The sequence below is a fragment of the Colius striatus genome, chromosome Z, assembly GCF_028858725.1.
Source record: "Colius striatus isolate bColStr4 chromosome Z, bColStr4.1.hap1, whole genome shotgun sequence".
In the NCBI taxonomy this organism is placed as follows: domain Eukaryota; kingdom Metazoa; phylum Chordata; class Aves; order Coliiformes; family Coliidae; genus Colius; species Colius striatus.
The window spans coordinates 72648087-72720175 of NC_084790.1; positions in this window are offsets into that span (position 1 = coordinate 72648087).

The window sequence follows — 72089 nt, forward strand, 5'->3', positions numbered from 1 at the left end:
TAGAAAGGTTATACACCTCTCTGTTAACTACCTGTCTGAAATGACTCAGGATTAATTCAATTTTTAGAAAATCTGGAATAAGGGATACTTGTAAGTTTACTTTCTGCAGTGAATATTTGATCTGCTAAAACATCTGCTACTGTATATTTTGAGAGAAGAAAACATTTACTTTGAAACAATTTTGGGGATCTTTAATACTTTTTATGTTGTAATACAAAAGCCTTTTTTTTGCATACCATGAGACTGAATATTGAAGTTACAGTAACAATCTTGAACAATTTGAGCTTTCAGGTATAATACCTGGTTTTATTTGATACTGTCCTTGGATTGTCCCAGGAAAATGCTGCCCGTTTCAGCATCTCTCCTACCAATGTCACTTGTGCTGGTGACAAAGGCTTTTAGAGCCCTGCTGGATTGTCAGCTGGATTGTAAGCCTTTTCCATGGTGCAAAGAGAGAAGAGGATCTTGCACTATCTGCACTTACTCAGTTGTCCTTTGTAGTGGTCTGGAAACCATGCTAGAAACCTGCAGCCCTGTAAACGACACATTGCAGCAGGCAACTATTTACTGTACTGATGTGATTCAGGAGCAAGACCCTGGGTGCGTACTTGAGGATTTCATGGAATCATTGGGGCTACAAGGGGCCTCTCGACATCTTGTAATTCAGTCTTCTTGCTCAATGGAGTCAACTACAGAAGGATGGTCAGGACTGTGTCCAGATGGCTTTTGAATCTCTAAGAGGATGGAGGCTCCACAACATCTCTGGGCAACCTGTGCCATTACTGTCTCACTTGAAGCAAAAAAGTGTTTTCTTGTGTTCAGATTGAAATGAATTTGTCTGCCTCATCTTCACTCCCTACCTCCCATCAGGTATTTATGCACTTTGGTAAGACCTCCTAGAGCCTCTCTTCCCCATGCTGAACATTTCCAGCTCTCTCAGCCTCTTCTCATGCAAGAAATCTTCTGGTCTTGTAGCCATCTGAGGGGCTCTGCACTGGATTCACATCAATATACCAGTCTTTCTCTTGTAGTAGGGAGTCTGGAACTAGCCACAGCACTCCAGATATGGCCTCACCAGTGCTGAGGGGTAGGGTCACTCCCTTGAACTGCTGGTGATGTTTCTGCTAATGAAAGCAGTAATACTGTTGGCTTCCATTGCCCTGAGGGTGCATTGGATTTGTTGTTTCATACTTGAAAAGCAGCAGCAACCTGAGCACAGGAAGACCTGCTCAGTAGTCAGTCCTCTGACCAGCTGTTTAGAAAGCCTGTTGCACAGAGCTGAAAGCTTGTTCTGCAACACGATCTGATTTCCAAATGCAATCAGGCTTATGCTCATTCATCTTACTGTCAGGACACTCTATACGACGGAGAAAGCAGCTCAGCAAGCAGAATATAAGCCCCAGGTGGCTAAGCCTGGGAAATGGGTTAAATATAACTCTATGAAATAGCTCTAATGACCATGGCAAATAGGACTCTTATGTTAGCCTGAGATTATGTTCTGGATTTTTTCTCTTTTTTTTAGTGGCTGTCTAGGAGACAAAATAGATCTTCTTCATTTTAAAATATAGAGAGATTCATACATGCAGAAACAGATTGCTTCTCCTGGCAACTAGTAAACTCAGAATTCCTCTTCTCTGCAGCTCAGCTATGCACACGCTTACAGCTCGGTTTTCATTACTTACTTGAGGAAGTAATTTCTGTCATCTATTGTATATATAAAAATGCAGTCATATGAATGCCTCCATCCTGACACACTTCTCTGCTTGCTAGTATCAAATATATAAGTCAGTTCTAACATTGCTACTTACTTGAGAAATGAAGGAAACATCAGAGGGGGAAACATATTAGCATTTTATGATGTTAAAAATTTTGGCACCCTTGTAAGAGGCAACAGACATTTACATCCTGTAGATAACATCTGAGACAATTAACAGTGTGAGGACCTTCTGCAATTTCACGACTGCAGTGCCAAGTTCAGCTTTAAAGACATTTTGCTTACCTGTGTAATACTTCTGCTTCTGTTAATATTTTTTTTAAATTAATATAATATATATAGTGTTTCCTCAATGCCATGAAAAGGTCACAGTAAGATTTTTTTAGGATTTTGGAATAAAAACTGACCTGATGCTTTTATAAAATGAACAAACATTTCATGGTTTTGGGTAATTCAGAGCTACAGCCACTATAACTCAAGATATAATTAAGCTTTTCTCTGTTTCTAGCTGTGGCCTCCACCAGAAAGTATGGTAGATACATGTATTTTAAAATTTCTTAAATCTTATATTAAGTTAAAATTAAGTTACTGAGTAGCAGAAAGGGTGTAGTATATTTTTTAAGTTGTGCTTTAATATGAGTAATACATAAAAGAAAAAAGAATAGGAAAAAATGAGAAAAAGTATTTTAAGGGAAAAATATGACACATATGAGAAAAAAACATAATGACTATCATAACAGAGGACCTGACAAGCAAATTTTAAATACGTTTTATTAATGAGAGTGTGTTTGTTTAAGATCTTCATTTGTCCTGATGTGATCCAGACTTCTGTGAACAACTAAAAGCTTGATATTGTCATTCAGAAATGTGGCTAAATACTGAGTCTTTTTTGAAAGGCTTAGTTCATGTTAAAGCCTTTTGAAAAAATGGAGGTTTTACTTGTGAGCTGACTGAGTAGGCTTAAAATGTTATCCTTTAACTCAGTCATCAGCCCAGAGGGACTGATTAATTATGAGGGATGGATCTGTGCTTGGAAGATATGGAGAGCCCACCATGAATAAAGTCTTACAGAGCACTGGGTGGGGAAAGAGTAAACCAGACAACACCAAGATTTCAAGTCAGCTGTCAGCTCACTGACAAGAAGACTTCAGCCTGTGGGAAATCCTTTGATATTAATAAGATGTAGTTGAAATGCAACGTTGAGCAAAATCTGGTTTGTTCTTAGTTTCAGAATTTAGGTAGTAAGGACATCAATTGGTAAATAGTATCCGATTTAGACTTTAAAACCAAGAAGCATTTTCTGCTTAGATTGCCTCTATTGAATTAAAGGACCTTGGAAGTTCAGTTCTAAGGTAAAGGGTAATTGGTCATTACCTGTATGTTTGTACTTGAGTAAAAACACCCAGAGTCCTGCTCTTCCTTGTCTGTCAGATATATAAAGAAGTGCCACTTTGCTTCTTTAGATTTTCTCCATTGTCAAGAAAAGATGGACTGATGTAAGTGGGAAAAGAGAACTGTTTACAGGTCAGTATGAATAGACTGAATTGGGAGATTGTATCCTGGATGTGAAAGTGATGAAGGGTGAATAATGTCCCTTATGCTAAGGATCATGTTTGTGGAAAAAACATATCACTGAGCGTTATAAATTTTGTCTAGATTGTGAGTGATGTGTTTATGTTTTAGTTACACTTATCAGAGGGCAAAATAAATATTTATGCTACCTGCATCCCAGTTTTATTCTGACATTAAGAAAATATACAATGCCTATTGGCATAAAGCACATTAGTCCAAAATACCTTGAATACGGATAAAACAGCAGAATGAATTACAAGGGTGCAGCATTAGTAATTCTGTATTAACAACCTGAAATCTGGATTTACAGCTCTATAAAACTCCAGTCTCAGAACAGAGGCAGATTGGAAGATGGAGCTGAAAGACGGAGGATACATGTTGGGATATTTGGCAGTGATAGCTAGTCCAGAGAAGGATGTTGTAAGTATGTGATATGCAAGGTGGAAGAGTAGCCATAGAGAGAGGCATATTGATAGTGTTACCTCCCAATGTTCAATAAATGGGGGAAGTAGTAATATTAATGGATACAACCTTTGTACATTTGTCTCTAGGTATCAGAATAGTCTGAAAAATCTCAGTGTGGTTGATTGATTCTGACTGGCATCTGTGCATCACTCAGTCTGCTGCACTGAGATGGGGAAGAGAATCAGAAAGGCAAAAGTGAGCAGACTCATGAGTCAAGATACAGACAGTTTATTAAGTGAAGGAGAAAAAAGAATGTGATGCAAAGTCACAAAAGTCTGGTGCCCAACCAGTCTCAGAGCAACACCTGCCTTGGAAAAACTGCCCGTTGGAAAAAGTCTTCCTGAGAATGATGTTACTTTGTACAGAAATATCTCTTTGGTCAGTTTGGGCCAGCTGTCCTGACTGTGTCTTCTCCCAGGTTCTTTTCCACTCCTGATCAGTGGAAGTAGAGTGAGAAACAGATGAGACCTTGATGCTGTGCAAGGACTGTTCAACAATAGCCAAACTATTATTGTGTTATCAACACTGTTTTGGTTAAAAATCTAAACCACAGCACAATATGGACTGCTGTGAATAAAAATAACTCCAACCTCACCAGACTGAGCACACTCTTTTAAACAGACTATTAGTTAAAACCAGTACATAAGGTGGAGGAAAGATCTGGTCACGTTGAAACAGCAGGGCTGGAACAAAGTATTGCGTGTTGTGACACACGCTTGAATATGCCAAAATACTGAAGTTCTCTTGTAAATTCATTTAGAGTAACATTTGCTACACTACTTCACTGAAAGTGGGTTTCATGCTTGTATAGTAGCTTGTGGAACACAGTCCTTAGCCTTTTTCTGCATTTTTCACAAGCACTTAAGTTCAGAAAAGGTATATTTTTGAAAACTCTTTAGTGGTAAAAGAGTTGCTCTGCCAGTAAATCAAAAAGTTGCTGCTGTTCATCACGTATGTAGCTTTAAGCACAGTTGAGGGACCCTCTATAGCCAGATCACCTTTTGGTTTTCAAGTGAGTCTAATAAGATGTTCTGTTGAAGCATGCTCTTACCTTACACAAAGAGAAAAGCATGACTGAAGGTAAATTGTAATATACAAAAAGTTTGAATTTAGTTTAACATTTATCTTGTAGACCAAGGACTTCAAAAGTCAACAGATATCTCTCTACTCTGCAGAGGAATTTAGATTTCCCTAGACCTCTATGTCCTTTGAATTCTGCACTGATACAGATATATAAGTTTTTGTTTTTCTGGCATTCCAGAAAGTTCAGTGCTTTCCACCACTCCAGTTTCTTTATTATCCAAAAGTAACTCCAACTTTAAATATATAAATTGAGGAATAGATATTGTGTAGGAAACCATTGACCTTTGTTCTTTAATGACACAGCACCATATATATGTTGAAAAGCAAGCATGCCTCTGGCCTTTAAAGATAAAGGGATGTGTGTGTGTGTGGGGTGCTGGGGGGGGGGGGGGGGGTGGATTTTCACTGAAATGTCTTCCTGGATTCTCAATCTGCTTTTAGTCTTTCCAAGCACACCACAAATCTTTATATGATGCTTCGCCACTGTAAAGCAGATTGAATATGGTGCCATCAGCACAGGATCTACTGACTTCTAAACAGCAGCACAAGCCTTTTCAAGTCCACATCAAAGATGCCATCTGTTAATAGTGGTAGTTCCATTTACAGTACTCTCTGGGTTGTAACTAGACAATAATTCAGTGGAAACAATGGTGATTGGGCTTAAAATATTTTTGATAAGAACGGTCTATTTACTAAATTAAAAAGGAAAATAATTCTTGGGAGGATACACAAGAAATGATATTTGTGTATTGATTCATCTGAATGAGCAAACTCACTCTATCTCCTTTAAAGTTATAAACTTAAAACAGTCAGTAATCTTCTATTTAAGCTTTCCTTTTTGTCCTTCTCTACTGGCTTTTCCTTGGCTCTAACACAAGACTTATTTTGCTTTGTTTCACTATTTATTTGCCTGACAATGTATGCCTTTTGTGTTTTGCTTCCCATACAATTATAGTAAATAAAGTACTTCCCTGTTTCATGGTTATAAAATGCGTATTATTTCAGTAGCAGTATTATCAATACTTTAGTGTTGTATGGCTAACTCTGGTGAGTTACTTTTTTCCTGAAGTGAGTTTTTATTTTCTTCTATAACAAGGAAGAAATAAAGCAAATGTTCTGACATTGGTCTGATATTATAAATACTCATTCACTTTCCATGGGATATTAAGGGAAGCTACCAGCCTGAACAGTTAGATCTTCAAGTTACTTGTTAAAATCTCTAATGGAAATGCAGGTAGGATTGTTTTGGTTCATGGGACCATATTTCCACTGAAACATGTCTTTATGTATTTATTTATTGCCCATTAATATACAGTTAGTTAAAACAATATTTTGAAACATAACACGTAATACATAACAATGAAGAATGAGATAATGATACTACGTACCATGCACACTGCAATAAATTTATGTAACATGAACTCTTTTTCCTTCTTTAAAAGCCTGCTTATCTTTGTTACATGAACAAGGCAAAAAACCCCTAAGAAAATTATGCGATAAAAAGAAAATAAGTTGAATTATTTCAAAGAGCAGATCTTGTTACTATTCTTCTCTATCATTTCACAAATTTTCTGTGACTTAACCTCATTTCTCAACTTCTGACTCATCTGATTCTTGCCTGATATTACATTTGAGTGGACAGATAGTACAGTAAATATCAACATTAACTCTGTATGAAAAGATCTTGTAGGACATCTACTGAAGACTGGCAGGACCTCAGACGCGATATCCACAGCTCCAAAGAGAGGCTCAGGCCTTGATTTGTCAACTCCTTGGTGCACAAACAGTCTCACAGTTTGTTCCAAATCATCTAGAGTGGCAGAAGTTGTTTCTGTACTGGAAGCAATTAGAGATTGCCTCTAGGAATATTAGTCCCTGTCAAAGACCTTGTAACAAGCTGGCCTTTCTGGATATCTAATAAGCTTTATTTTTAACTCATCATGATAGTATTTCCATTCTTTGTTTAAAGCTATGTGCCTGCTCATATATGGGCACAGGATTGTGGAGGCTGTCTTTTAGTCATAACATTCTGCAATAATTTCCACTTATGTACCTTTATTTTCTTCTTGTTTCTCTCCTGTCTTGGTGTTCTCATGACAACAAAAATTACCATATTTTACAGAAAAAAACAAAATCTAAAATAATTTAATTTTAGAAGAATGCTGTCTCAGTAATTTACTAAATCCTAAAATGAAGTAAGGAATAATCCAAGTCGAATTCCACTGAGTTACTGAAAAATCTGAATTATTTTTGTTTGCATTGTTTTTCATTAACTTTTGCTCAGCAATAGTCATTCTGCAACTCAGAGTGCTCCTGTCAGTGCTGAGTCTGCTCCCTTACAGCTCTCTCAAAGTGGTAGCCAGGCAGTTCTGTCAAGGATGACACTGCCAGGAAGAAACTGCAAGCCTTGTAACCGTGTGAAAAGGACAAGGTGGTGCTTTGTATTGTATTACAGGACAGAGGAGATAAGCTGAAGGTGACCGGCAATGATCAACAAGGGGTGAAGGTTGAAAGCAAAGGACCCACCTTTATGTAGCAGTTTCAGAAGGATTTAGCATTTTTTCAGCAGATCTTATGCAGATAGCATTAAATGAATTAATGCTTAAGGTCCTGTATAATTTACTTGGTATGATTTCCTTGATAGTTTAGCAATTTTAAAAAATTTCATCAGTCACTTGTTACATCATTAGACATCACCTTAAATCACAAAGTACATGTATAAAACAATCTATTAGCTTTATTTTACCTTTCTGACACATAAGTCGAAGTGATGTCACTCTACAAAGAGTGTGATCACACTGCAATGTGTGATCACACTGCACTTCAAATTCTTTGAAGTCTCAAAACCTTTGTCAGAGCTCTTCAGGAGAGTAGAGAGAAGTTTTAAAAATAGGGACACAGCTAATTAAGAGTTTGCAAATGCAGTGGTAGTAAAAGGTCAGTTTTGTCTTTGCAAAAGGTTAACAGCAGGGCACCATGTGCCTGTGCACTCAGACTGTTATTTGTTGTGTCTATAGATCGTATTAGTAACCTCAATTGGCCTGAAGATTACAGCATGGGGGCTAATGTGGCCAAGTACCAGATTTTGAGGAATTGCTTCCCTCTCTGCACACAAGCCAGCATCCTATATGAGTGAAGCAGGAAACAGAAGCATCCCTCAGGTCTGGCCAAATGGCATAATGCCAGAAAATAAAAGCTGCTACTTTTGAAGCTGTGCAATGACTGGGGCAGGAAAACAAAAGGGTAAAACAGCTGGTGTGAACCAGCCACATTTTTGGAAATTAGTAATAAAATAAATGTAAGTTTTCACTGTGGGCATAAAATAATTAATGGTACAAAGATAAAAAGCAGTAGAAGATGCAAAACAAGACACATGGTTCTTAAGACCTGGAATTTTTAAAGGTGACTGCAAATTCAGTTGTGAAGGCAAGGCAGCTTTTTGCATCTCTACTTTCCATGTGGTTGTTGTCTAAGAAGTGTCTAAGCTTTAGATTAGTCGTATTAACAAAGAGAATCTTCAATGCTTACCTGTCTCTGTTTTCATGAGAAAATTATGCTCATATTTTCACGGAGAAATCCCTTATGAAATATTGTGTAATATAAGAAATTAGATTAACAGTAAGCACACTTTAAGGAAAGATTTTAAGTACTAAATCAGATTTTTATTTCTTCTCATTTTGGTAAAATTCCTGAATAACAGGAAGTATTGAAAAGATATCAGCAAAGTAGTCCTCTCTAAAGCTTCATTTCTGTTTTTTAAAAAGATATTGATATTGCAAAAGCCCTGTTAAGTTCTTAGTGTATTACATCTTAATCAAACCATAATTCTTCCTGTCCTTGTTATGCTATGTTATTTCTTGATGAGCTTTTGGTGCTACTCAGGCAGAGAAAGGTACATGTGAGTTCAGTGCAACGTCTACAGTGCTTCTCCTTGCATCACGCTGAGGAAATTGAAGCACAACTCTATTCTCTTTGCAAAGAGAATGGTATTTTAAAGAGAATGGTATTTTCAATAGTATTGTAAAATTCCAAGGAAAGCCTCATTCATTAGGAAGCCTGTTAAATAGTTACTAATAGGATTGACACACATCAGTTAGATAGAAAGGGCTGACAAACTCTTTGCATTTCCTGTTAACCTTGATTTGTGTTCCATTTGTGTTCCTCGGAGATTATTTTGATTTCATTTTTGCATAAAATGTTTCTAGTTTTTTTTTTTTCCCTTGTATTTTATCAGAATATCAAAAATATCTAATCCTGGTTACTCTTAAATGATTTTTCAAGAAACCTTATCGACATCTGAGAAATTGTCTGTGAAAGGAAAAGTGTTCAAGAAAGCATGTAACAAATCAGAGAGGAACAATAAAGCTGTGATGAAGTCAAATGCTTGCTTCCATTCAAAAGGGGTATAAAACCAAAAGAGTGAGATTTTCACTGTCAAAACAACTAGGGTTTTTTTTGAAAAGTCACTGTAAAATAACTGTTCATATCTGTGCCATGAATACTGATGCATTTCTCCTCTTGCTTTTGCACTTGTGATAGCATCAACCATCCTCATGAAATCCATCCACTGTGATACCTGCTCTTGGTATTAAAAATAACATCAGCAGTACCACTGTGGACAACAGTCAGTAATCTCCTAAAAAGTCTAGACTAGCACATTGGGTTCGTAAAGGTGAGCTTTTGGGCAACTCAGACACATTCTCTCTCTCCAGAATACACTTCAACAACCTAAAAAGCAAGTGCAGCAGTGACTGTGAAGAAGCATTTCAAGGATGTCAGGCAGTAATTATAGGCAGACAGTTTTGTAATTTGCCTCTGGAGAATTTGACTTAAACTGTCCAGCGACGTCTTTTGATATGTCCTTTGTCTTTCCATCTTTTTGACTGTTACAGTTTGCACATCAAAGGGGTTTTACTTGGTGGGGAGTAAAAAAATGTAAATACATAATTACATAATGTATTTACTGCTCCTTTGATGATTAGCCCTGTCAAAACCAATTGTTCATCCATTCGATCACCTCTATCTGCAGCCCTTCATTCTTTGTGGAGTAGTAAATATCTTGGTGGTAGTAACCTTTGAAGGCTGGGCACAACTGAGCCCTGTTCTGTGGTGCTGTACAGCTTAATCTGTCCTTAAACTCATCAAAGCACCATAACATGGCCTCAAGTTCTTGTTTTACAAGAGGAATCTAAGCTTGAGCTCTGGCCATTCCATAGTTTGGACAGTACACAAACGACTATTTTCAACCTCCAGTATAGTGTTTGAAAATAGAAATGTTTTAGACTGAAATGTGTAAATATGTAACTGTAGAACACGTAAGTTTGGACCAAATATATAAATAGTAGTAAGAACTTGAATACTGAAACCTGTTACAATCAGTATTTGTTCACATGAAAGATGTGTAAGCAGTGGCTATTATTTTTCTTTGACTGTATGTTCAATGGCTTGTGCATAGCATCCTGCCTGCTTCATCTGTCTCACTCCACACGTCTAGGTGTCTCTCAGTGCTCTCACGTGTTGAAGCATTCTCAAATCCTCCCATTCCAAATATTCACTCTGTTCCTATTCCTATTCCATCTCCAGCTCTTCTTAGAGCTGTAAGCCTTGACTGGGACATCCCAGCCCATAGCAGTCCCCAGGAAGGTGCTTGGTGGTAATGGGGTGAATTTGGTAATTTCAGTATGACTTGGTCATCCAACTGTGTCTCAAGGCAGAATTACCACTGCTGTTAAATAATAGTCCTTGCTCTTCAGTAAGGGTCTCTAATGTATGTCCTGTGTAAGCCTTTTTCCCAGTTGATTTGAGACTATTTCCTGGTGATTTAAGATGCACTGTGTAAGCATAGCTAAACTTGTATTTTTGGGTGGATATTTCATGATAAGTAGAAAATAGTACCAGATGAAACACGACAGATGCTTACAATGTCAATTGAGATTAAAAGAGTGACATTTTTTCTACCTAATTTGTCATCCAGGACTTTTGTCTAGTCTTTTTTACAGTAGAAATTTAAAACACTTATGACTTTAGCTAATAAAGGCCTTGATTTAGTGTGTTGATGGTTTCCAGGCAAATTAAATATTAAAAGCAAAGTCTGAGAAGTATAGCTTCCAATGTGTCAAACTAGGATGCAAAAAGAAATGTCTTAGTTGTGGGCTGTGTACATGTGTTAGCATAAATGTCTCAGGCTAATTTAAGAGTGACTAAAATAATAAGAACAAAGATAGGGCTGGGGAATGATCTATCAGTGATGATAAAATGGAGAGACGTATCTGCCTTTATCTCTCATGAAAGGATATAATTTAAAATGGCAAGAACTGAGCAGCAGTTTTAGGTCCAAACCTAAAGAATCAGTCTCAAAATTTCAGCATAAGAAAATGTAATTATAAAGAACCTCAGCAGATGCTACACAGCCTTTTGCAGAGTTTTGCACACTCCCCGGGCAGAGGAAAAATTGACATCAGAAGAAAATGAGAGATGGAGAGAAAGTAAGTGCATATCTCACAAAATGGATCCCTGTAGGCTGCTATGCATATGTAAGACAGTAGATAAAGACCATGGTAATTTTCATCTCTCATCTTTCTTGGAATCACTTATTTGTTTACTGAATTTAGTTTTTGACTCCTAATTCATGTGAAATTTCAGTAGCAAGACTGGTTTTAAATTATTTTTAGAAGGAGTGTGAAAGACCTTTGTACAGAACCTCATGCCTCAAAGCAATGCAAGACATCCTCAAATGTGGTGCATTGCCAGCATAATCATTGCCATATAACAAAATAATAACATAATAAATACTCATTGGCAAATTGTTGCAGATCTGAGAATAAAGTGGGAATAAGATTTATTCTTGTTTAAAATGCCAAATTATTTGCACTAGTAAAAAAATTTAGTTTCCCTTAGGTGTATTTTTCTGCACATAGAATCATAGAATCATAGAATGGTAGGGGTTGGAAGGGACCTTTAGAGGTCATCTAGTCCAATCCCCCTGCAGAAGCAGGTTCACCTAGATCAGGTCACATAGGAACATGTCCAGGCAGGTCTTGAAGACCTCCAAGGAAGGAGACTCTACAATCCCTCTGGGCAGCCTGTGCCAGGGCTCCCTCACCCTCACAGTGAAATAGTTTTTTCTTATATTTAAGTGGAACTTTTTGTGTTCCAGCTTCATCCCATTACCCCTTGTCCTGTTACCATCTACTATAGAAAAGAGGGATGCCCCAACCACCCGACACTCACCCTTTAGATGTTTATAAATGTTAATAAGATCTCCCCTCAATCTCCTCTTCTCCAGACTAAACAGCCCCAGTTCCCGCAGCCTTTCCTCACATGAAAGATGTTCTATACCCTTGATCATCTTGTTGGGGCTGCGCTGGACTCTCTCCAGCACTTCCCTGTCCCTCTTGAGCTGAGGAGCCCAGAACGGGAGACAGGGCTCCAGATGAGGCCTCACCAGGGCAGAGTAGAGGGGAAGAAGAACCTCCCTTGACCTGCTGGCCACATCCCAGGATGCCATTGGCCTTCTTGGCCACGAGGGCACATTGCTGGCTCACATCCTTTGGTTCTTAAGACAATGACAATTGTCGAAGGAAGAGAGACGTAACCTAGGAGTTAAGAGGTTTACAGTGCTCTCTGTTACCGTATAGCTGTGTGTAAGTCACCTAGGGAATGTGTTTGGGGCAGAGCTCTCATTTTGGAAAAGCAGCAGTTCAGAAACAGGATATTTGCTCTTGGGCAGTCATGTCTAAGAATGACATCCTCAAATGGTGTCTAGCTTTGGTTAATCATATAAAAATGACAAGAAACCCTTGGACCTGATCTTACTGAGGACAAGCTGTGCTTACCTGCATTCTGCCAAGTGCTTTGCTGTTGAGAGATGTAGCCTAAGTGCTCCGTGGCACCATGCCTTTGGCAAGGGAGATTTCCTCCCATTTGATTGCAGTAGTTTTATGTGCCCACTTCTTGGCTGCAGCAAGACTGTGATGTGCCTGTACAGCAGCATGTGTGGCAGGAACAGGCCGAGAGATGCCAGGAGACACTCTCCTGGACAGTTCAGTGAGCTCGGGAAATCCATGAAGGTGTTTTCACAAGCAATTTGAATTGATAACCATAGTAAGCTGTAGAATTGAAACATTAACTCCAGCAGGATTAAAATAAACTGGGATGAGAAGATGAGTATTCTTAACCTCCACAGTATTTATTTCAAGAACAGGAGCCTTATAGGATCTGTATGATACGGACTACATATATAGTTCCTTCTCTGGAGCTTTGCTGCATGCCCATCCATGCTGTTTGTGATCTTGTTGTCCTTCATCACCTTGCTCTGCAGTGTAAGAGTGCAGGACATGATGCAGAGTCCACTGGAATTTATCCCAAGTATCAATCTGAGATCTCCCAAAACAAAGCCTCAGTTCATTGCTTCCTAAGGCAAATGTAGTCCCTCCAGTATGGGAAAATAACTGTAGAAATACAGCCTTCCTAAGAAGGTACCTTCAAACTGAAAGCAAAGGTCTTTCAGATGGTGATGGTGGCTGTTTTAAAAACTGGACACATTATGCCAGACAGTTAGGAAGGAAGCAGAGAAGGACCATGAGGTGTGGCACCACAACAAATCTGCCGTGTACTTTGGTATCTCCTGTTTTCTCTATATAACGTAAATGTGCTTACAACTTTTCACTGTCCACTATTAACTTCTCAGAGTGGCTGACAGCAGACAAAACCACAGAAAACTTGATTCTGGTTTTGCCTTTCCTTGTTCTTCCCCAGTTTCATGCTGGAGACCATAACTGAGTAGGCAACAAAAAAATGTTCAGAGTTCCAGGGCTGTACTAACTCAGCACCTGTTTTGGGCTTCCTAATATAAGAAAGGCCTGGAAAGAAGACCTGGGAAGAAAAGAATCTTTTACTTCTTCACCTCTTTCCACAGCTCTGCTTCATGGTCTTCCTTCAGGCTTTCTTCGTCATCCCTAGTCTCAACATTTCAAGGAAAATAATTGATGAAACCAGTGGGTAATGTAAAGCTGATCTCATTTTTTTCAGACTGAATATTTTCTCAGTTTCTCATATATTGTTCAAAGGGCCAAGGCAGAAACAGGTTCAAGGTTGATTTTGATGTTTCATAGCTATCTGAGTCAACACAGTAAACTTGATCCTTTGAGATTCTCAGCAACATCGGTATTTAGGAATGTGTATAGAAAACCTGGTAAAGAAGGGCTCTCATAGGAGCAAACACCTTTATAGAGAAATGTGTGGCAAATCCCTATCCTTCAAGAGAGACCTCTGCCACTCTTGCACCTTCAGGAAGAAGATATAGAATGAAAACCCCATTATGAGCTGTCCATTTCACTTCTTTTTGGGAAAAGTCGGCTGAAACTCACATTTAATATACACTGCAGTCTTCTGGATCGCTTTGCGTCTCACTGTGAGACACAGCTTGTGCCTCAGATTTCTTCCCATTTCTTTCATATCCTTCTGCAGTATTATAAAACAGGATTAAAAAGGACAAATATATTAATAATTTCTTTTTTAGTTTTCTTGCAAATAAATCAATCAATAATCTGCAGCGAGTATAAAAACAAATAGTAAAAGAAATATAAAATAGAATAGAAACATAATATATGTAGTGAAATAGTAAATATAATATTAAATAGTATCCATAATATATAGGAAACATAACCCTAAACCCACACTAAATGGTAAAGTAAAATAAGAAGTCATTTCTGGTCCAGTGGATATTATGTTTCTGTGTATTGTTCAGCATTTAAGGCAGGAAAGAATTCAACTGATGAAATGCAGCATTACTTATTAGAGGGAATTTTACAAAACCACATAAAACCTGATCTGCATTTTAAGGATAGTATAGTTTAGAACTAGCAATTCAAGTATGAATATGGAGAAAAAAAGTACCACTTCAGCTATTTTTACATACAACCATTTGGCTTTCTTGAAATTGTTATTTAAACATTGCTTTAAGAGCTGCAATGCTAAGCTAGAACTAGATAACTGGTCATGTCATGATGAGTTTTCACTGAAAGATGAGGATATTTGTAGGTTTTCAAACTGGTGGGTTAATAAGCCAGTCAGATATGTATATAGGGACTCTTGCCTACATTAATAACAGAAGAAGATAGCTTTAAATAATATCCACAATGTGTCAGCAAGGTGTGATGGTTCTAGGGTCTGAGTTATCCTAAATAAAAACAATTCACTTGAGTGCCTTGCCATTTTATCAGGGCAGCTTTAGTTCCTATCAGAGGGTAACCTGAACCTCTGGGATTGTCAATGAGCAAGACTTGGGTGAAGTGCTGTCTTTGCTGCTGTAGGAAACATGATAGCTGACAGCATTGACATACTCACAAGAAGAAAATGTAAAGTTATTCATCCTATGATGTGGTGGACATTGCTGGGTACCAGAAATCAGAGGTCCTAGCCATGGCCAAGAGATGATTTGAATAATGAAACAGGTATCAGCTGTGAAAACACTTCAAATAGGAAAGTGCTTTTATACTCAGTCAGTCATTGGGCCAAATTCAAGTTAAAGAGACACAAACAGTAGCTTTTCAATGTCTGCACTGAGAGTAAGATCAGCCGTCCAATGTTTCCAGACCTTTCAATTTTTTCCTGTTTCCTTACATCTATTTTTTCCATCTTTGCTTTATCCCAAGCTGCATATAAAGGTAAAGTTTGGGGTACTTCACTGAGGAATAAAAAGCAGAACTAACTCTAAACTTTATTTATCCTTATACAGGAAAAGCTCCAATTATAGTCAGCAGGCAATCTGCATGTGTGAGGAACTTCAGGAGCTGAGGATTACACTGATGGGAGATTTTTACCTTCAAGTCTGCTGTACTATTTTTCCAATCATTTGTTTAGCCTCTAAATGATTGAGTTTTGATTTAATTGACATTGACTCTAGTCCTTTTGTTCTTTGCTGTGTTGCATCTGTAGCCAGCACACATTTTATTGTACTTAGAGCAGGCCCAGCCATTTGTTTCCCAAGGAAGTAAAGTCTTATCCAATGCCCTTAAGTTTCGCTTATCTTCTCTCATTGAGTATTTTGCCAGAGTTAAAAACAACAGGGCCATTAATTTAATGGCCAAGAGACCAGCTGTTTTGTTTAAAAAATATTCAACATCTGCCATTAGTGCTGATGAAACTGCTAGATAGGGATATGAGAATATTTAATATTTGAATCAATAGTGAAAATGAGACTAAATGGTTTTAAGTATTAATTTATGACTAATACCTCAAAAGCTTCAATTAAGAGAAAATGCAGCTTAAAAAGTAAAGCTCAGTATTGTGTGTTGTTTTGATTTTAAAATATTTAATTATTGTAACATAAATGAATGTAAAATATTTTAATATTAATGTGGGGAACAGCTCAAGCAACATTTGGCATTCTGACAAATATCTAACCCTCTTGCACAGCCTATTGAGGTTCTGCTGTTTGAGTCATTCTTTGAACTTATTGTCCATCTTCTGCACCTTTGAAAACTGCTAAAGCTGAAAGCTGATAATAATGATAATAACCGAGCTCTTGTACTTTTCATCAAAAACATCACTTCAGTTCACTGACAACATGAACCACTAAGAGGCTAAATGACTTATCTATCCAGTATCACTGGCAGAGCCAGAGGGAAAAGAAGCTCAAGTCACCTAACCACAAGACTGCACATGCTGCTTATCTCTATAGTGATCCATCACTGTGTCCAGTTGATGTAACTGTGGTGGATAATCTTTGAAAATATAAATAAATGTACAAAAACAGTGTTGGGAATCAATTATGTGGCTTTGTTGTACATTTGCCCTGCACTTTTCATTTTTGATAATGAGGTCAAAGATTATTTGCACAAAGCAAACATTGTTCCTGTGAATACTTTTTTCACAGTTGTTTTGTTCCTCTTGTGCAAGATACATTCTCTGCTTTTATTACTTGAGTTTTTTCCATGGGAGTCAAGGAGTTGTCACATTTTTTGCTTGACACGTATAAAATAGCAACTGATGTCTCCCAATATGGTACCCCATTCCAAATTATATCCTGGAGATGTTTCTTTTCTACCCAGTTTAAGTGAGAGTAAATTTAATCCTGACACCCACCATTTAGATATATGTAACTATTACTGAGATCTCCCCTCAGTCTCCTCTTTTCCAGACTAAACAGCCTCAGTTCCTGCAGCATGTTCTCGTATGAAAGATGTTCCAGTCCCCTGATCTTGATCTCAATGCATGTAGCCAGCAGGTCAAGGGAGGTTCTACTCCACCTCTACTCTGAGCTGGTGAGGCCTCATCTGGAGTCCTGTGTCCAGTTCTGGGCTCCTCAGCTCAAGAGGGACAGGGAAGTGCTGGAGAGAGTCCAGCACAGGGCCACCAAGATGATCAGGGGACTGGAACATCTTTCATATGAGGAAAGGCTGTGGGAACTGGGGCTGTTTAGTCTGAAGGAGACTGAGGGGAGATCTTATGAATATTTACAAATGTCTAAATGGTGGATGTCAGGAGGTTGGGACATCCCTTTTTTTGATGGTATCTAGCAACAGGACAAGGGGTAATGGGATGAAGCTGGAACACAAAAAGTTCCATTTAAACATGAGGAAAAATTATTTTACTGTTCAGGTGACGAAGCAGTGGCACAGGCTGCCCAGGAAGGGTGTGGAGTCTCTTTCCTTGGAGGTCTTCAACACCCACCTGGACATGTCATGTACTGCATGTGTGTGTATTTTGTGTCACAAAATAAGGTGCCAGGTAGAGCATATCATCTAACAGAGCATCCTGCTAGGTAGCTTATCTCCTTGACTTTGCCAGAATCTTTGTGCTCCCTGCGAAAGGGATTTCACATAGGGCTATGCCAGCAGTATACATAGTGGGGGTTCAGGTTCCACACAGAGACACTGGAAAAACAAAAATCTTTTAGGTACACTCAAACTGAATATTTTAAAAAAAAGAAACAAAAAAAAAAAAGAAAGAAAGAAATACAAATAAAGTGAGTTCATTTATTTATCTTGTAATATATCAACTGAACTCTAGTAAAGGGTTTCTATTTACGGTAGTCTGTGGGAAAAATGAAATGTACTTGAATTTCTAAATGACATATGATTTTGGACATGGATTTTTTTTGTAATGTGGTCAAATATTGGAAGGGTTCCAGAGTCTTTTTCTTTCCTTATTGAAAGGGAACACTGAGTTAGATCCCAAATCACATATTCCCATTTTGTTAAGTAAGTATTTTTTATTTATATACTTGTACATATTTAATGTTCATTATATTTCTAAACTGGGAAACATTGTTGAGGAAACCAGAGCATGAGAAGAATTAAAGTTCTTGGTGTTCCTTTAATTTTTTTTTTTTAAATAATTCTCTCCCAAAATACACTGCTTTGTGTTCAGCAAAGGTTTCATTGTGTTTTGGCAAAATCTCACTTTTCCAATTATATGGAAGTCTACGGCAAAGCCCCATTTAAAAAAAAAAAAAAAGTCTGTAAATAGCACAAAAATATAGTTAATATTGAGCTTTTTGTACCTACTTATCCCTTCATCCTTGTGCAGAGCCTTTGATTTTTTAAGGTTTAACCATTGCAACCATGGAAGTAAGGTACAGTCAGAATACCTACCCACAATTTTGTGAGACGTTTCTTTCATTGGATGCATATCTTTCTGTTTTTCTTTTGCATCCTTTCTTTCTCTGTTTCAATGAAGGGAGAAAATCTGAGAACTGAGATTACAAACAAATAAATGAAAAGGGATTTTACTAGGTTGAAACTAATTTTTTTCATATGCATAGCAATCGCTTTTGAGCTGGGGAAGGTGCAGAGTTGGGACGATAAAATAGGCTTCAGTGAAGAAACAGAAATAATGATTTGGAAAACTTTTCTTCTTCTTGTGACCGTTATGCCTGTTTGTGTCATTCTTCTCTCCCACAGATTGTTGACACAGTCCTGATGAGATGATGAGCTGTTAACAGTGCTTGGTTTTGTTTTGTTTTTTGAATTTTTTTTATGAAATTGTATCTCAGTAAAGATGGAGAGAATAGCAATGCTAAAAATATGACAGGTAAGCATTCTGAACAGAATGAAGTTAAACCCTTCTCTAAAACTCTGATAAATATATTCCTTAAAATGTTGCACTGTGACAGGATATTCTTCATTTTCCTACATATCTACCATGGAGTGAGATCTGCTTCATTTGCTATTTTGCCTGAAGACTCGCTGATATTGAGTTTTGTATCCAGTCTTTCATCGTAAAATACTCATTTTTTCCTGCCAGCAGTCACAGAAACAGCTTAATGGAGCATCTCCTTTTGCTGCCCTTTGTTTGTTCCTGACTGAAATGGTCCATTAATATGGAAAATGCACTTGCTTTTCATTTTTTTGCATGAATATTGTTTATTAAGTGTCTCTTGGAACTTATTTTGGACAAACCCTCCTAGTCTGTGCATGGGTAATACACTAGCTCAGATATCATATCCTGAAGTATGCCAAGATAGAGATACTCACAGGGATAAAGTTAAGCATGTGGTTCAGTACTTTACTGAGTAGATGTGACATCAGTGAATCTAAATGTGACTGTAGGGAAGATCAGGTCTTTACTGGCAGTAATTTGTGCTGACTTTGAGTATTTCCTGCCATGTGACAACCAAGCTAAGTTCTGCAAAGGTGAAGAGAATAATTAAAAGAGGAAGACAAATCCCAAGAACAGATTGGAAAGTATGTATTTCTTTTCCTTTTTATTTTTCCCAGAGCTTTGTTCTTGCATTGTAGAGGAACATGAAGAAGGAAACACTCAAATGTTTGAACCCTCTCTGGTAATAACAATGTTAAATATCACAAGCACGTTTTACGGCTATCCACTTAAGAAGGAAGGTAAATGTGTTTTGGAATTTCATGCATTAGTTTGCTGCTCCAGTTATTTTATGTTGTGGTCCCTTTGCTATGCAACAGTCTATTATAATTTGTTTTATTATTTGGTGGATTTCTTGTGTAGCTTGAAATAATATATAGTATTGGAAAAAGAAATGTAGTGTTCAGTTAGTATGCCCTTGTTTCTTTTACTTCATTGTTATGATATATGGCAGACTTTTCCATCTACTATTTAGAATCCCACAGAAATAACATATTGATGAAAAGGAGCTATCAAATGCCAGCAGTAGTAGTGAGCATTTAAAATCTTACGTCCAGTCCAAATCCTAATGTAACCTTTCCAATCCAGAATAAAATCTTGAAGTTGATAGGAGGTACTGTGCTCAATATCTCCCTGGGTTTGGACCTCCAGAAGCACCATTGTGTTTCTAAAGAGCTCCCTCTTGTTCTACTCAGATCTTGCCAGTTTTCTCGCTCTTCAATGATTATCTCCCAAAGATTTTCCTTTAACTTAAACAAGTGTTTCACAGGAAAATAGCTACCGAAGATTTTATTTAAAAATAGATTTTTTTAAACACTTGTTCCTAGAAGCTGGGTCTGCCACAGTGCTCTGCTGGCCAGACCACTTGCTGCCCCTTTGAGTCCTTCTCGGAGTGGTCCTGGAGTAGATCAGTGCCATGCTATTAAGGCTTAAGTCCAGATGGCACCATGTGACTGCTTGCTCCCTCCTCTACCTTAACCCAGGTGGGATGGGGAGGAGAAACAGAAGATAAAGACAAAAGGTTGTGGATTGAGATAAGGACAATCTAGTAGGACAACACAAGGAGAGAGGAAATAACAACAACAATAACACTAATAAAAGAGTAATAAAAGTCCAAGTTAGCTGTCAAGGATGTGCCTCCTCTCAGCTTCTTGTGAAAATTAACTTTATCATAGCTGAACCCAGGACATGTGCACAAGCCCCAGGGATCCTTGCCTCAGCTCAGGCACTTGGATATTTTCTCAGTTCACCAGACACAGGCCAAAGGACTGTGTTGGAATGACCTCACTCTGGTCTCATGCAGTAGCTGCCTATATTTTTTCTGAGTTAGGCCTCAGCCATGGCCAATATCTGTCAGCTCTCTATTACTTCTGCAGAACGGTGATGGGATACCTTTGCTCCCTGGAGTTACTGTGGTTAGAGGAAAGGGAAGCAGTGAGTGAGACTTCTCTGTATTTCCTTCTTCATCACCAAGTACCATAACTGAATTTTTCTATACTTATGGTTTCAACTCAGTAGACTTAAGTACATTACAGACAACAGCTTCTTTGTCAAGTTCGAAGTCCAACAGCTGGAAGGGCTTACTTGAAGTTAGTGCTGCTACTGCTCCTGGAGACTGTAGTTTATAAGCCAGCATCCAGAATGTGGACAAAACTGGATATTTCCTCCTGAATTTAGTTATTGGTAAAATCTACTCTGTCTTCAGACCAAGGGAATTACAGAAATAATACTGAAAATATACCTCTTGATTCTGCATGGAAATCAGTTTTTGTAATTTTACACAAATATCTAAAACAAATATCTAAGCTGGTATGCTCCATCACTGAAAAAGAAGAGTCAGTCAATACAAGATGTGAACATTTAGCTTGGTTTAATTTGATAGATGACCTTTAGATAAAGTAAAAATACTAGCAAATCTGTATAAAGATACCAACTTGATTTTTAGGAGCTGCTGATGAGTTTAATTTTAGCTTAATTGACCATCTGAATCTAAAGATGGTTTGAGCATCAAAAATGAGATGAAATTATAAAAACTGTGAATTATGGCAAACACTGCTACTTTTGTGTAAGTCTATGTGTGGACCCATTTGTTCCCCAGCCAAAGAGTATAAAAGCAACTTACTGAAAGTCAATAGCAAACTGTCAAGACAAATGTCTTTTATTTTTACCTTATGTCTTGAAGACTTATGCAACCTATTGCTCCCTTCTGATATTCCATCTGGAATAAGACTTCTGTATCTAGCACCTTAAAAAATATTTTTTTAAAAAAAATTTGTGTCTTAAAGTAAATTGCACAAACTGGAATTTCAGACAAGGTGCTGAAAGTTGATTTAGTTCTTTGATTCAGCAGACTTCAAAAAATATGCTTGACTTTTCCTAGAGGGCTGCAAAATTTAATGTTGCTGTTGAACCTCTTCATCTCTAAACTCTTGTTTGTTGGTTTGTTTGTTTTTTTTTTAACTTAAATTCTTTGATAGAAGACAGTACTCTACAGACCTGAACTCTGTGTAGTTAAATGCAGCTTCATTGTGCTTACGTATTTCTACATGAATAAAGCTATTTGACTGCAGACTTCAAATCTATTATTGCTACATTGTAGTGTACAGTCTACAGATTAGAGTGTGGGCTGTTATTTTGTATCTGAGGTCCAACTTTGAATTTGTATCTTCTAATTGTTGATTCCTATTCTTGAATTTAATAAACAAATTATATGTGGTTTCAAATATAATTATAATTTATTTTTCTCCACAGCTTGCATGTTCTCAGAGAGAGAATAACTTGAATTAATTGCTTGAATTTCAGTTTATGTTGCCAGATGCTCTGCCGTTCCCCTTAAAGTTTGGATGCAAAGTAAATTAAAAAGCAAATTCTTAACACACCCACCACCTGCCCACCACAGACACACAACTCCCAAAAAAGCCCTGCTTCCTCCAACTCTATGTATTGCAAAGAGATAGAATTACTGATTTCCATGAGCCATATTATTTTCATATTTTCAGACCATCACTGCTGGATGGTGGAAATGCTACCGAAAAAAAAATATTGAGTATATTGAGTGTATTGAGTATATTGAAAGTAGAAATGCAGATTGCACACATGATGATGAAAAAGTTGAGACAGAAAAGCTATTTCCTGAGTTTATGCTCAAATCTGTGGTTTCTTTCTAGAGGACTTACGATCTAAGACTAACTATGAGATATAACTCAAAAGCAGTTGAATAACTGCTCAGGATTCTTTTTATTTTTTTTAAATAAAATTCAGATACTATCTCCTTCACCTGATCTGATCAAAAAGAAATGATGTATTTGTCTCAAAAAGACTTTTCTCACCTATTGCTTAACCCTTTCCATTTGTCCAGTCTTGTTTTGCAGCCTTTATTTTCTCTTGACAGGTGAGGATACTGCTAAGGCTGCACTGACATTGTTTCTTGTGTGACAGTTAACTTTTGCTGACAGAGCTTATGATGCAGCAAACCAATTCATCTACTCTCTTCCAATTGAACCATATCCTAAAGTAGATGCCACTGACATAAATTGATAATCTGCCCTGGTTCGCTAAATACTTTCATTTCGTAATTATGCTCAATGGTAGTTAAGTTATCTTCCATGAGAGAAGTCACCTGAAATACAATTTCTGGCTTTTCTACTGGAAATTTCAACAACACCCTGAATCACTTTTGATGAAGCACTTTGTTGACTGTTCCTAGTAAATAAATGGATACGCTAACACATCCCACAAACAACTGTTTTCCTAGTAGAATTACATAGCCACCACAGGGCACTTATATACTTCTGAAAAACATAATCTTACCTTCATATTTAGGGGAGAAGTGGCAGTAGTAATAGCATGTGACAATTTTTCGTCAAAAAGCTTGTCTGTCAATAAGGTATTTTTTTGCCATTCATTTTCTGGTGGGGGACTTTAGCAGCTCTGCAGGTAAGTGTATGGGTGAAAGCAAGGAGGTTAATATATGCATCGTGGTATTGTATATAATTGAGGCAAGTGTCCAAGCTGCAACTATGCTGACAAAAGATGAATGTGAGAGTACCAAAAGACTGCAAGAATTCGGTTGGTTTTATTGAATCATTTTTGTCCACTTTTTAAATAAAATATTAACTCCTTATATCAAGCCAATGGAGTTTTTTTTTTAAAAAAAAATCCTTGATGGCATTGAAAAAAAATTAATCAGATGAAAGATGAAACAAATTTATTTTTTTTTACAAGCATAAAGTGCTTTAATTGAATGGATATATTTTCCTTACTATTTTAATTGACAGGAAACTGAAAAAGATCAGTTGTTTATCTGTATTTTGTTAAGGCTGCAAACACTTTTTTGTTTATGTCTGTCCATGTTGTAGCAGATAGGTATTTCAGCTGAGATGATCCTGCATGTCAAGTGTAAGGCTTTGGACAGTTAATGAGTCTAAACGTATTTACAGTCTGTGCTTTTAAGCCAAGTTACCTTCAGGTTTCCTGGGGGCAGGAGAGGGTTATATGACTTAGAAACAGGAAACTAACACATTTTTTGTGTCCATTGTGAGACCTGTGATTTGTGCTATCACCAAAGTTTTGCAGAGGTAAATTTCTTTGCAATTCCCTCCAATTTTATCTTCAATTCATATGCATTGATCTGACTTTGCCTAGTCTAATTTATCCTTCCTAGTGCACTTTTAAGAGTTAAACACTACTTTCTGCTCATGGGCATTGGTTCATTGGGTTTATCACTAACTGAAAGAACTGACATACATGCAAAATAAGCTCACCTACACTGGGGGAACAAAAAAAAAAAGGTTTAGAGCCTGGATTTCCCACTTGTTTCAGTACAGAGCTGTAGTCTGCTCTCACTACCTGTTCTGCTCAAGACCAACAAGGCAGACCATCACAAACAGCAGAGTGACTGCACTACAGCAGAGAGCCTGGAGGTAAGTGAAATTGAAATGTTCTGAAAACCTGAGTATGGTGGCAACTGGCTCTGCTGCCAGGGCTGCCTTCACTCCTCCATGTCCCACTTAAGCAGGGAGTTTTCTTTCCTTAGTAATCCTCACCACCTCCTTCCAGTCCAGCTTTGTAAGTAAAGAAAGGAGATTGGACATGGTAAAGGGCTAGGTGTCTGCTCCCACCTGTGGCTGTGTGCTGCAAGAAATGATGCTAGGCTGCCATCCCTGCACCCAGTCCAGAGGCACAGGCTGGGCTTTATGGCCCTTCAAACCTTTTTACTTATTGATTTTAAGGAGTCTGCGGTTGTGGCTGTAAGGCTTTTGATTCATGGATGGCAGAGTTATGATACCACAGTATCCCTCAACTATTGCTTAATCATGCCAGACCTTGAAAATCATCTAAACTTAGAATTCAAAGTTAGCCTTCCAGTAATATCAGTAACAATCTTTGGATTTATTGTGTGTAGTTAATGATCTGTTCAGAGCTGTTTATGGCATTTTCTCAACCCATCACATATAGCTGAACTGACAATGAGTCTTTCCAGCTAGAGGAAAGATAACCTGGTCATTACTTAGTCATGGCTGTTTTGGGCTGTTCAGAGTGTAAGGCTGTCTGTCCTTGGTTATGTAATTATATTGTCACAGTGAAGTTAAAATGTACTACTGCTACTGCTACGGGTGTCTAAGACCATTTCTTCCCTTGTTCCATTTTGTTCTGTTCATCCAGGATCCATCCCCCTCCATCTCTGTCTTTTATGCATCTTGCTGTCACTTGGTCTGGTGTGCTTAGTTTACTTTTTTGTCTTGGTACATATTAAAATGACTGCTTCTCTCTCCAAGCTGACCTAAATGATTATTTGTTTCAGATCTCAGCAAATATTGCTCTATCTAAATAACCTTATGAAGGATGTCTCTGTGTTTTGGTATCTAGGTGAAAAGATAAGAAGTATTAATTTGGTACTGCCCATTGTCTTACCTGATCACTTGCACTGATTACATCCAAAAGCTTATGGTAGCTTTTCTAGTCAAGACTCAGCTGACAAGGTTGCAAGCATGCCAGGCTGGGTTACTTGTTTAGAGATATTTTAGTGCTGGACTATGTTTTATTACTTCAATATGAACTGGCTTCCTCTGAAGTAATCCTGGGTAATAATCTGTTCACTTTATGTAACTTGCAGAGGTATATGGGAAGATGAAGCATTCTCCAAAGCGACATACACACAGCTTCATTACTTTATAATACAGCTGTACAGTTGTGACTAAGGCTTCTAAACTGTTGTGATTTGAATTTGTACCCTTGATATTATAGGAGCTCAATATTTCTTTCTCTTTTGCCACAGCTCATTAGTTAAAACTGCAGGTGAGGAATGGTTAAGTTCAGATATGAATGCACTTTGGCATGAGCCATGTGAACTTTGAGACGGAATAAGGTTTGCTGAAAACTAACACGTGCTTGTGAAAGGCAGGTTAATTCCCAGAGCCAATGCTAGCAGCATTAAAATATTTTTAGAGGACCTGCAAATATTTAGTATATTTCCTCAGTATTCAAAATGCTATTAGTGAATGACGATGAACAGTTATTTTATCAAGAGAGTTCTTATCTCCTAGATATGGAGCCTTTATTTGCTTTTGAGTGTATTTCTTCAATTAACTTTAAACACTAAAACTTTAGATTCCTAGTTCAGAATAGTAAGAAAAGGGAACTTTTAACATTTTAGATAACTAGTCCATTTGACTTTATCAAAGTCAAATTACTGATCTTAGATGTGAGACTATTCCTTCAGTGAAATATTACACATTAGAACAAGATTTTAAAAAATGGCCTTATAGTGAATAGCAGGGTTTATCAATTCCTGAAGAATGCTTCAAACTCCCCTTTTGTGTCTGGGATTAGATTTTGGCTTGGGTAATCCTTTCCTTGATAAATATCTTGAATTCATATTGCAAACAAGTCAGTGGTCCACCTTCACACTTCTCCAGTAGAGATTTCACAGTTTTCATGAGTGACTTCAGAGGCTTTCTTCCAAACACATTTACTTTTTTTTTTTTTGGGCCAGTCACCTAACACCATGTGCCTTCACATCAATAATAATCCCCAGAAACTTTGCAGAAACCTGTATGACCTTTAATACAACAAACCTTGCTGTCTTAGTGCAGAGTATACTTACATCTGACCCAATGTACATTACAGGGAGATAAGATTATTTGCTAACTTTCATGGATAGAGCATTTAATTCCCAGTAAACTCCTTTGACGTTTATTAACCCTCAATGTCAATATACCTCCTACAATCTGAGTGAATCATTCATCCAAACTTCAGTCTTCTTCCAGGGACTGACGGAACAATGAGCATAGACTGTAGTGCCATGCCAATTTATAGCCATAGGCTGTTTTTTTTGGATAAAGTGTGCTTTAAAAGTGGAGACATGAGAAAAACTGGGAAAACAATGTACAGAGGTGTTTTGGGTTTTTTTTTTTTTCCTAGAAAAACAAACCCCCCAGTGAGAGAGGCCTTTTATTTTCCCAGTCTTGGCTGATAAACAGCCCTCGGTCTTATACCAGGGCCTGTACCTAGTGTGTAGCACTCTCAGGTGTGACAGCATCTCTGTAATCATAGCTCCTTGAGGAATTAAAAAGTGGCAGGATAATTATGAGACGGATATCTGAGTATGATGGACATGACTGACAGTCAGAGGAAAAGCAAGCTAAGTTCATGTCTGGAGCAGATCTTATGCCTGGAGCAGGTCACCACATTATAGCACTTTCTGATGCTTTGTCAAGCCTTCCTTCCCAGTCTTCTTGCTCCCTGTGCTATCATAGAATCATATGGTGGTAGGGGTTGGAAAGGACCTTTTAGAGATCATCTTGCCAACCTCCCTGCTCTAGCAAGTAAACCTAGATCAGATCACACAAGAAAACGTCCAGGCAGGTCTTGAAGATCTCCAGAGAATGAGACTCCACACCCTCCCTGGGCAGCCTGTGCCAGGGCTCCCTCACCTGAACAGTAAATTATTTTTTTCTTATGTTTAAATGGAACTTTTTGTGTTTCAGCTTCATCTCATTACCCCTTGTCCTGTCACTAGATACAATAGAAAAAGGGATGCCCCAACCTCCTGACACACAGCATTTAGATATCTGTAACTATTAATGAGATCCCACCTCAGTCGTCTCTTCTCTAGACTGTCCCTCTTGAGATGAGGAGCCCAGAACTGGACACAGGACTCCAGATGAGGCATCACCAGGGCAGAGGGGAAGTAGAACCCCCATTGACCTCCTGGACACACTCTTCTTGATGCATCCCAGGATGCCATTGGCCTTCTTGGCCATGAGGGCACATTGCTGACTCATGTTCAGTTTATTATCAACCAGATCTCCAAGGTCTTGTTCTGCAGAGCTGCTCTCCAGCAGGTTGACCCCCAGCCCGTACTGGTGCATGGGGTTTTACTCTTCCAGGTGCAGGACTCTGCACTTGTCCTTGTTGAACCTCATAAGATTCTTCTTTGCCAGACTCTCAAGCCTATGCTCTCACATTCCTCATTGAATTAAGTTCCTCTTTTTTTTTGGTGTTTGATATCTCTCTTTTATCAGTGGCAGCAATTTTGTTGTATTTTTGTTTCCAGCTTTGGAGTTGATGAGGGAGGACTGCAGGTGAGCAGAAGGTGTTAAAGTATGATTAGAAATAAATATCACCACTAGCTTTTCTTTCTGAATTGGAAAGTCCCAGACATCTTTGGACTAGATAGAAATATGGATATATGGATCATTATCTTTATTATTATGTACCTGTTTTATCATATAATCCTTGAAGATCTCTTTTCATGTAAGAAAAAAAGGTTTCATGTACTCCAGATATTATTAGTTCACATCTCTCTGCCTACAGGCAAAAGAAAGAAAAAGTATATTTTTTAATGAAATAACTGAAGCTATTCTCTTTGCCTTCCATGGTACATTAATAGGAATTTGTTTGGTCTCAATTATCTTCTCTTGGCACAGTGCAGCAAAATACAAGTGGCTTCTCTATGGCTTAAATGGTTCTCCATAAAAGTAACAGAAAATTCAAACAGGAAACTAAATTTAACATTTTAGAAACAAGCACGTGTCTGTTCAATCCACATTGCTTTACTTAAGAACTGAATGTACCATGCAGTAAAGACAGAAAGAGACACACTTTATAAAATACAACAACACATCTTTCAGCTTCACTCCATGTCAGTATCTGCTGCCTGACATGCAATCCAATTGCTATCATATGGCAAGAGGACACTAGCGTTTTTTAGTGTTAGATCAACCACAATATCTACATTAATTCATATCCATATCTTCTGCAAAGTACTAGAGTAAAACTGTAGCAGACTGGATCTGGCTGAGATTTGCTTTTAAGGTTCACAGGTAAAAAAAATCTTGGCTGCTAGCTGGATGCATGTTTTGGGACTGGATGGTCACAGGAGTTGTGATTTTAGGCACAGTTAGGCACAAGGACCATGCAATCTCTCTCTCCCTCCTTCCCCCTCCCCAATAACCTGGCTTCCTGTGCCAGTACCAAAGTACCAAGAGCCTTATGTAAATCAGCAAGGACAGGGAGGGCTCTTTCACCAGTTATGGTCACAGGCAAAACAGACAAGATCGCTTGACTTGTGGAAAAAAACAAAATTAATTTGATCCATCGTTAATCCAAAGCAGGAATAAGCAGGAGGAGCTGGAGCTGTAGGTGCGGATGCAGGACTACGATGTTATTGCAGCTACTGAGAAGTGGTGCGACAGCTGCCATGACTGGAGCACAGCCATGGAGGGCTACGTATTGTTCAGGAAAGATAGACAAAGGAGGCTAGGAGGTGGAGTTACTCTTTATGTGAGAGAGCTATTAGAGTGTATTGAGCTCTTCTTGGGCAGGAATGAGGGACAGGCTGAGTGTTTATGGGTGAGAATTAAAGGGCAGGGTAATGTAGGTGATGCTGTTGTGGGAGTTTGCTACAGGACACTTGGAGGAAGAATTGGATGAGACCTTCTACAAACAACTGAGAGCTGCCTCACGACCACCATCCCTGGACCTCATGGGAGACTTCAACCATAACATCCCCATCAAAAAGCTCAGGCAGTGTGGCTTGGATGAGTGGACAGTGAGGTGGATCAAGAGCTGGCTGAATGACAGAGCCCAGAGGGGGATGATTAATGACACAGAGTTGAGTTGGAGGCCTGTGGCCAGTGGAGTTCCACAGAGATTGATTCTGAGGACTGTCTTGTTCAACATCTTCATCAAGGACCTGGATGAGGGGACAGAGTGTACCCTCAGCAAGTTCCCTGATGACACCAAACTGGGAGGACTGGCTCATTCCCCAGAGGCTGTGCTGCCATTCAGCGGAATCTGGACTGGCTTGAGAGTTGGGCAGAGAGGAACCTCATGAGGTTCAACAAGGACAAGTGCAGAGTCCTGCATCTGGGAAGGAATAACCCCACCCACCAGTATAGGCTGAGAGTCAAACTGCTGGAGAGCAGCTCTACAGAGAGAAACCTGGGAGATGTGACCTGTCTAGGTGGACTTGCTGGAGCAGGGGGGTTGGACGAGATGATCTCTAAAGGCCCCTTCCAACCCCATTGTTCTGTGATAAATAGATAGAGAGCAACACAGAGTGGAATTATGATGAAGGATATGATCATTCCTTTAAGACCACCTTCCCCCCACTCCTCCCTTTTTCGCAGGTTGAAAGCCCTGATCCTAGTGTCTTTACCTCTCTCTACCTCAAGTGGTAGAGGTGGGCTCCTGATGCTTATCTCTCCTCAGGAAAGAAGGACTCCTTGACTGTCCTCCCTCCTCCAGCTTGAGTTTCAACATGCCAGACATGGCCTGGACCTTCCAGATATGGACTGATCCCAAGGGCTGCAGCTCTTCATCAAACTGCTGCCTAGTGGGTCTCCTCTGTGGCTAGCACTTGGCACAGCAGCACCTGCATCATGGTCGTGTCCCCACACAGTCTCTGGTCCCTCCAGGCACAGTCACCCCTCTACTGGGGGGTCCTACTGGAACTATTGGCAACTACCAGTCCCACCGTTGCCCTCCCTGTGTCACAGAGGGACAGCTTACTAACTCGCCGTGGGCTGCAGTGGGGTCTCTGGTCTAACACACTTCCTCCCTGGCTGACTTTGGGATCCAACTGATTGCTTCCATCTTGTCCCACTCCTTCCACCTCTTCCTTCTCCCACTGCAGATCTCCCCTTCTTAAATAGTGATCTCAGAGGTGGCAGGTTGGCCTGGCCTGGGCCAGAGGTGGATCTGATTCAGAGCCAGGACAAGTTTTGAGAACTCCTTCCAGAGACCAGCACTACAGCCGTCTCTATCCATTGCAGAAAAAGCTTCCCAGCTCCAAAAAAACCCAACACAGGAATCTGCAACAATCTAGTTACCCTTTTCAATTCTTTTCAGCTCATCAGTGACCACAATTTCTATTTGATTCATGTGATGGCCCGTAGGAAATCTTCTGACAGTATCAGTCAATTCAACGGTACATAGCAATTTGTGCTTTATAGACAAGATAAAAATCATCAAAAGTTATTGTGTCTCATTTTTGGCAGACTTTACAAAGGCATCTGTATTACAAACTCTGACTCACTTTTCTGTGTCTCAGAGGGACCTGGCAGCTGATGCATGAAACACACTGTTAAAATAAGGAGCTCAAATTACTGCTTCATGAGCTCTTGTTGCTCTGTGGAAACGTGGAGAATCCTCTCCTCAGGACAGGCAGTTTATTTTCAGGAACTAAAAGCATTCTCATGCTAAGGGAAAAGAAACATATTGCTATGCAGAAAAGCTTTAAGCAGCTCATCTGTGCTATGTGTTGGGATGCCCTCATCATCAAAAAGAAAGCTAACTCTTACAATCTATGAGCTTAAAAAAGGTTAGTTTTAATTTAAATTGTTGACCATACAATCTACGGGTAAGACAGCTAACAATTTAGTAGCATAATGAAAAAAGAGGGAGGTACTTAGCATGCTGACTAGTCCCCATAGCTAATAAAAATTATTACATAATTTTAAAAAATAACATCTAACATATTTATAGCTACTTCCTTTTTCTTAGGCCAGAGGACTTATATCTGTTAGATAATAATTAAACAAATCCTGACATATTAAGTATATTTTACAACTGTTCCAACTGTTTGGTATTTGTTGGGCAACCTGCAGAGCTAAAAGTTTGAGAAATTTTCTACTCAGATCTTGATTCTTCAGAAATTCTGTGTGGGTACATTTCAAAACTTCCTATCATTTTTGCCACATGCAAAGCATGACTAACTTCCCAAACATAAGTTGTGCTATGAGTCTCTTTCTCATAGAATGATTTCAGATATTTCTTCACAAGCATTGTACTGTACTGGTGCCTTCTGCACTACTGTATGTAGTCTGGACACAGTCCTTAAAATATTTGCCTTGCGTTAATTTTTCTAAGCTGTTAGGCACTGGGTGGTATGTGCACTGGTGGCATTTTATCACTAGACAGATTTTTTCTAAAGTAGAACAAAAAGAGTGCCATGTCTGTAATGTTGTATTAACTAACAATGGATCTTAAACCCATGTCTATTGATTGAAGATATGTCTTTTAAGACCCAGTTACCTATTCAAGGTAGACCTTAGGGTCTCCCAGGGATGTAAGTCTCAGAAATGAGAAAAAACTCACTGGTTTTGAGAGTTTTTATGTCATCACTACCTTATGTTTTTTTCTGTACCTGGCAGAGCAGTTTAGCAGAAGTGCTGGGAGTTGATTACCCTTCAACTTGTGCATTTCAGCCTCCAGGCATGTTGCAGCTGCAAGCAAAACACTTGAGCCTCTGTGAGAGATGTTTATCCAGCTCTTGCCTTTCAAGGGCTTAAAGAATTTCTGCATGTTTTCTCAGCAGCTTGTGGTTCTGAAGGCACAGTCATTTAGTGCATTTTGTGATTACAGATCCCACAGGAACCTTGTGAAGGTCTGGAGGTTCAAACATTTCCATTTCCCTGAGACAATTCACATAGGAAGCTGTCTTGTCTTTCCACTTCCTTTTGACTATCTTCAGCTCATGAGGACTTGTGACTCTGTCATCTGTCAAGGACATTGGCATAGGAAGGAAAGTGCTTAAGTTGTAGGACTATTAGTCAGTTTTTCACTCTATGGGAAGACTGAAGGAGATTTTAAGCTTGATCTTGGCATGACGCTTAAGATGAGAGGGAATTTTGTATAAAATCCTTACTTAAGTGCAACCTTTGCTTGGTTTGCCTGCAGCTTGGTTAGCCTGACAAGTCTCATTTGCCACACTGTGTCTGCCAGGTGATGTGTGAGCTGGCAAGCAGTGGTAAACCCCTGCTTTGAAATACAGCAGCTTTGCAGGAACTGTGTATCATAGCAAAAATAAATTATTAGGAGAGGCATATATGGATTGAGGAGGTTATTGGAAATCAACTGTGTTAGATAACTCTTCTGCTGGGCACTGTGGAGTAATAAAACATGTAAAATTCTCTTTTTTTTTTTTTTTTTTAAAGATCTTCCCAGACCTCAGTTTTATTGGTAAATTCTTGACTAGTTATATCAGAGAGGAAGCCTAGCTCCCTAATTCTCAGCCTTAGTGCTCCTTAAAGCAAGCAGGAAATGGTCCTCAAAGGGTCCTATGTTAGTGGAGAGTCGTGAGTATGTCTTCCTTGTTTCTCGAGTTCTCTGATGTCCCTTGTATCAGTAGAGAAATGGAGAACAGTGTAGGGCTGTGGTGGTGTTTCTGATGGGAAACATTCTGTTGCGAATCTTTCTTTGTAAGTGGATTATAAACTATTTGCATTATTGCATAGGCCACAGATTTTAACCCATAGTCTTGTTCATTAAAGAAGAAATAAAAATTGTCCTTTGGACTGATGAAAACACACTTATAAAACTCAGAAAGCTCTGAATAATCCCGATATACACAATGTGCACACTAAATGGGCATTGGTGGTGTGGGAAACAGGCCCTGCATATCTTTCTTCATCAAATTTCCTGAAGGAATTAAAGACCAAATCCTGCTTTCATGTAATGTTTTCTGAAAACTTCTATTAGTACAAATAGTCACTCTATTTGAGAAGTCTGTTCCTTCTTTGGAAAAATGCTGATGTTACAGTGATATTTTAACTTTTTTTTTTTTTTTAGACAGATCCAACACAAAATGTAAAATCTCTTGAGGGCTGCTTCAGTTTTCTGTGTATATGAACTCTGAATATATAGCAACTGAGGAATAAACTTCTCTTTGCTGCTAGCAAATAAGAGGGACCTGGAAGAGACAGAGCATGTAGCAGTGTTCTGCGTTTTTGCTAGATTTAATCAAAGTGTCACATATTATTTTATTTTGGTGTAAGACAGATAATAGGGCACTACTTGAACTGTGGTGTTTTTCACTCACTTGGACTGTTAGAGGAATGTAGTGAAGGAATGTAGTGAAAAATGGAGAATGAAAACATGTCCTGGTGCAAGGGTTAAACACATCTGAGCAGCCTTGCACCAATGCATATGGTTGTAATGAGAACTGAAAGGATGGGAAGCAAGGAGGGTTCTTGTACCACCAGTGCAGGAAACTAAGAGCGAGAATGTGGGACATCTGGGTGGCGTGGTGTGTTCAAGTACTGCTCTGCTTTCCCTAGAGTCAAGGACCTTCCTCTGTATCAGCTGAAGAGGCAAGCATTTAATGTGCTTAAGTGTTCACATCTATGGACGCAGAGAGACATTAGCTCTTCAGGTATAAAATTGATCTAACCTGTTTTAGAGCCAGTTTTTCATTTTTAGGCTAGTCCCACCAAGCTTTGATTATCGATTTTGACCATATTGCTGCATTTAGCATTAGATGTAGTTTTTACATTTAAAGACAACACCCATGGCTGAAACTTTCCAGTGGTAGCTACTGCATACTGCAAAAGGCAAACCAGTTCATATTATGTCTTCATCTCCCCTCCCATTACAGAATCCAACACACTGCAGCCAAGTGTCCCTGTGAGTCACTGTCCAGTAATTAATCTCTGCTATGCCAAAGGCATTCAAAACCACAGAACTGGATCACTCAAGGGATTACTGTATTAGCTGGAAATTAAAGTTTAAAAGCCTCCAGCTCTTGTTTCTCTTGTGGCTGCTACTTTAAAAATATTTCTAAGTGGAAAATGGAAACTTGCTATTATGGGAAGGAGGGGAAAATGGGGATTTGACTGTTCCTCTCTGACTTAAAATGGCTGTTTCACAGCAACAAAGCCAGGGATGATCATGAGACACTAATGCATAAAGTGTATTCAGAAAATAAGCAGCTTGTTAAGGAAAGAGAAAAATGTTATTCCTGCCTAATTAGTAAGAACTTGTTTGAACAGAGGACAATACCAACTGGATACTTTTATCTTATTGATGACTTTCTTAATGATTGTTTCTAAAGCAGTGAACCTGGATTCATTTGAATTATTGCTCAAAGCAAGATGATCTATCTGATTTTCAGTTTTAGGCTGTGGTTCCCTTGAATGTATTTCACCAAGGGTATAAATTTGTCCTGTCTGCAGGCCCTCTCTGAAAGGTAAATGAGGTCCTGTTTTGTCATGCTTCTGTTCCTAGTTCCTAAATGAAGGAATACCTTGACAGCACATATGAATTATACTCTGAGTTTGTTGCATGAGAGATAACTTCTACTGCAACATAAATGCTTTAGTGAGAACTGGAGGAGTCTGCAGACAGGGTCCAATTTTCATTGGAAATCTAGGTCCATCACTATGAACACATCTTCTATCTCTTTCCTTATCTGGGCAAATTCCATCCCATGTTTTCTAGAGGGAGGAGCCTTTCAGGCTTTCTTTGCTCTAAGACTCTTCAGACATGCAGATGCTGTAGCTGAGGTGAGCTGTATACAGTTCAGCAACCATCTAGAGCCAGGAAGGTCTCTGTTCAGCATACACATTTTAGCTGGATGACTCTGTGTAATGCAATTGGCCCTCAGGCTCAACACCAAGCCTGGTGCCACCTGGTTAATGTAGTATTTTCTGAAAGGAGTAGCTCCCTGTCTACTACTTTCCCAGCAAACTAGTAGCAGTAGTGAACAATAATGTTATATGCAGTTCAAAAAGAATGTAAACAGTGTACTACCTACTAGTGTGTTTCAGGAGAGCGCTCGAGCAGATTGCATTTAGCTGGCCACAACTTTTTTTAATACATATATGTAATTTCATGATAGTTAGCTCTGGCTTTCATAGAATGAAAGCTGTAGCTCCTCTTTGCATGAATATCAGTGTTTCTGGCCCCACATCTGTCCATTTTCTTGCAGTCGACTAAAACTGCATGAGTCTTTAGTTGCTTGCAGGCTGATAGAAAAGTTCCTCTGACCTCATGGTGGGTGCTATTGCCATCATCGTTGTCTGTGTAGTGGTGTTGCATGCTCTTGCAAAGTACTGTAATCCATTACAGTTGTATTGCTTTGCAAATGCTGGGCATTTCCTTGGCCCATACTGTTTGCCATAGCATATGTAGTCCCTCATGACATGTTTCGATTTTTTTGAACTCTAATTTTGAGCTCCACATTCTCTGTGCCTGAAGGTTTTGCTTTACTGGACATTATTAACATAACATTATCAGTCCTCCCACTGTACATCTTGGGGCACAGTTTGTGAAAGACCAACCTCAGTAGCAAAGTCAGTTTGGAGTTTTGCAATATAAATCTCTGGATGTCCCAAGAAAAAAACAGGTTATTTCTCATGAATTCTTTTAATGATACAGCCCTAGTACATCTGTTCCTCCACACAGAATGCTTTCATATGTTTTGCCTAAAACCATGTCCTGGTCAGAAACATCTCAGATCCTAGGACTTTGACATAAGTTCACTGTATTCTTTATCTGAGCTCAGGCTTCTGCGCATTGTTCCTCAGCTCAGCACAACCTCTTCCATCTGGTTTCTCTGAGGAACGCTTCAAGGTACGGTTCAGTGAGGTTGTGGCCAAGTCTACAGAGAAAAGAAGTGGAAACTTCTTGTGCCAGCTTTATCCTTCAAGCCAGCAATTCAGGAAATAATGTTCCTTCTAATCTAATGCTGTTGATGTGATCTCCAGTGTATGCAATGAGAATTTTAACGTTTTCATTACTGTATTCCACAGGTTCTTCCAAACTTGTTCATTTTCTTTGCTCTCACTTCTATTGCTTTTGGTTCTTTTCTGGTATTTTGTGTATCCCATGTTCAGGAAAACTCGAAAGTGATGTAGCAGAGAGAAGAAATAAATTTCAAGATAGAGGAAGACTACTATACTAAGATATAATTATAAAGTTCTTGGCCTGATTGTGTCATGAAAGGGATAATTGCTCCGGAGAGTTGGTAGTTTATATACTTCAATTGATTTAAGAGAGAGAAAGTGGGAGTCTGCATCTTGTGCATTTACTGTAAAGAAATTGATATGAATTTAACAACTCTGGATCTGGAGAGAACATGCATGCCACAAATTGTTGCAGCAGGGCATTTTGTGTGGGTTTGCTAGGCTTGCAAAGCTACAGCAAGTTGCTAAGGACTTTGTACAATAAAACTGCTTCAATTTAAATATCAACTAGCTAACATCATTTAAATGGAACTTATAGAACGCACAGCTTATTCTTCTTTTCTTCTACTCATTTCCATATATATTATGTACACTCTGTACGGTCCACAGTGATTACTTGATGAACCCATTAAATTATCAGCAGGGCATATTTGCAGGGAATATTCACTCTAAATGTTTTTGTTGTTCAATTCAAATGGTTTGTACAAATTACAGCCCAGAGGCTGTTTCCCTTGGGGCATTTAATAAATGATACTGTGCTATAGTAAATATAGAATATGCCAGATAGGAAATTAGAGGATGGGAACTCCAAAGAACTGGTCAAATTAGACCATGGTATATATTTGGGCTAACAAATAAACATTTTGTTAAAAAAAGATATGTGATCAAATATAGAAATGGAAGCTGATGCAACTCAACTGCAGTACAGATGGGATGACTCTTCAAGAGATTGTTTTGGTTTGGAGTTGCAGGAGTTATCTGCTGGTTGTTCTTTGTTCTCCTCAGTTCTCCCCTGTATTTAAGTGATTTTTTTCTGGGAAAAATGTTATTATGGCAAAGTATTTTTTCCAAAGTTAATTTCTATGTTTCAGACCTGCAAGTCACATTATTATGAAATGAATTAAGAAAATTTATGAATAAAATTTTGTTGCATAAATATAGCTTTAGATTCCTTTTTATATCAGAAAAGTATTATGTCTTGAAGAAAAAAGATACACAAAACTAGCATCAGTAATATGTATGCAGTTTTGTCAATGTCAGTGACAAAGGTGGAAGGTGTGCAGAGAGGAGCTCTTGCATGGGAGAGAGGAGGAAAGACGTGGAGACTTTCTTTTGTCCCAGAGGTACAGGAGGGACAAGTGGAAGATAATGCTACTGAGTGAGGCTATCCTTTCTAACACTGTCTGCTGCCAAATTCACAATAGACAACACTCCCTAAAAACCAGGGTGTCTGATATTGTCATAGGCAAAAGTAAACGAGAGGGACATGCTGCTTTGCCGTCATGCACAACTGTGCACTGATTTCCAGGACTGCTTTTTCCTTCAATCACCTTGTTGCCACACACTTCATTATTACAGCCTTCAGAGGTTTATCTCTGGCAGGCAGCCTTTAGTATTGTATACTCTGTATAAAACAGAGTCAATCATCACCTTTGCCTGAGTTTCCCATTTCATGAGCTTATGACATGCCTGAATAAACAAAGAGCTTGACCTGCCATTGTTGTATTTAAAACCTTGTGTATGGGCAAGAGGTAGTATACCTTAAAGTCAGGAATTTATTGTTGATACTATTGAGAATCTAATAATTGTTAGTCCAGATCAAATTTTTGGGTGAAGAAAGTTAAAAATTGAGCTCAGTTCTTCATTGTGTACCTGTTTTCCCGGTGTTCTGCACACCTTTCCTCTGTTTCCCCTGGCCTAGGATTGGTAATTTCATCCTGGTGGTGGGATATTGTGGTGAGTCATCAGTATTTGGGGTGCTTCATGAGGAGGAATATGATGTTTATGTGATTTTTTCTTTTTTCCCTCTAGGTTTCACTTGGGATCCTATTTCTTTGTTTACTGATACATCTTTATTACCTTTGTGCTTTATTTTTCTGCAACTCCATGTTATCGTAGAATCATGGAGTTATAGAATGGTAGAGCTGGAAAGGACCTTTAGAGATAACTTCCTCCAACCTCCCTGCTAAAGCAGGTCCACCTAGATCAGGTCTCTCCAGCGGATCGGTCCCCAGGGAGCTTTGAAACAGTTCATCACTGCAGGTTCAGAGATTCAGTTTGTGCTTCTCAACTTATTTTGACAGACTCTTTTAGACAGTAGAAGGGGAAACTAAAATGCCAACATGAAAGAAGATTTACGTTATGTCTGTCACATTGAAAAGACTGTTAAAATAGTGGCAAAAAGCATCCATCGGGGTATTTGCTGGATTTATCCAGAGAAAGATAGATTTCCTTTGCCTGTGGAGAGGATGATTAGCAAGGCATGTACACACATAAACAGAGTTCTGCAAGATTAGATCTCAGGTTGTAACATACAGTGATATTACTTGGTCATAAGATGAATTTTGGGCAAACTCAATGTTTAAAGTTCACTGCAGAAGGTCTTTCAAGTTGGAGGCCTGTGGCCAGTGGGGTACCACAGGGGTCAGTTCTGGAACTTAGTAGACTTAGTATTATTTAGGAGATTCTTCTCAGATTTGCCTTGTTCCAACAGCTCTTACAATGTGTAGATTCACTGGATTTATTTAGTAGGGGAGAAAGCAAAGACTTGTATCTTTTTCAGAACCTGAATCAACAGGATAATCTCATGTCTTGCCCATTTTAAGTAAAGTTAAAGCTGCAACTTAATTGTTTCCTGGGAGAGATTAAAAATGCACTCTGAATGGCTTTAGATGGAAATTTAGATCTTGATGCTGATTGAGGTGGGGATATCACTGCTTGCCGTACACCATGACAAGCAAGCTGCAGCTGCATATAGTAATAGAAAATTAACAATATGGGTTATGAAAGAATTTGCAGTTTGAACAGCAAGAGGAAGAATACTCTGGTGACACAATTAGAAGGAAATGTTTGTGGTTGCATAAACTGAGTCTTGGTCTAGTCATACCATGTCCAGAGTTGCTTGACGTTTGTCTAGATGTCTCCAAGTTATAGCAGAGGCGTCAGTCTTTAAAAGAAATCTGCTGCATAGCACTCATAATGTATGAAGAAGTGCTTGTTGGTGGAAAAGTGAAAGAGGGCTAACAGTATTTTTGCTGTGAGGGTGACAGAGCACTGGAACAGGCTGCCCAGGGAGGGTGTGGAGTCTCCTTCCTTGGACGTCTTCAAGACCTGCCTGGAGATGTTCCTATGCCACCTGATCTAGGTAAACCTGCTCTGCAGGAGGGTTGGACTAGATGATCTCTAAAGGTCCCTTCCAACCCCTACCATTCTATGATTCTATGATTCTATGATTAGTACTCTGAGGTTGTTTAAAGGTGAGGTGGCAAATTGATTTCACTGAGTAAATATTTAAAATGGAAAAATGAAACAAGCCATTAGTCTGTAACAATTTGCAAAACACTGTCTTTACTTTGGGTGTTTGGCAGAATGCCATTTTGGGAAATAGTATTCTGTATTTAAGTACTTACTGTGCTATGTGAGTGTGTATGGTGATCATAGATTCATAGAGTGGTAGGGGTTGGAAGGGACCTTTAGAAATCATCTAGTCCAACCCTCATGTCAAAGAAGGTCCACTTAGATCAGGTCGCACAGGAACGTTTCTAGGGTGGGTTAGAAAACCTCCAGAGAAGGAGACTGCACACCCTTCCTGGGCAGCCTGTGCCAGTGCTCCATCACCCTCACAGAAAGGAATTTTTTCCTTAAGTGGAACCTTTTGTGTTCCACCTTGTATCCATTAACCCTTGTCCTGTCTCTGGACATGACAGAAATAAATGTTTCACCATCCTCTTGACATGCACTTTTTAAATACTTGTAAGTGTTAATGAGGTCCCTCCTCAGTTTCCTCTTCTCCAGGCTGAACAGCCCCAGATTCTGCAGCCTTTCCTCATAGAAAAGATGCTCCAGTCCACTGATCATCTTGGTGGCCCTGTGCTGTAGTCTCTGGACACTCAAGTTCTCTGTACCTTATGAGCTGAGGAGCCTCAAAATGGACACAGTACTCCAGAATGCTGCTAGGATTCTACTGCTACAAGAAATCTACTATAAGACCTTTCAGCACTGTGTACTAGATTTGTAAAATGGTTTGATGTGATAACTACTGAGAAGCATATTTTATCTCAAATTGAGCAAGAAGTGAATCGTAGAATCATAGAACCATAGAATGGTAGGGGTTGGAAGGGACCTCTAGTGATCATCTAGTCCAACCCCCCTGCAGAAGCAGGTTCACCTAGTTCAGGCCACACGGGAACAGGTCCAGGTGGGTCTTGAAGCCGTCCAAGGAAGGAGACTCCACAACCCCTCTGGGCAGCCTGTGCCACTGCTCCGTCACCCTCACAATGAAATAGCCTTTTCTTATATTTAAGTGGAACTTTTTGTGTTACAGCTTCATCCCATTAACCCATGTCCTGTTGCTAGCTACTATAGAAAAAAGGGATGTCCCAACCTCCTGACACTCACTCTTTAGATATTTATAAATGTTAATAAGATCTCCCCACAGTCTCCTCTTCTCCAGACTAAACAGCCCCAGTTCCTGCAGCCTTTCCTCATATGAAAGATGTTCCATACCCCTCATCATCTTGGTGGCCCTGTGCTGGACTCTCTCCAGCACTTCCCTGTCCCTCTTGAGCTGAGGAGCCCAGAACTGGACACAGGACTCCAGATGAGGCCTCACCATGGCAGAGTAGAAGGGAAGAAGAACCTCCCTTGACCTGCTGGCCACATTCTTCTTGATGCATCCCAGGCTGCCATTGGCCTTCTTGGCCACGAGGGCACATTGCTGGCTCATATTTAGCTTATTATCAATCAGGACTCCCAGGTCTCTCTCTGCAGAGCTGCTTCAGCAGTTCGACCCCCAGCCCGTACTGGTGCAGGGGGTAAATGGCAATCCCATGTTCTTGTTTTCTCAAGTCCCACTTAGATTCACTTTCCTCAGAATCCACTAGCTTATGGAAATGGTGGAAGAGGGTTCCCAGGATAAAGATATAAACCATCAGCTTATCCAAAAAGCTTTTGATATGGATTCAACAGTAACTGGGCTGCTGAGGTTTTCATGACTGCCTGTGAGATGTGAGGGATACCTGCATTGTGTTGGAGACGACTGTGAACACTCTCACCTTTGCTAGGTAACTATTTTCTTTTGCTGATAGGTGGAAGTTATGAAGAGTTATGGGTTATAAGTTATGGAACCTTATGACTTGACGAGTGAATAAGTGAACTAATGTGATAAACTAGTCTGGGAAAAGGGGAATTGAGTCCCTCTTTGTTTCGTTTGCTTATGTTTCTCAATAAGCTCACAAATTAAAAGTTTAGATTACAGAGAATGTATTATGTAATTTTGACAGATCCAAACAGGCTTTGACAGACTTATATGTAATTTCATGGGAGAGAGAAAAGTGATACCAACAAAGCATGGAATTAACAAAGCAGCTGCTGTTTAAGCACAACAAAGTAACTACCTCAGCAAAGCACATCAAGGAAGTAACTACATCACTACAACAAAGACTTTGAGTAAAACAGAGACTCACATTATAATAACCAGATGTACCCACTACCTGAGATATACATTCTGGTCCTGTGGGAAGAGTGCCAAGACACAAGTTATGTTCTGAGACAACTCATGACCAAATAAGAGTAAAGGGTTTGAGAGTATATCTCCCCAAATGACCACCAGAGACCTCCATAGATTCCTCCTCATTTAACTGAGTATGTGTGACATGGCACATATTGCATATGTTCTAGGCTTCTCAGAAACAGGTGGATAATTCTTGGAAATCGTATGAGCATGCATCTTTTAACTGTATAAAGTTGTGAAGCTTTTGAAACTCTGGTGTGTATGACTGGCAGAGAGATCTCCCATGCACACAGCACTGTAATAAATGAAAGCTGGTTGGAAAATGGTTTGGAGAGTGATTATTTGTTACAGATTTCTGTAACAAAAGTACTACAGCTTCAAGCTGACAGCCAGAAACAGTCTGCTCATAGCTTTTAATTTTCCTATTTGACAGATTTGAAAAAAAACCAAAGTTCTAGGAGCTTCTAGCATTTAGGAATCTGTCATCCCCTTCCCCTCAACATCTCCCCAAAAAGAAAAGAAAAAAAAATCTGATATGTTGATCATTAATGTTAAAAGATCCTGTGGACAGCCATATCCATCAAAGGCAAGGTGCTCTGTGTGATAAGGCCGTTAATCATAGTGACTACTTCTACATGACTAAAAGGGAGAAGATTATACTTTAGTGAAAGTTGTTTATAAACCAGTAGCTGAAATTCTACTTGAGTACTGGGGCATCATATCTATACTCTTTATAACTCAACCTAATTTATAGCCTAAATCCAGTCAGTATTTCCAGGAACAGATCTCCACATCAAAATCTACTCTCCCAGTTTGTTCACCCTGAGAGAAGGATTAAATGGCCTAATCATCCTCAAAACCTGAGACCTTCTATGTCTTTTCATTTTCTCTATCCCTCTTCCAAGCTATGTGTTTGTTCCTTAGTTAAATTCTAATGATTTAATTATCTGGGGAATACATGGCATATAAAGCTAAAAAGAAATTTATAAAATGTATGTATATTTCTTGTAGGCAACGAATAAATCTCACACCTGTGCAGAATAGTACATGCCAGGGGATAACTGTGGCCTACGATCCTCATTATACCTGCTGTTAAAAAACTGAATAGATTTGAAAGAGAGTAGTTCTCTGCCACCATTCTTCCAACACTGTTGCATCTGTGTCTCTTTCAGAGGCAAGCTGACTTTCTCAATTTAAGAAGACTAGCCAGATTCTTTTCTTCCACCCTTTCTGTTCCTCTGCTGGGATTTTTTTCCAGTTTACTACTGCAAGGTGTTATGGGTTTGTGTGGAGCTGCACTTTGCTTGATAACAGGGAGGGGGCTGCAGTGCTGCTCCTGGTAAGTAGTTCTCAAAACTTTCCCCAAGGCTGAGTTGAACTAACCTCCATCAGTTGGGCTCATCTGATGCCTCTTCCATCACTACTAAAGATAGGAATTTTTAGTGCTTTAAATAAAAAGTACTTTATATAATAAGTACATATATATCTATATATATGTATATCAATGACTTTTAATGGCTGAAAATATATTTTTTTGATACATTAAGCCATTCCAAAAGAAGTTAGACTACTATAGTTAGGAAGCTGAAATGAATCTTAAGATGACATTTTTGATGATCCACTAGAAAATTTCCTCTTACAAGATGATATTCTGCACTATTGGCAGATATCAGTGCTGAAGGTTTACAGTTATGGTACAGTCATAGTACAGAAATGGAAATAATACATATCCGTAGCTCCCTGAGCTTTTGCACTAGCAATAAGAACGGCTTCTTATGACAGTGGAGGCAGCTCTGCTTGGGTTTGCAGCAGTCACTTTGAAAAAAATCACTAAGGAAAATGAAAGAAGTAGCAAAGAACAAGGAAATAACAATAAGCAGGAAGTCATGACAGAAGTAGCTAGGGATTACTTGAGTCTGAGTCGAAGTGACAGGAAAGTGTTTGTGTGACAGATTTTCTGGATGAATTAAGAATCTTTTGACCTTCATGGATTATAGTTTTGACACCAAATGTAAAACCTTGATGTATTATGTTGATAACACCCAGGAAAATGTTGATGTCAGTTCTAGCAACAGCTCCAGTTTATTTGCATGGCAATGACTGGAGGAGATCTCTCAGTCACACAAGGAATTTTTGCAAAAATCTGTGCAGTTAAATTTCACCTCTCTGGAAATACAATCAAGATGGGTCTCCGATGTTAAGTAATATATTAACTGAAAAATGTCTTTTTTCCTTTTTGGTAGGCCTTTGTGAAGAAGAAAATGAGAAAGTATGGGGGAAGAGGCAGGGACCAGGGACAGTTTCTTTCATTCTGGTAGATATAATCTGTCTTTATACTTGTGGTTCATTTGCATGCAAGTAGCAGAGTTACAAAAATTACAGTCAATTCTCAGCTGCAGTGGAAATCAGGTTCTCTTCTGACAGAAACACAGAATTTATCAATATTTTGGAGAGAAGTCAGCTGTCTGGAAGCACATGGGCTGACAGCCAAAGCAGGAGCAGCACAGCCTCATTACTGCAGGGCCTCATTACCGTGTCCTGGCCACCTCTGCCAACCTCCCTATGTGCTGCAGTTACTCTGCAGTACAAAGGAGACTCAGCGAGCTTAGCTGCTCACACAGATGCTACATTATTCTCTGCAGCTTTCCTTCCGTTTCTTCATTAGTGTGTCAAGACATGTAGTGAGTTAAGACTCTTTAGGTAGTCTACTCATCCTGGCTTCTGAATGAAGCTTAAAGGAAAATGTCACTAATCACTTGCTATGCCTCGAATATAAAAACAAGTCTTTACCAAACAGAAATACTTTGTATGCTTCAAAAGGAATGTAGTGGCTTTGCCTGGGCCAAGTTTTGGTAGGAGGGGGCTACAGGGGTGGCTTCTTTAAACAGAGGTGCCAGAAGCTTCCCATGTATCTGACAGGGCCAATGCCAGTCAGTTTTAAGATGGATTCACAGCTGACCCAGGCCTGGCCAATTAGTGACTGAGGTAACATCTCTGTGAATAATGTATTTGAGAACGGGAAGAAGATGCGGCACAGTTGCTGAACTGCAGCAGCAACAGGGAGGGAGAATGTGAAAACGTCTCTGCAGACACTAAAGTCAGTGGAGAATTAAGGAGAGGAGGGTGCTTAGGCCTTGAAAGAAAGACTCCCCTGTGATCTGTGATGAAGACCATGGTGAGGCAGCTGTGCTGCTGCAGCCCATGGAGGACCATGAGGGAGCAGACATCGACTCACATCCTGTGGAGTAGCCCATGCTGGAGTGGGTGGATGACTGAAGGAGGCTGTGACTCCATGGGAAGCTCAATCTGGAGCAAGTTCCTGGCAGGACCTGGTAGTCTGTGGGGAGAGAAGAGCCCACGTCAGAGCAAGTTTGCTGTCAGGACTTGTGATCCTGTGAGAGATTCAGGCTGGAGCAGTCTGTCCTGAAGGACTGTTCTCCCGGTGGATGATTCATGCTGAGGCAGTGTGTGAGGAGCTGCCCCCATGGCAAGTCCCATGCTGGAGCAGTTCATGAGGAGCTGCAGCCCATGGGAAGCATCCATGCTGGAGAATTTCATGAGGGACTCTCTCCCATGGGGAGGGACCCCACAGTGTAGCAGTGAGAAGTGTGAGGAGGCCTTCCCCTGAGAAGTAGCAGCAGCAAAGTCCATCTGTAGTGAACTGACTGTAACCCTCATCCCCCATCCCCTGTGCCACTAGAGGGGAAGGAAGAAGAATCATAGAATCATAGAATCATAGAATCATAGAATGGTAGGGGTTGGAAGGGACCTTTAGAGATCATCTAGTCCAACCCCCCTGCAGAAGCAGGTTCACCTAGATCAAGTCGCATAGGAACATGTCCAGCTGGGTCTTGAGGACCTCCAAGGAAGGAGACTCCACAACTCCTCTGGGCAGCCTGTTCCACTGCTCTGTCACCCTCACAGTGAAATAGCTTTTTCTTATGTTATGTGCAGATGAAGGGAATTTATCATTGCATTCCCTGTCCTGCCCTGTGGAGAAAAAATGAGGGAGCATGGACATGGATCCCAGGGTATAATGTTAGGCCTGTTGGGGCAAGGCAGCCTGGGCTCTAGTTATATGAATTTAATGCACAATCAAGACCAGAGTCAGAGCCATGGTTAAAGCAGTTACTGTCACGTAGTCAGTGCAGACAGCAGGCCGCTTTCTGCTCCCTCAAGGTCGGGCTGTTTTCAGCTAACGAGCTAACAGCTCAAGGTGGAAAACAACTTCGGGGAAAAACAAGATGGGAAAATGTGAGGGAGATTGCTTATCGCAGAAACCGCAAGTAGGATGAACACAAGAATGTAATCTATTAGCTGCTGTTGCTGAGCTAGCTTTGAAGCTGCTGGATATAAGTTAGAGCCTGCTCTCAATAAAGAAGGAGATTTCTGCTATCACTCACATTGAGTAGGACTGATTTCTTCCCACCCAGCTGAGAATTGGACCCTGGGTTGATCACTGCATGAAGTAAATTTGGAGCTGGTTTTTCAGGCTTCAAGCCTGGGTTTTTCAGGCTTCGAGTCTGGTTTCAGGCTTCTAGCCTGGGTTTTTCAGACTTAGAGACTGGTTCATTATTCAGGCTTTGAGCCTGGTTTCAGGCTCCGAGCCTGGTTTGCAGACTTCGAGTCTGGTTCATTTTTCAGGCTTCGAGCCTGGTTTGCAGACTTTGAATCTGGGTTTTTCAGGCCAAGAGCCGAAAACTTGGCGGCATATGGCGCCCGAACAGGGACCATCACTGGGTGTTACCGGGTAAGGAGCCTGCCTGCGGGGAGCTGAGACTTGAAAATCCGGAGGCAGAGGCAGTCGTCGGAGAAAGCCTGCTGGACCCCAAGCAGAGGTTGCTGTACCCGGGGGAGTGACTACAGGTCGCGGTGAGACGAGGCTCTGACAACATGGAAAAGGAGGTAGCACTCTCACTTTTACATCGCTTTTTAGAAAAGCGGGGGGTGGACTTAAAATTGACCGATTTATCTGGTCTACTTGTACATGGTAATTGTAAAGGCTTTTTTAAAGACTCTGAGAAATATTTTGATGAGGAGGAGTGGAGAGCATATGGGACTTGTCTTTGGGACTTGGTTATAGACGAAGATAAGACTGCTCGGAAACTGATAAAACCATGGAGAGAAGTAATTAACTGTTTGAAAAAGTATAAGCTGGAAAAGGATTTGGCTGCTGCTGTGACTCAGCGGCTTGATATGCCTGAGACTGCAGTCGAGCCGACCGCTGGACTGCTTGGTATCGGAACTGATTATGTCTCTCCTCCCTTTTCTGGTGAACCTGTTGCAGTTCGTGGGACAGCAACTGCGGCTGCGGTTTCGGCAGCCTCGACTTTTGAGTCAGTCTCTGATTCATGTTGTACTCCAAGCATCCCCCACGATCTGCCCTCTAGTTCGGCCATTCCCTTAACAGCTGTGGGAAACGGTGCAAGGGAAAAGACAGAATCTGCTGAGAAAAAGGAATTGCCTGAATCTTCAGCTCTTCAGTGTGTTCCTTCAAAGGAGCAGAATGGGGTCAAAAAGATTATTTGAGTGCCTTATTGTGGTGTTGACTGGCGGCGTGTGGCTGAGCAGGCTAGTGGAGAGGGGGATTATGAAGCTGCCGTCACTTTGACTTGTCCAGCATTGTATATGAGAGATGCAGTGGGGAATGGGAATGTTGATTATCACCCCTTAAATTGGAAATTGCTCACCCAATTGCGAGCTACAGTTAATGAAGGAGGTATTCACAGTGAACCTGCCAAACAAATGCTAAACTATATTTGGAGCACCGGGATATTACTCCCGGAGGATATAAAAACTATCATGAGATTAATACTTACTCAGTCTCAACAATTATGGCAGGCTTATTGGCAACAGCAATGTGACGCCAGTCAGGCTATTCCCAGACAACAAAATGATCCTCTTTTTGGGGTCATCTCAGCACAATTAATGGGAATAGGACCTTTTGCCACTGTAGAAATGCAACTATATATGGGACCCGAGGTCAATCGAGAAAGTATGCGAACTGCCTGTCTTGCTTTAGATCAGGTGCATGAATCCACTCCTGTACCTTCTTATATGAGTATACGACAAGGGAGGAGCGAGGCTTTTGGGCCGTTTGTAGACAGAGTGGCTGAGGCTCTAAACAAACCTGGGGTCCCTGATTACCTTAAAGGACCACTGTTAAAACAATGCCTCCTTGAAAACAGCAATACACAAACTAAAGGGGTACTGGTTACCTTGCCAATCGGGGCTTCAGTAGAGGATATGCTGGAGCGATTGTCACGAGTTCCTGCTGGGGATCAAGCTATGTTGGTAGAGGTGTTGTCTCGCATAGGGGAAAAAATTGAGAATATGGGAAAAGATTTAGCCGCAGCTCAGGAAAGTGCATTTGCAGCAGCATTAGCCCCCTTAAGATCCAATAGTGGGGCAAGTAAAGGGGAGGAAAAACCGGTGAAGTGTTTTCGTTGTGGTAAAGAGGGTCACTACCAAAGAAATTGTAAAGCTAAAATACGGTGTGAGACCTGTCAAAACAATTCTCATATGACTGGTGGGTGTCGGTCAGGAAACAGACGAGTGGGGGCAACACGCCGCCGCGCAACAACAACCATAGCGGCTCCGGCACAATATGTTGACCAAACGTTCCAGCCTGCAGCCCAGCAACCAAGGGGAGCCTGGGATTCGACCTGGTTACAGCAGTAGATACCACTCTTATTACACGAGAACCTGTCAAGATACCATCTACTCTGACAGGACCATTACAATGTAACGGGAGCCCTTGTGGTGCTTTGCTTTTAGGACAATCATCATCAGCTATTAACGGTCTCTTGATAGTCCCTGGAGTGATAGATGCAGACTATACTGGGGTAATACAGATTGTGGCTTATACATTGTTTCCTCCTGTACACATTCCAAAAGGCAGCCGTATTGCCCAGCTTGTGCCTGTGCCTCACCTTTTAGCAGATGCTGCAGCAGAGGCACCATGGAGAGGAAATCAAGGATTTGGGTTGTCTGGTGAGATTGCACTGTTAGCTTTGCCAATGAGTCGACGTCCGATGACTATGGTAACTTTTAGCTATCAGACTGATTCAATTGTCTTGCGAGCTTTGTTGGACACTGGCACAGACATTGCTATTGTGTCATGAGACAGATGGCCTCGATCCTGGCCGTTACAGCCATCTGTTAGTGGTGTAGAGGATGTCGGCGGCCCCTCTCCGGTTATGCGTAGTATTGACAGAATTTTGATTACCCTCGACCACCAAACAGCAGGACTATTTATCACAGTAATGCCATTACCACAAGGAGTGGATACTCTGATTGGTCGAGATTATCTCACCCAAATTGGAGCAGTCCTAACAACAGAACATAGACCTTTTTAGCCTTGGGCACTGCTGGACCGTGGTCTTTCCCAATCCGACTGATGTGGCATTCTAACACACCCGTCTGGATTGAGCAGTGGCCCTTGAAAGGAGAAAGACTACACCAGGCCAATCTCCTGGTACAGGAACAACTTCAATTGGGTCATATTAAGCCATCTACGAGCCCTTGGAATACTCCTATTTTTGTTATACCTAAGAAATCAGGGAAATTTGGCTTGTTGCATGATTTGCGAGCCATCAATGATCAGATGCAGGACACGGGGGCCCTACAACCTGGCATGCCGAATTCGGCAATGTTGCCTGAAAATTGGGCTATCTTAATAATAGATTTGAAGGACTGTTTTTTCTCGATTGCATTACATCCAGATGATCATAAGCGGTTTGCATTTACGATACCAGCAGTGAATAGAGAGAGTCCAGCACAGAGATATGAGTGGACCGTGCTGCCACAAGGGATGAAAAATAGTCCGAAAATTTGTCAGCTGTATGTAGACAATGCCCTGCGACCCATTCGGCATAAGTGGCCCCATGCACTTGTGTATCATTATATGGATGATATCCTCATTGCTCAGGAGGAGGCATTTACTGCAGATCAAGAGAGAGATCTAGAAACCATATTACAAGCACAGGGACTGACTATTGCTCCTGAAAAGGTACAAAGAAGTCCAGCATGGCAGTATTTGGGCTGGAGTATTACAGAGGCTCATATTAGGCCGCAAAAGCTCCATATTCATACCAAGATAAAAACTGTAAATGATGCACAAAAATTAATGGGGGATTTGCAATGGTTGCGGCCTAGTGTTGGAATCACTAATGACATGCTAGAACCACTGTGCCCCCTACTGAAGGGAACAGACCCATCGGCAAAAGTACAGCTGACAGCAGAACAACTGCAAACCATTGCTGAATTTTCTGACCTCATTACCACTCGGCAAGTCGATCGTCGTGATCCAGACTGCCCCATTGATTTGACCATTTTGCAGGGCAAAGAACAGTTTCTTGGTGCATTAACACAGTGTAAAAAACAAAAAGAGAAGCTAATCGTCCTGGAATGGCTATTCACCACGTTACAGCCTAAATGGACAATTGAACAAAAAACTGTGGGCTTATCAATGCTTATTAGAAAGGGACGCACTCGAATTTTACAGGTGAGAGGCCAAGAGCCAGGAACAATATACATGCCTATAGCGAAAAGAGATCTGGAATGGATCATAGCAACATCAGAGCCTCTACAGCTTAGTTTATTGTCATCTGCCCAAAAAATAAACATGCAGTCCCTAAAATCTAAGGTGTTGGCATGGATGACACAACAACAGTGGATTGTTCGTCCTAAGCTAAGTGAGCAACGTTTGTCAAATGCCGTTACAGCATACACAGACGCAGGAAAGAAATCGCAATGGGCTGTAATAGTCTGGGAAGAGGCAGGACAATGGAAACACCAGCTGTTACATGCCACGGAAATGGACTCTTTACAGACTTTAGAACTTTTTACTGTTGTTTGGGCCCTTGAAATGTGGTGGTGTAAACCATTGAATATTGTAACTGACTCTTTTTATGTTGCAGGAATTGCTCAGCGAATAGAAGATGCTCGTATTAAAGATGTGCGAAATCGATGCCTTTTTGACCTACTTAGAGCCATGCAGGCCGCTATCCGGCAGCGCACATCTCCATATTGTGTGATACACATTAGAAGTCATAAGTATGACATTGGTTTAGGAGCAGGAAATGCTAGAGCGGACAAGCTGGTAGCTTTGGAGGTGCCTGTAAATAAATTCAATCAGACAAGAGAAGCCCATGCCACCTTTCATCAAAATGCCAGAGGTCTAAGGAGAAGTTTTGACCTTTCAATAGAGGATACTCGAGCAATAGTGAGGGCTTGCCCACAGTGTAGCCACTACGGCCCAGGGTTAGGTCTGGGTGTCAACCCCAGGGTTCTGGGACCATTAGAATTGTGGCAGATGGACGTCACTCACATTTCTGAATTTGGAAGGCTTAAATATGTTCATGTAACTGTGGATACATTCATTAAGTATATATGGGCAACAGCTCAAGCAGGAGAAAGGGTAACGCATGTAATCCGACATGCCACTGCATGTTTTGCTGTTATGGGGGTGCCAGACACCATTAAGACTGATAATGGCCCTGCATATGTTAGTCAACGGGTGAGTAAGTTTTTCCAAACCTGGGGAGTGAAACACATTATAGGGGTACCACATTCACCAACAGGACAGGCTATAGTGGAACGAGCTCATCAAGTGTTAAAATCATATTTAAGCAAGATTTCCGACATACAGGACCCACAAAAACGGTTGTCTAAGGTATTGTTTACTATAAATCATTTATGTATCTTTGGGGAGGAGAAAGAACCTCCAGCCCGACTATATCAAGGAATGGTGGAAACATCGAAAAGACCGCCGGCAATGTGGGTAACTTACAGAGATCCACGAACAGGTATATGGCAGGGCCCAGCTAAAGTGCAGTATTTAGGCAGGGGTTATATGTCTGTGCTTACATCTACAGGTCCAATATGGGTTCCTGCGAAATGGACTAGAGTGACTGTTACTCCTAATAATCCTGACGGTGACAGTTCACACATCGCCATTGGATCAAGTGAATCCACGTCAGAACATGTGGGTCACCTGGGCGAATCAGACAGGCCAAGTTGACTTTTGTCTGAGTCTTCAGTCGGTGAGTGATACATTCTGCACCTGCCTGGTTGAGATACCAGATTTTGATCCTAGTGATTTCCAGAAATATGTCAGCGGGAGCGCCTCCTGTTCCAGTAAAGTGACATCGGACTGTGCCGCGGACTTGTTACGTTGGCTCAAAGTCCCTCTTCCCTAGGACCCACAAGAGTTGGAGTTGCTGGGAAGTCAAGCAATCGGAAACATAACGAATGGGAGTTGGACTCGTACTTGTTTTAGCTTTGGGACTAAATATCAAGGACTAAGAGGGATGGAACAATACAAAAATATGGTTAAGCAGTGGACTTAAGCCCCCGAAGGTGCATATAGTCGATTTGTAAATCCAAAAGGAGGATATCGTGGATTGGCCATAGGACAATTTGGTGGGACTTGGATGGCCCATTTATCTGGGTTGATATATGGGGGGAGTAACACTGGTTGGGAACACGGGACCCCTCAGGGGCCTACTCTGTGGAGCAATGGGTCTGCTAAAGCTCCACCCAATAACATCTTTTTAATATGTGGGGATCGAGCGTGGCAGGGAATCCCAGCTAACCCAATTGGGGGGCCATGTTATTTAGGGAAACTAACTTTGTTTGCTCCTCGACAGCAGGACTGGTTAAAAATTACCAAGTTGCGGAAAACAAGAGATACCCACAACTTAAAAGGAGATTGTAATGGTAAAGTACAATTGTGGTCCATTACGGCGAATGTGTTTGCTTCAGCATTTGTACCTGGGTTGGCTGCAGCCCAGGCCTTACGGCAGTTAGAAAAATTAGTGTGTTGGTCGGAGCAGCAAGCTAATGTTACTACTGATGTTATTGAAAAATTGCTAGCAGACCAGAAAAGCCTTAGACATGCCTTATTGCAAGATCGTGCAGCTATTGTTTTTTTGCTATTGGCACAAGGGCACGGATGTCAAGACTTTGAAGGCATGTGTTGTTTTAATCTTTCTGATCATAGTGAATCTATTCACAAAGATTTGGCATATTTAAAGGCTCATGCTAAGAATATTACGGTGGGTTATAACCCTTTTGATAATTGGCTTCAATCAGCTTTTGGTGGGTTGTCACCTTGGTTGACTATGTTAATCAAAGAAGGGTTAAGATGGATATTGGTTATTTTGCTTTTGCTTATAATGTTTAGAATAATATATAGTTGTATTATGAAGGAAGTGCATAAATTGACTGACTCAGTCTTGATTGTGCAAAAACAAAACGGGGGAATTGTGGAGAAAAAATGAGGGAGCATGGACATGGATCCCGGGGTATAATGTTAGGCCCGTTGGGGCAAGGCAGCCTGAGTTCTAGTTATATGAATTTAATGCACAATCAAGACCAGAGTCAGAGCCATGGTTAAAGCAGTTGCTGTCACGTAGTCAGCGCAGACAGCAGGCCACTTTCTGCTCCCTCAAGGTCGGGCTGTTTTCAGCTAACGAGCTAACAGCTCAAGGTGGAAAACAACTTCGGGGAAAAACAAGATGGGAAAATGTGAGGGAGCTTGCTTATCGCAGAAACCGCAAGTAGGATGAACATAAGAATGTAATCTATTAGCTGCTGTTGCTGAGCTAGCTTTGAAGCTGTTGTGTGTATAAGTTAGAGCCTGCTCTCAATAAAGGAGATTTCTGCTATCACTCAGACTGAGTAGGACTGATTTCTTCCCACCCAGCTGAGAATCGGTCCCTGGGTTGATCGCTGCACGAAGTAGGCTTAGAGCTGGTTTTTCAGGCTTCGAGCCTGGGTTTTTCAGGCTTCGAGCCTGGTTCATTTTTCAGGCTTTGAGCCTGGTTTGCAGACTTCGAATCTGGGTTTTTCAGGCCAAGAGCCCAAAACTTCGCGGCACTGCCCTGTTTCCCAGCTAGAGGGGACAGTTTGTTCTGTTTTGCTTTTCCCCCCACCCCCTAAATTCCTTAGTTTAAAGACCTCTTTATTAAATTTCCTAGTCTACTCCCAAATAATCCAGTGTCTTTACGGAAGAGATGAATCCCATCCTGTCCTATCAAACTGTAGTCCCCAAGGAAGGATCCATTGTCAAAGTACCCAAAGCCTTTCTGCCAGCACCAGCCTCTCAGCCAGGAGTTCACTTGGCTGATTTTTCCATTACAAACTCCTCCTGTATCTCCAGTGAACAGGATAGAGGAGAAAATAACCTGAGCCCCTCATTCTTTCACCTGTTCCCCCAAGGATTTAAAATCCATTTAGGTCCTGGAGATCTCATGCCTCATGACATCATTCATACCTACGTGGAACACAAGTAGGGAGTAATAGCCTGCATCCCTGATGAGCTGTTGCACTCTCTTGGCCACATCCTTGATCTTGGCTCCAGGCAGGCAGCACACCTCTCTTGACTCCCTACCTGCTCCACAGATGGGTCTCTCAGTGCCCCTTAGCAATGAGTCACCCACAACAAGCACCCTTCACCTCTTCCTGCGATGTCCATTACCTGCAGGTGGAGCAGCTGATGGGTTGTTTAGTGGGTTTTCCCATTTTGGAACTTGCCCGTCAAAGTCCCGTGTCGCCAGTGCCTCATACTTATTTGTAGTGGGCACTCTGGAAAGAGGGCTTTGAAGATGAGCCTTTGTCTTTCTTTTTTTTGTAACAAGGGTCCATGACTTATTGGATTCACTGAGGTCTTACACCTGATTGTGGAAGTCTCCATCTTTCTCCACTTCTTCCCCTCTAATACTACAGAGCCTACTCACAGTTTCCTGTAGCTTTCACCAGACGCCGCAGTTCCTGAACTTGAGGGCACCTATGACACATTTTTGCATCTGAGGCATAGGTCCCTAAGCAGTCTAAACACTCCCTGCACTCCACTTGGACTGAAGCTTCTCTACTAACCAGCTCTGTCTGGGTGGATGCATTGACCTTCACCTGGGTTTTGTCCACCTGAGCCCTGGCTTTATTCCTTAGGCAAGTGCTCACCATTTTGCTAGGTTGAAGCTGAAGCTGGGGCACTTCCCTGTCTTCTGCTTCTCTAAACAGGCTGTGGGGTTGTTCCGTGCCTGTCCTCCCTGCTCACCCTGCCTGCGTGAACTGCCGCGTCACTCCTTGTTTGCTGACCCTGTTTGCCACACTCCTGGTCGCTCGCGCTCCCTGGGGGACGATTAAATCCCCCGCAGTTGCTGTGGCTCCACCTCCCTGCAAGACCGTCCCCCTCAAGAGAGCTGCGTGGTCCTGGCGGCTCTCCTCGCTTTTCTTCCACTCCCTGTGCTCCAGGAACTCCTGGATTACCTCAATCGACTGCATAGCCATGAATAAATGAGCCTTGCCTCCACTTTGTTTACTGCCCATAGAAATCTTGGTGGAGGGAGAAGTAGGGGAAGTTGTTTTAAGATTGAGTTTTATTTCTCATTTTTCTGCTCTGTTCTGATTATTCATTCATAAATCAAACCCTTTCTCCCCAGGTTGAGTCTGTTACACCCGTGACACTAATCACTGAGTGATCTCCCTGTCCTTACCTTGACTCTTGAACCTCTTGTTATGTTTCTCTCTCTCCTGTCCAGTTTAGGAGGGGGAGTGATAGAACGACTTGGATGGACATCTAGCACCTAGGCAGGGCAAAACCACCATAAGCAGGTTTTCAAAACAAGTATTGCAGGTGTTTCAGTGGGGAGGATCTGCTCTTTGTGGAGGAGTACACTTTGACAAGACTTTGTAATACAGTGCTGGTGGTTGGAAATAGTGAGAAAAACCCCCGAGGTATGCTGTAAGGAAAGAATCTGAGAGTTTTTCAAGATAAAATATACAGATGGAACACATGTCATCTGAAGAGATCTGTAAGGTGCAAGAAATGTAAACTCAAAGTTTGTAATTGCTCCAGGAGTTCAGAAGATGTCCTGATTATTCTCATGACTTTTTCTTTCTTTCTTTTTCTTTCTTACTCTCCCCAGTAACCTGTCCAAACATGACCTGCTGAACATCTTCTTGTGATGCAAGTCCCTGACTGAATGGCATGAAGGAAAGTACTGACTTGGATCTGCAGTCTTTGCTGGTTGTAGCTCTTGAGGTGGCTGCTTTCCCTGTTGTGGATGATGTTTGTGAGCAGCCAGACTGAAACATCAATATCACACTGTATCCTGGGTCCTCAATGCTTTATTGGCAAACCCCAAAATCTCATCTTCCATACACAAGGATTTTCATTAGAGATTGTCCTTAATGCTAAACTAAGAAGAGAAAACCGGGCTTCACGTTTGTAGAGAACATGCGAACAGGCAGTACAGGACCCTGGATAATTGTGTGATAGTCTCATGTCCCTCACAAGCTTAAAAAACAGAGCAAAATATTCCTATGTTCTTCACAAGATTTTTCCCAGAATTGCTTCTTTTTGAAAAGCTTTTCCTAAATGAGGCTTTGGGTTTTTTGCAGATGCCTTGTTTTCTCAGCTCCTTGATAAAGCAGCCTCTTAATTCTGACTGTCTGACAAATCTGATAGAGCTCTGATTTAGAGCAGAAAGAGTAAAGTTTGGAGGACAAAACCAGCAAAAGCAGATTGACAGCATGTAAGTTGGCAGCATGAATGGGCACACCTTCTGTATCACATAATCTCTTTGCACTTCACATTGTCACATTTTACTACTCAGCACCATTACCATCAGGCTGAATTAGTGCACTATGATCTCCATCGGGATCTTTTTTTTTATTTAAGAGTCCTAGACTCGTTCTTTGACTTTGCTGGACTGAAAAAAGCACTGAACTTTGTAAAAGCTGGTGTCTACTATTGTGAAAACTTTTAAAATAAAAATAACCAACAGCTGAAAGAGGACTCTCCCAGTCTACATAAGTTCTCCAGTTTTTCTTTTTCAGTATGTTTCTTGAATACAAACTACCAGCTCCTTGGACTGTAAGAGGTACTATTTTTTAAATGCAAAAAATACTTATCAACAAAAAGTACTATTAAGATGTCTGGACATATCAGACTAAGAGCCAAATGGAGCTTTAATTTAGCATTAAGTATCTTTTGCAAAAGCTATGACCACAGTAAACTTGTCTGATATTAATGCAAATGCCATGTGCTCCCACAGGAGATAAATTGAAATTCATCTATAATTAATGTACTGTTGCAGCAAAGTGTTCATACTTTTTAGTGCTTGTCCTTTCACAACAATTAAGCAATTAATTACTGTTCTATAACCTCCTGCTCAGCTAAATGCCATTCTGACAAAAAGGTTCTGTTTCTTTATATCCTGTTATTCCTGTCAGATTATCTACTCATTGTTGAAAAATTAACTTTTTTCTTTGTGTTACAAAGGTCACATGCAAAAGAAGGTCATTGGGATTGACTCACTAATAATTCCATTTGCAAGTTTTGCTACTCACAGATCTTTATTGGCCTTAATATAAACTACTGCTTATGAATGGGAAATAAGTTACAGGATTTAAGACTTTGAAGCTGCAGAACACATTCTTGTGCACAATTCTGCTGCAAGTACTTGCTTTTGTATGTGTGTTTTTCATTCTTTAGCTTTGTAACTTTCTTTACATGAATACTATGAGCCATTTATAGATATATAGTTTTATCTATATCTTATCACTTCTATTTCTACTTTTAGACAGAATGTGTTTTAAATTGGTGTAAATAGCTGTTTTTCACTTTAGTGCAGGGAGCCTTGACAACCATTTTTTTGTTAATTCACAGATGACAATTTTTGTTTTGTGTAGTGCTTTTCTTGCCATTTTACAATCAGATCCAGTGCTGTGCAGTTAATAATTTAGATTCATTTAAATTATCAACCTCTTCTGGAGGAATAACCTTTTCTGAAAGAATTTGCAGGCCACAGGCCCAAATAGCCTGCCACAGCTGTTCTGTTTCTGTATTTGGCTTAGACTGTGGTTCAATCTCGCCACAGAAATAACATTTCAACTACTGTTAGAACACCTCACTTAACCTCTGAATTTTGTTCATCTTGTAACTCAGACTTCAGAATTTCAGTATTTGTCATTTAGAAACTTTTGGCTTTCCTACATTGTGTTGTGTGTTCCATTAGAATACACATATTAAAATATAATAGATCTCTCTTTTAACATAAAATTGTACCTTTTTTATAGTGCCTGTCAAGTCAGTGACATTGCTTCAGTTAGGATAAGATTCAACACAAGTAAGACAACTAGGTATTTGCCTCAGGGCTTTTAGCCTAACTTCTTCAGCTTTGATCTTGCAAATCAGTGTGAAACCATGACAGGAAGACTGAGTGGGTGGATTTTGTGGATAACCCTCCAGGTTGGCAGAATTAAAGCTTTATATGCTCAAAATGCTAAGCAAAGAGTCATAAAATTCAAAATGTATGTGTCCTCTCACTTATTACAAGTGTTGCACTGTATTTGTAATGAAGTTCAGCTATCCACTTTGTCCTGATTCTCTGTGTTGACTAGGGATGTAGATGCCTAATATCTTCCCATTTTATTGCAGACAGTCTGTTCACAAAGCAGCCTGTGGGCTATGTTGTTCCAGTGAGGTAACATGTAATTGATTCTGTTGATATTACCAAACCAATAAGAATAGAGTTGTTTCTGTAGTAGTTAATACATTGCCTCATTTGGCTGTCTTATGGAACCTAAATTTGTAAATTCACCTTCTCAAGATGTACACAACCACTACTTCAATGGTGGGTGCTGTTCAGGTTCAAATCTTGCTCATACTTAATAAGTGAGTGAAAAAGGTAGCAACACTGAAAAGCCTGAGGTCTTATTGTGGGCACTTCAGCCTTTAAAAATCTTAAGCCTCATTATGGGCACTTACACCATACTTTCAAAAACTATTGCTGATTTATTCACATGCGTAAATGCTGCTATTACCTTCTGCTGGTCTGCCAGTATAAATTGTTTTACATACAGGTTTATTTTCCAGTTTAAATGCATTTTTAACTCTCTTTTAGGGCTTCTTGCTGTTTCTAGATGTTTCAAATGGAGCTACCACTGGAAAGAAATTGCTTTATTCAGCAAACTCCTGTTTTCCTGATGTGTTTGCTTCACCACATTCTGATAGTTAATTTTACTGTAATAGAGACATTTTTCTCAATGAGGTGTGAATTTTGAAGCTTTTGGACCATTTATTTACCCTCAGGGGACAGGTAAAACTTGCAGGAACCAGACTGCAAGAGGCTGATAGTGGAGATGAGGAAGACACTGCTCTCTCTTGATTACTATCACTGCTTACTAGGGACATGTAGTATGTCCTAGCTATTGAATAGCGCCTCAGTGTCAACATTCTTGTTATTACAATTTCCTTTCAAAAAGGCAAGCACTTCTGAACATTCTAAACTCAGATTTTGTCACATTTTTAACAATCCATGAAAAAGGAAGGGTGCTCAATTGAGTAAAAACTGTCTATACTGAGCCTGATGGTAAAATTGGAAACCAATTAAATCCTTTCTAGGTTAGCATTGCTTCCTTTTCCATGGGACCTACTCTGGTACATCTCTGTGGAGTATCAGTCTGCTTAAGGAAATGTGGAGGCAAAGTGTGAATGTGTCTAAATGTTTTTGTATCTCCACAGGCACTAGAAGAGAGTTCCCAGTATCAGAAATGTTTTTGAAAGAATAACATGAACTATATGTAATTCCTTTGGTTATATTGTATTAAAACAAGGATAGTATGACCGGGATGTGAGATTTCTCATTTTTCACCTTTATTTATATGAACTTTTCTAGCCTTAGCTGATAGATCACTGATGAGCCCCTGGGGCTGCAATCTGGAGATGTCTGAATAGAATGGTACTCAATTGGAAGTACAGTTTCAAGTGCATGAAGAGTAAGGTGGTGGAGAATACATGAGGAATATAAAGCTCTTCAGTGGTATCTCAATGGTAAACTGGAGAGTTGTAGAACAGTTTCCTACTGATAAAAAACCAAATAAGTTTGGTTTTCAGGATCTTCAAGAACTGTTAACACAGTGACAGTGTTTTGAATTACAGTTAATTGCTCTCAGTTTGTTCTGAACTCAAATAAAAGGCAAAGTGTTCTACATGGAAGAAATCTGAAACTTGTTTTTAGTTAATTTCCCAATACTAAGTTGTTGGGGTAAGGAAAGTGGGCTGAAGGCTTCCAGCTGCTGGCAAACATCTAAAATGCTTTTCCCAAATTTTGATGATTAGGGTAGGCTGACTGACAATCTGTGAAACTTTAGAAGTTTTCAAACTTTAAAATTCTTTATGTGTAAGAAAGTTTCATAGAGGGCTGGGCTAATGTAACTGACTTGTTCACTCTGTCTTAAACCAATTGCTTAGGAGTGGCTTCTCAAAAAACAAAGCTAACACATTTACTCAAGTACATGTAAGTTAGAGAATCGTGATACCATCTGGTGTAAACAATACAAAAATAGTTGCAAGGGACAGAGGTTCACTTTTCACTCAGAATTTTCACTCTGAATTTGAATATGTATCAAAGGCTCTAAAAAATCCTCTCCGTAAGAAGCCTGGCTATGTTGTGGACTGCAGCCAAGTCCCAGTGGGGCAGTGCTTTGTCCTGCACTACTGTATGGATACCAAATTTGTCTCATTGACATTGAGTGCTCACTGGCTCCTGGAACATCTTAATGGAATGGGGTACATCTCAGAGTGATTTCAGTTCCATTTTCACCCATATCTAAAGGCATTTTAAGTTTGTAGTAACTGATCTAAGGAAATAGTTATATAACTTTCCAAAGTGACTTCTTTTCTGGGTTTTTTTTCCTCTCAATGTGGTTAAAGTAGTCTATTTTACACTGCTTATTGTCTAGCTGGTTTGCTTTATGGTATTTTTCGACTACAGTGGAATCTCTAGTTAAAAAAAAATTGAAACAAAGGACATGGAGTCAAATATTGATTTCCATCAGGCTGAAGCTAAGTGTGCAGAAAAAGTATCATCTTTTTGCATATCAGAATACAACCGGTTCTTGTTTCCCTACAGTGCTTGGCAATGACATGTAGTTAAAAGTCTCAGGTGCCATGAAAAATGAATACATAAACTTTTAGAATACTATTACTTTTAAGAACCATTGATTTAACCTACTTCATAACTTTTCTATGCTGTCATGTAGTTAATAGGGTCATTAAAAGATGAATGACCAAGTCACTTCTGAAATACTTGAAAACTATCAGGGAGGAATAGGGAGAATGTGTTTTAATGGAAACTGTAGTTTTTTGGCAGTTGTGATGGCATTTATCACACAATCTCTATGCTAACTCTGAATTTTTATTTTGCAGGTCTTTCTTCACCTGGCATAAGACTGTTTTCATAAAAACGACATAAGATATCAAAACAGAAGTTTAAGAAAGGTTGAAAGAGATGCCAGTAGGCAAAACATGCAAAGTCTTTACCAAGACACAGTGATCTGTCTCTCACAGTGTTTTAAAATGTGTTATAATGCTTATGTATACTTTAGGAAAGATCAGAAAAGTTCTTCTGATGCTGTTTGTCAATAGAGACGTTCATATAGACTCTAGAATTCACATTTGTCATGGTTGTCAAGATTTGCAGAATAGCGAGGCACATCTGCCTCAGGATTGAGGATCTAGACTTCCATGCACAAAAGTTATCATGCATCGTTCTTGCTAGAGCAGTATGGTTAGGACATTCGTGGCCATACTTAAACTACTAATGGCAGGTTAACTGTGAATGCCCAGTGCACCATCTAGTAAGATAAACAGCGGGATCAAAATGTTTTTACTCATCACTTTCTATTCAAACTATGCTGATTGGTCAACAAAACAATGGATTCAGCTCAAACTCTTGAGTGACCTGCATTTCCTAGCTGCAGCTGATTATACAAACCTAATCATTCATTCAGTTGGGAAAGATAGCAAGGCAGAATTTAGAGAGTCTCAGAGTTCCTTCAGACCTCTGAAATCAGGAGATCAGCTTAGGTTTTGCAATTCCCTAACTAGGTCATCCTGGAAAAGTACAGTATTGATCCTTTGTAGGTGGACAGACTAATAAATGAAAATTTGACTTGGGGAAGATAAATCAAAATCTCAGTTTTAAGGAAAGCTTTCCTTGCAGAATATTGGATGTCGTTTCTGTGTGGTAGCTTTGCAATTTTAAGTAAAACTCTGAAAGTGATTGAGAACCTCCTATGAGACCCAGCGGGCATCATGCCACTTGCTTTAGTAAGTTGATCATTTTGAGGCCTATCAATATTTGGGTGCTGTGTCCCTATGGAAAAACACTTTTTAGAAAAGGATTTTTATTTTAATTTTTTCTTCAGAACAGCTAGGCATAAGCTTTTGTTTTATGGAATGGGACCTGTATATTTGTAATGAACAGTGATGTGCAAGTGAGGTACAGAATGGTGTGAAGGGTTTAGAGTACTATGGAAGATCCAAAGGCATCTGTTCCCTGCTGCTATTTTTGCCCCAAGATTATGGTAAAACAAATATGCTGCCTATGTTTCAAAAAACAGAAGAAAATAGTCTCTCTCTTGAAAAGCGAGATATATGTATATGTATGTTTAAGTGTATATGGAGATGGTTGTGACTTATTAAAAAGACAATGTGCAGCAAGTGTTGGGAAAGTAAAAACAAAAAGTATGAACTGTCATTAGTCACATCCTATGTGAAATGAAGCCGATAACGTAAGCTTTCTGTGCCTTAGTTTGCTGTCTGCCTTTGAAATCCATTCCCCTCTGCTCTCAGAAAAAAGTAAATCATGAAATATTCATCACTAGTGAGGCAGTATGAAGCGGACAAGGAGGTATGATGAAAATTTGCAACTGGTAGTGCTATTACTGTAGGCAAGAAAATAAAAAGACTGGTATAAAGTGAGAACAAAGTTAATTCCTTTGTCTTCTGAGGTGACAGCCTGCTGAAAAAGATGTTATTTATTCAATGAAATATTAAATAAGTACGCTCTACAACGGGATCACTGTATCTGCTGTATACAAGGAGGAGGTAGAGGTAGAAAACCCTGACGGTTTGCACTAGGAACTTACCCGTTGTCTGATTATCTGAAAGATCCTTCTGCAGGGTTTCTGGGAAGTCCCAGAGGTGTGCTAGCAACTGATACATCATACAAAGCCATGTTTTTTGTCTTTTTTTCCCCTTTGAATTGTATCTCAAGTCTACCACAGAAGACAAACATCAAAGAGTAATCAGGTACAATGATACTTTAAATGAGCTTAAGCCAGTCAGTGATGCTAAGTGGTTTCAGGTATTTCTTAGATATTTTGTAAGAACATACAGCTGTTTAAAACATACAATGCCTTATGCGTTGTTTAATACCTTTGGCACTCTGCCTATCACAAAGTGACTGTGGTGGGCAGTACTGAGAACTGATGTTTGAACTGGTGCTTCAGTGGAAGAGGGTCCATTTGGCCAGAGAGAAGGCAGGTTTCCTAGTTTTCACGATTGATCCTCCCTAGCAGGCACCATCAGTCAGAGAAAAAGTCCCCATGTATGATGTGTATCAGCAGAAGGGTCTTCCTACCAGATCTGACAGTGCAACACACCAAGTGCTCTCTTTGTTCCTTCCTTCCTCTCACCTTCCTGCCTGTAACATAAATGCATCTCTCCTGTAGCTATGCTCAGCCCTGTTGCTATGAAAAGAAAGACTGAAGTTCAGCTTGATTACCCTGGGTAGCTCTATATATTGGAACAGGTGAACCTAATTCTCACTGCAGGTATCAGAAGTCAAAAGGGATTCCTGATATCTTACAGCTGTAGGAAAAGAATAAGAAAGGTTGAAATACTGTATTCAAGGCCAAAAATGAGTCAGAGCAGAGATGAAAGGCCTTTGGAAGCTTGTATCCTCCTTAAAAGCAGTTAGAAATATTTTATTTCAGCACAAAGTCTTCAAAGTGAGCTTTGACCTTCCATCTGAGGGGAGGATGCTCCAAGACTTTAATTGCGGATGACTGTGCTGACAACAATCCACACGGCTGAGGTAACACTGCTTTAGGTTGAATTCCTGTACCACCTTTTTCAATGCACGATCCTGAAAACTGTATGCTGCTGACTCTTGCCTTTATCTTTTCTGTTTTTTCAAATCTATTTAGTAAGAAATTGAACCACAGATATGTTGCCTGACTTTCTCATGCTCAGATCACTGAGCCAGAGAAGTGAGTTTGTAATCCTGCTCCAAACTGTGTAGATATGAGTTTTGAACACAAATACATCACATACCAAGAGACTTTCCAGGTGAAGGGTTATTCTGCAGTATAGTAACTGCAGGTGAAAATGTTTTGGAAGGATTTCCCTTCTTGGAAAATGGTTTGGAAGGATTTCCCTTATTATGTGTTGAGCTGAGGCTCTCAGCCGTTGGACAAGTGGAGCTCTAGAAAAGCCTTCCAGGAGAAACAGTCAGACCATAAAGTTCTTCTGTTTCTGAATTCTGTTTCTGACCCTTTATTTCTATGAGCGTGTATTTTGAAGAACACCTTATTTGGGAAAAAACCCAAACTTGTGGCTACTCCCAGTCTTTCTGGCCACCAAGCATACATATATAAAAAATAGTTATGTAGTTTAGACTTTGGGTTTTTGTTTGTTTTTTTTGAGAAAAAAACAGTAGCAACTCTGTGACTCCCATGTTTTCTGACATATTAGGAAGCTAATTAAAATGCCCACAGAGTTTATATGTACTTTGCAATACCTTTCAATACAGTTGTAAGTATTTTCCCCCTACGTGATATGGCAAACATACTTTACAGACTGAAGCAGCTTTACTTGACCTCTGCATCCTTTTGTCTAGTACTGACCTCACTTAGCTGAGAAGTACTGTCCCTCAGCAGCAGTTGTTGAGGTTAAAAGTCTAATGTAAGTAGCAAAATTCCAGTTTTCAACTACGTCTTGCTTCTCAGTCAGGTCCTTGATAGGATTCCACTCACTAGAACTGGAACATGAAAGTTTGATTATTTGCTAAAATAACAATCAAAAAAACCAACAAAATGAAAGTCATTAACCAGCTACACAAAATTTTTTTTTTAGTATTTATGTGTCCAACCAGATACTGACAGGTGTCTGAATCCTTGAACTTTGAACATTCTATGCTTAAATTAAAAACTCTTATTGCTGACATTTTTGGTGTAACTATGTACAGAATCAGTTTTTAATATTTTCAGGAAAAAAAAAATGCAGGCACGTTGAATAGAAAACTCTTAGAAACCAGCATTTCTTTACATATATTAGCTTTTAATCCATTCTGACTAACCATCAAGATTTAAAATTGCTTGTTTAAATAAGAAAGGAATGATGCAATTGGAAAGCCATTAATATTAGATAGGACACTTGGAGAATGGACCCAGGGCTTGGGTGCCACAGCCTACATGCAGCATGTCAGCAACAGCATGCAGAACTTTTCATAACATAGTTTCTAGGTGAGACACATGGGTTGTCACACCTTCCTCCTGGATCCTAGGCTTTTCCTTTAAAATGCCCTCAACTAAATTGGATAAACCTGAGCATGTGGACACACCCAGGCAGCAGCTGAACAAGTCAATGTGGAAATCATTAGCCCTTAGCTGAAGTAAGACATTCAGTATCTGAGGAGATTGAGATGATATTTCCATAACTTGTTGTCTGACCTGAAATCAGGATGCCTTTGCATTCAAGTGTTTCAAATGAATTTACTGAAATGGTGGCAATATTTACCAATAAGCCATTTTCTGTTTTTGCTAGTATAGTTTCCCACTAGGAAGATTAGTGTCTCCAAGCACATGCTGCTCTTCTAGTATTTGCATTGCATGTCTGCATATGTGGCTGCCTGGATGCTGAAAAAAGGATTCACACTTTCTCAGAGGGGGTTTCCAGTAAACTGATGCATTTTTATTCATATCTGCTATAATAAACTAAGTATTCAAGTAGTCTCTTATGGCAATAAACCAGGTAGAAACAATAATTTACATATCTCAGGAGAACAACACATAGGCTATTCAGAGACAGAAGGAAGAAAATGGAGAACATTATGCATAAATTACTATATTTTTGATGTAGTGTACATCAATTACTTAATTGAAATTAGCTACCTATTTACTGCTTTATATTGCAAATTAAAGTAGTATGGCAATTTGGAAGATTTTAGAACCAATAGAAGTGTACTGATGTGACGATCCTTAATGGATAGAAATATATGCAACTTTAGTTGCTTATTAAATTTTATTTGGTATGAGCTATAAACTATAAAATGTAAAATAATACCATTAAGTTTCCAAAATACATAACTACAAGTACTGGTAGTAAGTTCAACTGCTCTTCTTTTCAAAGTACACAGCTGTTAACATCTCCTATATTGACTTATTTTGCAACATAGAAATACCTTTCTCAACAGAAGATTTACATGATAAAGGAGTCCTACAGGTATTAATAAGACATGTTTTAGCTCCAGATTCCACCAAATAAAATCTAAATTAGTCACAGCTGTAATACCCAGTATTTGTTTGCTGATTTCAAAGGAGTGGAATTTCCCTCAGTCGGGAGTTTATATTTTAAATATTCTTAGGGATGGTGAATGTAATCTGAGGATTTTTTACCAGATTTTTGTCTATTTTTTTGTCTGATTCAAGTCTCACTAATGGCTGAAAAAAGTCTTAACTGCTGGTTGTTGGAAAACTTGTCTTTATTTTTTTTTTGTTTGAGAGTTCTTATTTTGTTTTTCCTTTGGGTTTTATTTATTTTTTTTCCCTGACCAACCTGAACTGTCATGAAAGGCATTCACAGTCTTCACCTGTCTGAAGAAAGGAAAATTAGACCATAGTGGTTAGATACCTGTGTCAACAGTTGTTTCTAAGCACGTGGTTTTTTGTCCAATTTAAATCCCACCAACAATGATGGCTGCAAAAAGTCTTAGCTGATGATTGTTGGCAAGCTTGGATTTGGGTTTGGGTTTTTTTTGAGAATTACTGTTTCGTTGTTGGTTTGGGCTTTATATATTTTTTTTTTTCCTGACCAGCCTGAAACATCATGAAAGGCATCTACAGTCTTCATTTACCTGCAGTGTTCTCTCTTTTAAATGGAGACTGTGGACAAGTATTTGCATAGGTTAATACTACAAATTTTTGAGCCCTGAACTTGCCATTTAGCAGCATACTTAAAGTAGTATTAGCTAAAAAGAAGAAATGGCATGTTGGGACATTCATACTTCATCCTCATGCAAGTCTTGATGAAGCTGATTTCAGAACAGTTTGGCTATTGTCTCTTGCTAGACTAGCACCAAGAGTGGTTGTGATTTATGCTATATTTCAGTAGCTGCAAGGAGGAGCCCAGAATCACAGCAGCACAAACTAGGCCCTACCTTGTCCCTGCACTATGGTATTCTGTAACTCTTGTGTTGGAAGTGCAGGCAGGAAAAGACTGGCCAACACATTTGTCTTTTCCTTTTTCCAGAGATCTTGTTTAAGCAGTACTTTCTAGGCTCATAGAATCATAGAATGGTAGGGGTTGGAAGGGACCTTTAGGGATCATCTAGTCCAACCCCCCTGCAGAAGCAGGTTCACCTAGATCAGGTCGCACAGGAACATGTCCAGGTGGGTCTTGAAGACCTCCAATACCCTTGGATCATCCTGGTGGCCCTGTGCTGGACCAATTCTACTTTAAGTATGCTGCTAGGTGGCAAGTTCAGGGCTCAAAAATTTGTAGTATTAACCTATGCAAATGCTTGTCCACAGTCTCCATTTAAAAGAGAGAACACTGCAGGTAAATGAAGACTGTGAGTGCCATTATCCATGAATGTGAGACATGCGTTACCGTCAAACAAAACAAGTGATTGAAGCCTCTGTGGTATGAAGGATGACAGTAGAAGTATAAATATGGAGAGACTTGGCAGATTTGCTATATCACACTCCTACAAACTGGCCAAGGCAAACATTATGCGTTTATCATGGTGGAAGCGACCACTGGGTGGCTGGAAATGTATCCTATGCTTCATGCCATCACCTGGAACACTATCCTGGGCATTGAAAGGCAAGTCCTATTGTGAAATGGCATCCCAGAAAGAATCGAGTCAGACAATGGGACATATTTTCAAAACAACTTTATAGACATCTGGCCCAAAGAGCATGGCATTGAGTGGGTCTCTCACATTCCCTATCATCCACCAGCCACCAGAAAAACTGACTGATATAATGTAGTGTAGTTAAAGACTACACTGAGAGTGATGGGAAGTAGGACCTTCAAACACTGGGAAACACATCTATCACAGGCCACCTGGATAATTAACATGAGGGGATCTGTCAACTGAGCTGGCCCTGCCCAATCAGAACTTCTACCCACTCATGGAAGGGAATAAAATCCCTGTAGTGTATATGAAGAATACGTTAGAAAGGACAGTTTGAGTTAATCCTGCCTCAGGCAAAGGCAAACCCATCCAAGGGATTGTTTTACTCAAGGATTTGGGTGCACTTGGTGGGTGATGTGGAAGGATGGGGAAGAGGATTTGGGTGCACTTGGTGGGTGATGTAGAAGGATGGGGAAGTTCACTGTGTACCTCAGGGGGATTTTATTTTGGATGAGAATAGACAGTGAACTAAACACTATTAATTACTAAATAAACACCACTTTGTCATAAAGACCCAGGGCTTTGTCCCATTGCAAAGGCTGTTTTCATCCACTAGAGTACCAGAGCCAGTTTTAACACAGGCCCTTCCAGCAATAGCCTGGGGATATGTGGGTCCAATTCAACAAGTGCCTTCTATCTTCATATTACTGTGAATCTGCAGTTCTATCTTGTGTATTTTCTGGTAATCCTTTGCCCTGAATGTGCTCTTCAGAAAGGGGTGACCTAATGCAGGAGATGCACCCAGTGCTGAAAATAGAGAAACTGAAGCAGTGGGTTGATACCATCAGAGCAGGAAATCTGAAAGACTGATATGACAGATGGAGCTCTGAAAATGAAGTCCAGGCTATTGGATACTGTGTTGTTGTCACACTCAGTATCTAAACGCAGCTGCTGGGGCAGAGTGGTGGCTTTTCCGCCAGGCCAAGTATCAGGCTGCCGGCGGTGAGCAGTGACGTCAGGCAGTGCTTGTTTCCTTGGTTTCCTTCACTGTCGTTATAGCTGCTTGTTCTCTCCTTGTGGTGTTCTGTTAAATTGTCCTTATCTCAACCCACAAAGCTTCACCTTTTCATGCTGATTCTCTTCCCCATCCTGCCAAGGTGGAAAGGAGTGAGCAACTGTATGGTTTGGTTATTGTCAGCTGGATTTAAGCCACAACAGGGTTCTTCAGAATCTCACAACTCTACAGGTAGGCAACCCTGACAGTTCTGTCTGACCCCATCATCTCTACAGTAGATAATCAAGAATACATGGGTATTGAGTCTTGTTAAATCAGTTCCAATTTACCACTGAGCTTTGTTTAACTCACTGTCTCATATCAAGGAAATATATTGTTGCTTCTCTCCTTCAACTGAAGTACATCATTATATCTGTGATACAGGACTTGTTCTCCCTCTTAGCAAGTAGCTGCTAAAATTCTCCTTTCTGAAGAAACAGATGGATGTGATGAATAATTTCACTCATTCTCCTCCCTAAAAGCCGTGAAATTGACAAGCAGTGGATAGAGACTCTGTTGCTTAGGATTCAGGTGGTGAGTCTTGCCTACCTTGTCTAGTTCTGTTTAATCATCCATCCGCAGAAAGTAGGAGATTTGCAGGAATAAATGTGTTACTAGTTCTGAGCCAAAAATGCCTCAGATGAAAATACCACTAGCTCTTCCCTAAAAAGAGCTATCTGGACTGCATGAATTTCTAAAATCAGCCTTAAGTTTCATGTGAGCATTAACTGCTGTGAAATTCAATAAATTCTCTTCTGATCACAGAGAAATTTTCACAAGAGGTTTTTTTTCATTCCTTTTGATGCTTCCTGTTCCACTTTGAATTGGAAGGGAAAAAAACCCCCATGAACCAAAAAGCACTTCAAAGCTATAGCTACATATAGAAAGAGCCATCATCTCTAGTGGTTTAAGTAGAAGAGTTCAATGGAATGACACAATAACACGCAGCTGCATTGATGTCTTCCCCATCTCCTCTTTTTGGAATACCATCTCACTCTCAGATCTCTGCAGTACAGAGCAGATCCTATGCTTGGCTCCCTCTTCTCTCTCTGGGTACACAGATGTGAACAAGGAATATGGGAATGAAGACCAACTGTACAAGGATCTGAGAAACAAATTCTAAATTCTGCCCTTAAACTTCTTTAATATGGTATTAGTTTTGGGGGGGGGGTTTGGTTTTTTTTTTTTAAAAAAAAGGAAGATAAAAGGTATAGAAAACCCCATACATTCAGCTGATAAATCTGCAGTTGGTTCTGCAAGTAGTGTCTTGAGATTTATTACTACAGTTGCTCAAATAGCATCATTTTGCACATGTAAAGGTACTTATGCTGTTTTTTTTGTAATGTCATCCTATTTTACCTTGTTAGTAGCCCTGTGGGCTCTTCCAAAGGCACTTGCATCTGTTTGCAAGTCTGGCAACAGGAACTTGACAGGACAGAAGGTCTTGTTAAGTACTAGGAGAAAAACATAAAGAAAGGACTTACCCTTTAAAAACAAAATTAACAGAAAAATCTGGTTTTCCCTTTCATATATTTCCTATCATTTTAGAGGCTAAGCTATGATGAGTCATGATGTAGCAGCCATGCTGAAATACTCTTTGTGAGGTTAAATTTTCAAACCTGAAAGTATGAGCTGATTTGTTGTGGCTTAGCCTCAGCAGACACCTCAGCCCTTAACAGCTGCTTACTTAGTCTCTGCAGAGGGACAGGGGAGAGGATCAGAATGGCAAAAGTAAGAAAACTTGTGGATTGAGATAAAGACAGTTTAATAGCTAGAGGAAAAATAAAAAATGAAACTGTCATGGTTTAGGTCCATCAGGGAACAGAACATCACAATTAGCCTCAAGTACCAAAGAACTGAGGATTGCCAAAGGGCAGGGAGAGCTTAATTGCCGCTTAAGGTTCAGGACAAAACAGACCAGGCTACTGGGCTTGGGGAAGAAAACAGAAAATAATTTAATGCAATACCAACTAAAGCATAACACTAAAACCCCAAAACATAACAAACATAACACAACACAAAGTGGTACCATGATGAAGAGTCTGACAAGGCCTTTAAGAACACCTTCTCCCCACTCGTCCCCTCTTCCTGGGCTCAGAGCCCTGATCCTGGTGATTTTACCTCCTCTCCATCTGAATGGCTCAGGGGGGCAGGGAGTGGGGGTTTCAGTCAGTCTATTCCTGATAGCTTCTGCCATTTGTCTCCTCAGGGCAGGCAGGCTCTGCACCAGTCCTCCCTGCAAGTTCGTGGGGTATCTCACACACACGGCAGCCCTGCATGAGGTGCTCTGATGTGCAGGTATCCCAAAGGCTGCATCTCCTCTCTGCCTCTCATGTGAGTCTGCTCTGTGTCCTGCAGGCTCTCCAGCATGGCCTGCACCATGGCCACCTCCCCACACAGTCTCTCACTAGTCTGAGTGCACTCACACGGAGCTGCTGGTGGCTCTCAGTCCTGCCGTGGCCCTGCATGGGTTGCAGGGGCACAGCTGCATTCTCACCACAGCTTGCAGAGGGGTCTCTGGTCTGGTGCTCCTCCTTCCTTCCTCCTTCTCTGACTGTGGAGTCCACATGGTCGTCTCCATCTTGTATCATTCTTACACCTCCTCCTGGGCACTTCAAATTTCCATCCCTGAATAGTGATAGTAGAGATGTCAGATTGGCCCAGCCAGACCAGAGGTGGGTCTGAACCCAGGAGCTGGGGAAGAGTCCAAAAACTCTTTACCAGGCCTTCACTGCAATTCTCTCCCCCTGTTACGAACCAAAAGCTGCCCCTTGCTAAAGCATGATAGAAACAAAACAAAAAGCAAGTGATGCCAGAGCAATCACTCACTAACAGCTGACTCATGTAGCGAGTCCCTAAGCAAGAGTTACGCTGGGAAACTGCCTGTCAGTTTTATTACTGGATATGATGTTATACATAACGTATAGGATATCCCTTTGTTGAGGTCAGCTGTCCT